General features: G+C 40.3%; 1 long non-coding RNA gene across 2 annotated transcripts; it reads right to left on the reverse strand.

Annotated features, from left to right (window-relative positions):
- Positions 1-16,524: 16,524 nt before the first annotated feature.
- Positions 16,525-59,311, reverse strand: LOC116510473. Of its 2 annotated transcripts, none has more exons than XR_004255648.1 (6): positions 59,177-59,311; positions 57,690-57,765; positions 57,406-57,482; positions 53,078-53,159; positions 27,517-27,625; positions 16,525-17,043 (listed from the first exon to the last, which is right to left on the reverse strand). It is a non-coding gene; the product is annotated as an uncharacterized LOC116510473 (long non-coding RNA). The 2 variants fall into 2 exon arrangements; XR_004255647.1 differs by lacking the exon at positions 16,525-17,043 and adding an exon at positions 21,117-21,330.
- Positions 59,312-72,089: the final 12,778 nt, after the last annotated feature.

The following is a 72,089-nucleotide window of genomic DNA, read 5'->3' on the forward strand; positions in this document are numbered from 1 at the left end:
CTGGGTCTCTAACAAACTTCCATCCATTATTTGTTTCTTATCCTCAAGTGCTTTGGAGAATAGGTTGACCTATCCCCACCCCCCTGCTTCACACACATATACAACTTACACATTTACACTTATATTAAGAAGTAATCTTCTGCTCCCATTTTATAACCTTAAAGTATTAGAATTTGGCCTGCTTGTTTTCATCAACTTTGTCATGGAATACTATTGTAGGTTTGAAGCTATTTAAATATACTTCTGAATTTTACGTGTATCCGTGTTCAGATGAACTGAAAGTACTTCATTATGCTCAATATTCATCATTCAGTTTCCAACATGCTCATTGGAACAGGTCATTTGCAGGACAACCTACAAAGTGGTTATGTTCTATTTAAGTATGGATTGTTTCAATTCAATGTCCTTAGTTTTTGAATAACCAAAATACCTTTCAAAACGCCAAAGCATGTAGTTCAGTACCCACTTGATCTGGTTTTACTATGAGGAAGATGAGATGCAAATTAAATATGTGTTGTGACTCAGCAGAAGTTTGCTGTGAGTTGAGTCGGGATGCAGGAATAACAATGCAGCTGGGGCTCGTTAGTGTGGTCTTCTGGAGATAAAAGGACTGATGGTGCCACGCCCTGGTTGCAGAAGTCAACGTTCGTCATTCGTTTATGGAGAGTTCAGTTCCGATCCTGTTTGAGTTTGTGAGACACTTGGAGAAGTGATTTTGCTTCTTGAAAACCTGGTTTGGCCGTAAGATATCTTTGTTTTTGCATTCTGTTATCTTCTTGCCAGAGACTTTATTTATGTTCATTTTGGGCTCGCAGCCAGTCTGAGCCGAGGACTGATAAAGTTCTTTCCTTTTAAGTCTGTCTGCCTGTCGTCTTTGAATGAGCGAAGAAGGGGGGGGGGGTCAGAACAATATGGATATGTCATTTTATAGGGGTGACATACACAACAAACAAACAAGCCATTAATGTGCTTTGCTATTGCCAGATCACTTTCTGATCAAATTATGAATCATTCCCTCCCTTACCCTCTGCTGGGATAGTTGATCTGTTAGAAAATGTTATTCCAAGTACGTGATGAATCCAGAGGATTTCTAGAAGATGGTTGGATATTTTCTGAGTAGTTTTCAGGCAGCTTTATCACACTGGAATATAGACACAGCCAGGGCACTGCACGAGATTGCCTCTGCACATCAAACAGCCACCAATCCTAAGAAACCCCCTGATTTTCTAAGGAATTATGGGGAATGAAGCAATTGAAAAAACACAGGAACTATGATGTAAAAACAAAATTGACCAAGCACTGTTACAAGATCAAGATCAAAGCTGAGGTTATAAGAACACGGAGGAATCAACATTTGTCCAGGCTTTACATGCCTTCTCTTGACTAGTGACCCTGCTTAGAGGGGCCCAAACTCTTCTGGAGAAGAATGCGCAAGATAAGCTGCCTGCAGGCTGCATGGATGATTTGGCAGATACTTTTTGCAGATGAGGCCTTAGGTTGCTACACTAGTAGGCTTCCAGGCCCATTTCAAAGTGCTACTAATTTTAAATGTACAAAGCCCTATAATATGTTGTGGAACAAAGTTATATCAATTATCACCTTACCAAATGTGATTCTGCCTTCAAGCCCAGCAGTGGTGGGTTGCAGGTGGCACGCCCCGGTATGGGTGTACCAGAGCCAGCACAGAGCACCAGATACCATTCCGGTACGGTGCTCCGGAGGGCCCACCTGCCCGTCTGAGCTCCTTACCTGTGTTTTAAGGCTTCTGTACATGTGCATGGCCTGCACCTGTGCCTGTACAACGCTCCACGGAACAGCTGGAGCATCACGGAGCTCTTAAGATGCATGCGCGTGTTGTGGGTGTGCCCGCGTGCTGCACGAGTCCATGAGGACACCACTGGGCCCGTTCCAACCGTACTGGTTGAAACGGGATTTGAAACTCACCACTGAAGGCCAGTCATCAAGAGAGACCAGGAGAGAACCCCATGTCCCTGAGAAACAAAGAAGGAAGGAGAGGAAGACTTTGAAACTTATGATGATAGATTTAATTATGCAAATATATTTAGATATAAAATTAAGATTGCCATATGTGTACGCTACACAAATCAACAACCAGATACTTCCCGTATACATCATAGCGAGTGGACACCTGGCTGGCTTGGTTAACTAACAAGGTAACTTTGCAAGTGGAAAGTTACTGTATCTAAATCAGCATAATCTCTCCAGAGCAAACCAGCTCCAATCTTTAAAGCATGACATTCAACCAAATTTTAAATCTTAATCACTTTTGGGATTATTTTCCTTATGATTTGCATAGGAGAGTTTAAGACTATTCAGACTGGCAATTTCTATTGCATTCACAGTTGTGTTTCCCTCCCCTTAAAAGATGAGGATGCAAATTTGATTGGGAAGGTTTCAAAAATATTTGATTTTTGAACTATGCAGCAAAAGGATGATTAGTATGTGGATTTTGGAATGTTAATAACAAATTAAGGAGCTAGAGGTTTTTGAAATTATAGCTTTGAATTATCTAGAACAGTGGTCCCCAACCCCCGGTCCGCGGACCGGTGCCGGGCCGTGGAGTACCTGGCACCGGGCCGCGCAGCAGCCGGGGGACATGAACAGCTGCCAAAAGGTCCACGCGCGCGCTGGTGGAATCCCCGGGCGCTGCTGGTACCGCCGCCACTGCCGCCCCCTGCGAAACCCAAGAGCGGCTCTTCTCCTGCGAGGCGGCTGGCTGAACAGCTGCCCAAAGGTCCGCGCGCGCGCGCTGGTGGAATCCCCGGGCGCTGCTGGTACCGCCGCCACCGCCGCCCCCTGCGAAACCCAAGAGCGGCTCTTCTCCTGCGAGGCGGCTGGCTGAACAGCTGCCACCGCCGTGCGCCTTCCTGCCTCAGCCGCTCCGTCGCTTCCAAGGAATGGCGTCAGCGGCGGCAGCTTTACTTCTGAGGCACTGCACACTTCCCCAATAGTCGTCACAGCCCAGGTAAGAGAACGGGAACTTCCCGCCTGGCTTCCAGCCCGCACCGAAAGGGGGCCGTTGGGGTTTTTTGTGGAGCTCGGAAAGACGCGCGTCAGCTGTGCGCGTCCGCCTCCTCGGGGCCACTTTTGCCCAAGCGCCCGAGGCAGCCAACCCTGGTAAGCAGGTGGTGGTTAACTGGCGCCTTTGCTGCAGGTTTTTCTGGAAGGGGCCACTGCCGCTGTCCGGAGGTGACCTTGAGCTGCTCGCTCGCTCTATGCGGGGCTGGTGGGGCTGTGACGCTCGGAGGTGGCGCGTGTGGGAGTGAGAGGCGCGGGGACTGGCTTTCTCCGGACCGGCTTTCTCCGGGGGGGGGGGAGGCGAAGGACGAGGCTGCAGCGCAAAGGCTCCTGGACCGTGCGCAAAAGCTCCTGGGCCGTGCGCAAAGGCTCCAGGGAAGAGAGCCCTGTGTGCCCCTGCGCGCGCTCAGCGGGCCACGGTAAAATTATCAAAGGCTGACTGGTCCGCGGCGATAAAAAGGTTGGGGACCACTGATCTAGAAGATACTTATAGCAAATGGGTATTATTTTCAGTTTTTCTATGAGGATGAGACCAGGAAGGCTAGACACTAGAACCAGAGGATGAAGAAATCCTTAATGCAAACTTTTCAGCTTTCAGCTAAAATGGACAGAATGGATCAGATACTTGATAAACTTGACAGATCATGCTGCTATAAAATTGTAAAATAAGATTGAGCTGCAATGGATGCTTATGAAGTTAATTTAAATGGGGGCTTAAATGCAGTACTAATGGATGACATCTGATGGATAACTTATTCCTTACAGGAGATGAACAGATATTAAATCAGAAAATTAATTAGGATCCCCCCCCCCACTTTAGATATACAAAAGAACTTTGTTAAGATTTGGAAGGACTCTTTTAGAAGTGACAAACAAAGGATAATTTTTACTTATGGGTACAAGAGAAGGGGTTCAAAGAATATATTTTTAAAAATCAGGGAAAATTTATAAGTTTGGCTTGTTTAATCAGGGTTAAAAGAAGAAAACGGTTACATCTGGTTACCCTTACGGGACTTTTGCTGATAAAGATTGATTGACGTAGCACTTCGGTTTTGTTTTCCTTAGCTAAGAAATGAGCTATGGGGAGAAGAGAGCTTATGTTTTATTTAGAAATGGTGATGACCTATTATTCTTTTTATCTCCTGGAATTAAGGGGGAAATTATTATTTTTTTCTTGTCTCTTTCCTTATTTTCTTCCTTTTCCTTGCATTTGCAATTTCATTGTATTTGTTTGTACTTTTTATAGTCTGTACTGACTTTTATTTTTATATGTATAATTCTTAAAAATATTATTTAAAAAAAAATCAAGACAACCAGTAAATGAAAGCAAATATTACAGTGTTTTTTTTAAAATTTCTTAGCTGCTAGCTTTATCCATATTTTTGTAGCCCTAATAATATATCAGGAGATAACTAGGAAAAAATAATTTATATTTGATAATACACTAACAAATACAAAGGGGATCACTGAAGACAGTAGCAAAATTGTTGCTTCATTTTCTGCGAAAATGACAAAGTGTTTGATAAACCAATCAGCATGGATGTATGGAAATATAAGCCTAAATATATAAATATAAACTACTGGAAAGAGAGAGAGAGAGAATTCTTATTATTCCCTAGTTCATAAAACATATTCATGGAGAGACTGTTGTATTTCTAATCATTGTTAACTATCCTCATAGATGTGGAGGTAGCAACTGGTACTTATCCAATCTTTCTAAAACTGAATAGAGGAACTTCTAGATTGAAAATGTGGAGAGTTACTGAACTATATTAAGGATATTAAACTGAAGTGTTACCAGAAATAAAAGAGATTCTTTTAAATCAATGTAACTTTTCATGTTATTTATAATGTAGGATGTTAATAAAGTTTTTATAAGAAATTTTTTCAACTCTCTGGCATCAAAGAGAAAGGAAAGGAAGCCATGCAAAAATGGAACAATACATTACTGAATGATTTGAAACAATTAAAATCAAGGTATAAACCAGGGGTGTCAAATTGGCGGCCCATGAGTTGGATGCATCACACACAGGCCACTCCCACCCCAGTTCCTTGAAGAGAAAAACATTGTGAAACATCATGTGATGACAACATGATGCTGTGAGTTTGATACCTGTGATATAAACCAATCTTGGAACAAAAAAATAAATCAATATCAAACCAATTAGATTGATTGAAAATAAGAGACCTAGAATCTGAATTTTATCAAATAGAAATATTTTGAAAAAAAGACACAAATCAAATACATTGCTGTCTTACCTGAGCAACAAGATAAAAGAACAATAACTTCTACTTGATTGTTCAATCTATTAAATATATTTTTACAATAAGATAAATGATGCAGCAATTTATGAATTACTAAATTAGGTTACATAGTAAACAGACAATGATTCAGAAAAGACTGAACAATATTTGAATAAGAAATTACTTTTAAAATTCACAGATCAACCATTAAAGCTAAATGTGAATTGATTTTTTGAGCTCCAAACTCCACTCAGATGAGGAAAACTATAGTGAAGACCTATTTTAAAGGGAAGTAGCAGACTTTGTCCATTGTTTAGGAGAAGTATTCTGTAGTTGCCTGCAGTTTATATAAACTTGGATCAGTAGGTATTGTTTAAGGCAGGGATTTGCCAAATGTGAAGTCTGTTAAATCAAGAGCTTACTGTAGTCTCATACTGAAAAAACTAAAGATGTAATGGATTTAGGTGTTAAGACCTTTCATATAAGGATGATTCCCTGCCTGATGAGGAACAGGAAGCCTTCATAAAAAGTAAACTTCTTAACTCCTAAAATGATTTCATTCTGCAACTGCAAAGGCTGCCTGCCCAAAACCATTGCTTGAAATAAGGGTATCTTAGTGACTCTTTGCTCACAAGTTCTTATAAAACAATTTCTAAGCTGAGTCCTCAGCATCTTTAGATACAGCTAAGAAACCTCCTATTTGAAATCCTGCAAAATAGATTGCAGTGTAAATGGCATTGAACTGGATGAATGGCTTGTGTAAGGTTTCCTTCTAAGCACTCATCCCTCTGGGAAACTCTATTTCGGAAAGTCTGGTTTTATTATGCTCATGGAGAGACACATGACTAGCGCATGGACCGGAGTCAAGAAGAGGTAGAATTCTTGTTACAGAGAACATGGTCAAAAGGTTGTCATTGCCAGAGCAGGTGAATTGCATCCTGTGAATGGCCTTCAAGGGTTTCTGTATGACTGAAATGCAGCGCAGCCACAATTAGCTTGAATGTAGGTTTGGTGATGAAACTGAAGTTGAGCATGATTGAAGACTACAGGTATTCTAAGAGGTATTCAGTGCCTTCATATCAACAATATAGATAAGATTTACCTTACTGGATTAGAGCAAAAAGTTCAACCGGCCCAGATGGTTAAAATAGCCTGCCAGATTTCTCTCCCCCCCCCCCCAGGAATTGACAGGTAGGGTTTGTTACATTGTTTGCAGAGGTGGGTTCCTACCAGTTTGCACCTATTCGGTAGAACCGGTTCATCAAATCTACCGAACCAGTTAGGAGAGGTTCTACCAGTGGACCCGGAAAACAGGCCACACCTACAGAAGAAGTTCCAAAATTTTTTGAAACCCACCACTGGTCCTTGGATATGATTATTCTACACTATCATGCTGATATTTATAAAACTCAGTGCATCTTTGAAAGGTAAGGATGACTACTGCATTTGTGGTGCAAACAGAACATTGCGTGTGTTGAAGTTGTTTTAACGCAAACCAAAGATGCCTTTTAAAAAACAAGTTTACAACATATTCTTATGCATGCCAGTGCTGTGTGTGAGGTAATTTAAGGTGGTTCTGACAAGTGTGGTCGGCATCTTCATATCCGGTCACATGGGTGGCAAGCCACTCCCACAAAGGAGGCCACACCCACAGAGTAGGTTCGAACAATTTTTGAAACCCACCACTGATTGTTTGCCTTCAACATCCAGCGATCGCAGCCTAAGAACACAGGGAAGCAAAAAGGGGACATCTTCTGGTTCTAGCCTCATCCACTGTTTCCCTGGGGAAACCTGGCACACATGCCCCTCATGGAGCAAAGTGGCCAGTTGTGCTCATGATGACAGAGCAGCTACACCCTTCCCCTAATCATTTCCCAACATGAAAATGGCTCCATTGTCATTACAGTGCTGAGATTGAATTCGTCTCATCAAAGCGGAGGGTGACAGGTGCCTCAATACACTGGTGCCAAGCACAGAGGCAAGAAGATTAGCAGGCCACTGATATCATTATTTCCGCCTATCACAGATTCGGCAGGGAGGCAATTGTAATTTCTAGGTTTATTAGTCTGCATTGGAAGGGGGGGGAAAAAAAACACCACAATGATAAACCTCAGTATGACAGCCAGGCATTTGTGCAGCAAGTGCTGTCATAGCGACACTTACAAAATGCCAATGCGGTTGTGTCCTCCTAATCCCCTCTAATGGAGGTTAAAGCACTGCACAAAAAGCGCTCTTATCAATGATCGGAGCACTAATAACATTTGCATTTTTAACACAGAATCTTCCATGCAATTTTACCAATTAACATTGCTTTGGAATAATTCAGGTAAAATGTTCAGCAAAAATGTTGGCCTCTCTCCATCTTTCTTATTGCTGTTAAAAAAAATAACAAGGCAGAGAATTCTATGAATGATGCCTGCCAAACCTAGATAAATTTTACTACCTCCCCAAATGTTCTTTGCTAACCAAAGAGCCAGGTGCCTTGCCATTGTTAGATTTTAACAGCCCTGTTCAAATCCTACCCAGATTTCCTCAAGCGTCATACTAGAACAGTGTTTCTCAACCTTGGCAACTTGAAGATGTCCGGACTTCAACTCCCAGAATTCCCCAGCCAGCGAATGCTGGCTGGGGAATTCTGAGAGTTGAAGTCCGGACATCTTCAAGTTGCCAAGGTTGAGAAACACTGTACTAGAATCTCTCCATGCAGAGATCTTGATTTTAAAGCAGTCTCTTTTCCTGCTGCCAAAACCCATGACTGGAAGCCTTGGGAAAGGCAAATAAAATATTCACATCATATAGATAAAGGAAACCTGTAGGAAATTAAAAAGACTGATGTATTCAAGTGCTGATGGAAACTTTGTGCTTGCTTTCCCTCACCCCAGTATCAGTATATTTCAGGTCAATACCAGATTGCAGTAATTGTCATTTCTCTGTTTAATCCATGCAAACAAATTTCAGGAATCTCTTGAAGTTAAAAACCTCCCATACAACAGGTGTTAAAACTCCCATCCCTCCCCCCTACATTTAAGAGACCAATTAAGAAGACTCTGTAATTCCATTCTTGAGTGACTGCCACTGAATTCAATTTCTTTCAGGTCAGTGAATATAATGTGAAGTCATTAACTAAAAGGTCAGGGACAGCATATAAAATATATACACATGGTGGAGCCTGCAATAATTAGTACACACATCACATGTGCGGTTATTGTGGCATATGTTGTAAGAAATCTTAACAGGATTAGATGATGGTAAATGTTTGGCTGTGTTTGACTTAAATTGGTTTTCAAAAAGAGCCCCATGGCATCTTCCCAGGTCATTGACAATTTAACACATTGTACAGAACCCCAGTGATTTTTCAATGGGGTTTCTCAGAGATCTGAAGAATGGACAAACTTGCATGAAAATGTTCTTCTCCCATTAACATTTTTCCTTTATTATATAGTATTGAAGAACATTTGAGTTTTCCTGGGTTTGCTGAGACTTTGAATGAACTCAAAAAGGCTTCACAGTGCGGCGTTGTTGCCACACTGGAGGGCCGCTCATGTGTCCTTGGCCGAATCAAAAGGAAAACACCAGGCAGAAATCCTCAGGATGAGCGAGCTTCGAATGAACATCGAAGGTCTCTTTTATTAGAAAAGTTAGTTACAGCGTCATCAAAAGAAGTGTATCAGAAGGCATATATAATCACACATGATACAAGTAAACTAATTAAAAGTTCACAGCATTCTACAAATAAACCAATAGAAAATCGCATCATGGCAAAGGGTGGGCAAAGTGGGAATAGAAAGTTACAAGCTGTATGGCATTGGGAGGGGAAAGGGGGAATAGAAAATTACAGCACAGCATAGGGGGGAGAAGGGGCAGGTGTGGGAGTAGCTGGCTCACATAGTTCATGAGGCTGCATAGTGAGTCCTGACCGTTTAGGCCGGAAAGATGTTTCTGGTACGATGTCTCTCCATCCCTGTGTGTGTGTTTCAGGCAGGCAAAACCCGCCCTGCACACACACACCCGGAATGGATTCCAACATCACAGCTCCTTCTCCAAGAGCAGAGGGGCAGCTGTGAGCAAAAAACCGTTGCACAGATTCATCTGGTACGCCGGTTATATCCAATCCTAGATTGGAAGGCCCTTCAGACAGTCATTTCACACTGCAGGTAACCTCATGAATGGACTGTTTCAGTATGTTCTTTGGGGGGGGGGAGCTGCCCTTGAAGACCATTTGGAAATTACAGCTGGTCCAGAAAATAGCAGTGTAGGCAGCTATGGTCATGCTGTGATATGTTCCGGTGACTCCACTGCTGTGAGCTGCACTGGCTTCCAGGTGCTATTCAAAGTGCTGGTTGCCACTTATAAAGCTCTTTATGGCATAGGACCTGGTTCTGCCTATCTATTAAATTGGGCAGGGGTGTGTGACCTGGGTCCTTTCAATTGAACAGTGTGATGTATTGGGAGCTGAGAAGTAGAGAGGCCCTCTGCTGTAGAGAAATTGCCCTTGGATGCATATTATCAGCTTCCTTATTTTTATCGTTTATTTTTGTATTTATAAGCAGGCCAAGGTTATTTAGAGTCAGTGATCTTCCACACTGTAGTAAACAAACAAATTCGATGCGGAAGGAAGCATGAAGTGCTCCAAAATCTCCTGGTAGACGGCTGCTTTGACCCTGGTCTTAATGAAGTACAGTGGTCCAAAGTCCTGTTGCTCAGTGGTCCAAAGTCCTCTTTTCTGATGAGAGCAACTTTTGCATCTCATTTGGAAACCAAGGACCCAGAGTATGGGGGAAGAATGGAGAGGCCAATCAAGCACAGTAATCCCACGGTCATTTAACCAATTTTTGGTGCTTTTGGCAAAAGTTGCTCTCATCAGAAAAGAGGACTTTGGACCACTGAGCAACAGTTCCCAGTATTTTGTATAATTCAATTGTTCTAAAATGTTATACAATCCTCAATTTACTTCTTTGGGGACCATCTGTAACACGAAAAAAGTGTCTTATGATTGGTCCTCCAACTTACAACCATCACAGTGTCCCCATCGACATGTAATTATCATTTGCAACCTTCCCAGCCAGCTTTTAACAAGAAAATTCAATGTGGAAGCTGGCAGAGAAGACTGCAAATTGAAGTCATGTGATGTCTCATTTAACTACCATGGTGATTAATAGAATTACTCTATAGAATAGAATTCCTTATTGGCCAAGTGTGATTGGACACATAAGGAATTTGTCCTCGGTGCATATGCTCTCAGTGTGCATAAAAAATACAGTCATCAAGAATCATAAGATACAACATTTAATGACAGTCATAGGATACTAAATAAGCAATCAAAACCATACTAGGAAACTAAATAAAACAATATAAATCATAAAGATACAAGCAACAAGGTTATAGTTATAAGTAGGAGATAGGTGATAGGAAAGATGAGAAGAATAATAGTAATACAGTCTTAGTAAATAATTTGACAGTGTTGTGGGAATTAGAGAGGCCCTCTGCTGTAGAGAAATTGCCCTTTGATGCATATTATCAACTTCCTTATTTTTATTATTTATTTTTGTATTTATAAGCAGGCCAAGGTTATTTAGAGTCAGTTATCTTCCACACTGTAGTAAACAAACAAATTCGATGGAAGTATTCGGAATCTTTTTCACTTTTAATATGTATAGTACATTTCAGTATATGGTGTTGCGTAATTCTTCCTTTTAAACAAATGATGTAACTCTCCTGGGAATTCTTTCTTTTAATGGAGGTAGTATATAGGAATAAAGATATCCCTAAAGTGGTATGGAGGAGCACAACGACTAACTGCATTAGACAATGGACAGGACTAATGTCTACTATATGTGTAGCACAGGATAATAATGGCTGAGAACTGGAGCTAATGTGAAAACTCTTTCTGGAAAATGTAACCATGGCACTCAATTAACTTCTAGGTGATTAATTTTACCTCCCCCCCATGTTATGCTGCTTCTAAAATTGATCAATATCAGGACCAATAGTCATGATCCGTTCTGTGTTACACTGGAATTAGAGGAAATAAACTCAGTATTAACTATTGTGCAGTAAGAACAGGATCTTTCATAAAGTGGTAGCAGTCTGGAGAGAAAAATGTCTTTGAGCACAAATCAGCCAAAGTTAGGAACCAACTCCAGTCCAGAGAAATTTAAATACACACGCTTTGTTCTTCACTAGGAATCAATAGGATGTGGAAGTGTTTAAGCTTGGTTGAATCACATCCACATTTTAAAGCATGTTGGCCACAGTAAGAAAGTATAACCAAATGCTCAAGTCAAGAGGAAAATTAATAGTGGGGGCTATGGAAAGAAAAGAAGACATTTCAACAGTGCTCCTGAAATAATAATTGATCTTTGGCTCCCTCAGTGACAACTGGGGTGATTTCTATCAGAACTGAATTGACAAAAACTGTTATGCTTAAGAATGTGTGCCTTATATCCTGTTTTACATATCCTTATATCTTTTACCTTGTATTATTTTGGATAATAATCTTCAAGGCACAGGAATGTGTTTACTACATTCCTCCCTTCCTAAACAGTAAGATAAAATGTTTAACTGAATGAGGTAAATACAGGTGAAATTCGAAAAATTAGAATATCGTGCAAAAGTTCATTTATTTCAGTAATGCAACTTAAAAGGTGAAACTAATACATGAGGTAAGACTCATTACATGCAAAGCAAGATAGTTCAAGCCGTGATTTGTCATAATTGTGATGATTATGGCTTACAGCACATGAAAACCCCAAATCCACAATCTCAGAAAATTAGAATATTGTGAAAAGGTGCAATATTCTAGGCTCAAAGTGTCCCACTCTAATCAGCTAATTAAGCAATAACATCTGCAAAGGGTTCCTGAGCCTTTAAATGGTCCCTCAGTCTGGTTCAGTAGGAATCACAATCATGGGAAAGACTGCTGACCTGACAGTTGTACAGAAAACCATCATTGACATCCTCCATAAGGAGGGAAAGCCTCAAAAGGTAATTGCAAACGAGGTTGGATGTTCCCAAAGTGCTGTATCAAAGCACATTAATATAAAGTTATGTGGAAGGGGAAAGTGTGGAAGAAAAAGGTGCACAAGCAGCAGGGATGACGGCAGCCTGGAGAGGATTGTCAGGAAAAGGCCATTCAAAAGTGTTGGGGACTTTCACAAGGAGTGGACTGAGGTTGGAGTCAGTGCATCAAGAGCCACCACACACAGATGGATCCTGGACATGGGCTTCAAATGTCGTATTCCTCTTGTCAAGCTGCTCCTGAACAACAAACATCAGAAGCGTCTTACCTGGGCTAAAGAAGAACAGGCCTGGTCTGTTGCTCAGTGGTCCAAACTCCTCTTTTCTGATGAGAGCAACTTTTGCATCTCATTTGGAAACCAAGGACCCAGAGTATGGAGGAAGAATGTAGAGGCACAAACTGCAAGATGCTTGAAGTCCAGTGTGAAGTTTCCAGTCTGTGTTGATTTGGGGAGCCATGTCATCTGTTGGTGTTGGTCCACTGTGCTTCATTAAGTCCAGGGTCAAGGCAGCCGTCTACCAGGAGATTTTGGAGCACTTCATGCTTCCTTCCACAGATGAGCTTTATGGGGATGCTGACTCCATTTTCCAGCAGGACTTGGCACCTGCCCACACTGTCAAAAGCACCAAAACCTGCTTCAATGGCCATGGGATTACTGTGCTTGATTGGCCAGCCAACCTGCCTGAATCTATGGGGCATTGTCAAGAGAAAGATGAGAGACATGAGACCTAACAATGCAGAAGAGCTGAAGGCCACTATTGAAGCATCCTGGTCTTCCATAACACCTCAGCAGTGCCACAGGCCGATAACTTCCATGCCACGCCGCACTGAGGCAGTAATTGCTGCAAATGGGGCCCAAACCAAGTACTGAGTACATATGCATGCTTATACTTTTCAGAGATCCGATATTGTTGTACGTACAATACTTGTTTTATTGATTGCATGTAATATTCTAATTTTCTGAGCTTGTGGATTTGGGGTTTTCATGAGCTGTAAGCCGTAATCATCACAATTATGACAAATCACAGCTTGAACTATCTTGTTTTGCATGTAATGAGTCTCTCATATATTAGCTTCACCTTTTAAGTTGCATTACTGAAATAAATGAACTTTTGCACGATATTCTAATTTTTTGAGTTTCACCTGTAATTAAAATGTCGCAATGTAAGGTTAGATGCAAAATAGCAACAAGTCTGATCATAGTTATCATGATTGTCCTCATTTAAATGTAATGCTCAGTTCTTAAATGTACACATTTCAAAGTTTATAGGCTTACGAAAGATCAAGTAAGAATTGAACATTTTGGATTTTAGGAGTCTTGTTAAATCCCAAATTTTGGCAAAATCTGATTTGAACAATAAAAAGGCACAGAGAATAGTGAAATGCAGCTATTGCCCATTACAGTTTGTTGCCCCCTTGCAAATTAATACCACCCACATTGCTAAAAACAAAGAAATAGTAGCAGATATATGCATCCAAGCATGCCAGTAGATCAAAACAACAGCTAAGGCAATAAATTACCATCTGTTTGGCAACACCATTCATCCTTTACTCCCTTCAATACCAGATGACTTGGCTTGCTTGTGCTTCAGCAAACCCGCACACACAGTATTTTTGATGGAATAATGGGGATGGCATGTTAGGAACCATTTCACTCTTTTTTGGAGAGACGGTTTCTATTCATCAAGCAAAGTGCATACAAAAAATGTTCAAAAACAGGAATTCCCTGTCCAGATCTCATTATGCCTTTAATCAAGTAAACTTAAAGGTATGATTTTTTTGAAGGATTTATTTACGGTATATTAAGTAGTTAATGCTGCTGACTTACTTTACAACCTTGTTCGGTTTATGAAGCACATTGAACCCGATGGTGTTATGTCTGACGAGGCGGAGTCATAACATCAGGTAGATTTGGGTGATGTGTTGATATTAAGGATGGCAACTCCCTCTCTGTCCATTTCTGGAGAAGAATCAGTGGTGGGATTCAAATAATTTAACAACCGGTTCTCTGCCCTAATGACCAGCTGGGTAGGCGTGACTTGGTGGTCATGTGACTGGATAGGCATGGCCAACTTGACATCACTCAGGTCAATGGGAACTTCGCCTTAGCTGTCACAATGTAATAAGGGTTAACCAGAGAGGCAGTTTCTGTAAGCAGGGCAATAAAGATTAGACTAGAAACAACACCCGAATGTTTCCTTCCTGCCTTCCTTACAGGATTAGCCTGTAAAGTGGGGAAAAAACAAAATGAGATTTCTTCCAACAACTGGTTCTCCTAACTGCTTAGAAAGTTACGAACCGGTTCTCCCAAATAGGTGCGAACTGGCTGAATCCCACCACTAAGAAGAATGTTCCATAGCATCACCTTGTCTATCATTTCAGGTAGCCAAATCCTTGGGTAGCTTTGCAAACAATAAAGTCTCCTTCGAGTTGAGCAGGATTTCTAGTGACTTTATTGCTACAGCTATTTAAATTTTGTCAATTAAAAATTGATGATTGCACGATTTAAGATTTATTTTCTTTTTATACAGGTGGAACTCGAAAAATTAGAATATCATGCAAAAGTTCATTTATTTCGGTAATGCAACTTAAAAGGTGAAACTAATATATGAGATAAGACTCATTACATGCAAAGCAAGATAGTTCAAGCCGTGATTTGTCATAATTGTGATGATTATGGCTTACAGCTCATGAAAACCCCAAATCCACCATCTTAGAAAATTAGAATATTACGTGCAATCAATAAAACAAGGATTGTACATACAACAATATTGGATCTCTGAAAAGTACAAACATGTATATGTACTCAGCACTTGGTTTGGGCCCCTTTTGCAGCAATTATTGCCTCAGTGTGGCGTGGCATGGAAGCTATCAGCCTGTGGCACTGCTGAGGTGTTATGGAAGACCAGGATGCTTCAATAGTGGCCTTCAGCTCTTCTGCATTGTTCGGTCTCATGTCTCTCATCTTTCTCTTGGCAATGCCCCATAGATTCTCTATGGGATTCTGGTCAGGCGAGTTTGCTGGCCAATCAAGCACAGTAATCCAACAGTCATTGAACCAGGTTTTGGTGCTTTTGGTAGTGTGGGCAGCTGGAAAATGAAGTCAGCATCCCCATAAAGCTCGTCTGCAGAAGGAAGCATGAAGTGCTCCAAAATCTCCTGGTAGACGGCTGCTTTGACCCTGGTCTTAATGAAGCACAGTGGTCCAAAGTCCTGTTGCTCAGTGGTCCAAAGTCCTCTTTTCTGATGAGAGCAACTTTTGCATCTCATTTGGAAACCAAGGACCCAGAGTATGGAGGAAGAATGAAGAGGCCAATGAAACACAGTAATCCCACGGTCATTGAACCAATTTTTGGTGCTTTTGGCAAAAGTTGCTCTCATCAGAAAAGAGGACTTTGGACCACTGAGCAACAGTTCCCAGTATTTTGTATAATTCAATTGTTCTAAAATGTTATACAATCCTCAATTTACTTCTTTGGGGACCATCTGAAACACGAAAAAGTGTCTTATGATTGGTCCTCCAACTTACAACCATCACAGTGTCCCTATCGACATGTAATTATCATTTGCAACCTTCCCAGCCAGCTTTTAAGAAGAAAATTCAATGTGGAAGCTGGCAGAGAAGACTGCAAGTTGCAGTCACGTGATGTCTCATTTAACTACCATGGTGATTAATAGAATTACTCTATAGAATAGAATTCTTTATTGGCTAAGTGTGATTGGACACATAAGGAATTTGTCTTCGGTGCATATGCTCTCAGTGTGCATAAAAAATACAGTCATCAAGAATCATAAGATACAACATTTAATGACAGTCATAGGATACTAAATAAGCAATCAAAACCATACTAGGAAACTAAATAAAACAATATAAATCATAAAGATACAAGCAACAAGGTTATAATTATAAGTAGAAGATAGGTAATAGGAAAGATGAGAAGAATAATAGTAATACAGTCTTAGTAAATAATTTGACAGTGTTGTGGGAATTAGTTGTTTGACAGATTGATGGCATGCGGGGGGAAAACTCTACCTGTGTCTAGTTGTTCTGGTGTGCAATGCTGTATATAATGTCATTTTGAGGTTAGAAGTTGAAACAATTTATGTCCGGGATATGAGGGGTCTGTAGATATTTTCACAGCCCTTTTTTTTGACTCATGCAGTATACAGGGCCTCAGTGGAAGGCAGGCTGGTAGAAAGTGATTTTTCTGCAGTTCTAATTATCCATTGAAGTCTGTGTCTGTCTTGTTTGGTTGCATGAAATGACTGTGATAAAGTCAAAAATGTAGGTTTGGCCACATGAATGCCTCATTTAAGGATTGCACTGCTTAACAGTGAATTTTCTGCTCCTTATTGTGGTTGTAAGTCAAGGACTTTTTGTATTTCAGTTTAAATATGCATTATAAATGAAACTAGAAATACTCCACTAAATTGTTGACACCCAAAAAAATTCTTGTTACAAAAGTTCACCTAGTAACCATTTGCAATGACAGATGAGTGGCTATATGAATTTAAGAAATAAACTGTAAACTCATATTAATATTTGAAACCTATTGTATTAGGTAACACATGAAACAGTAAACACTATTCTAAACTAAAAAAAACATAAAGAGTTTAACATAAATAACAAAATTACTGGCATCATTGTCCCGATGTTCACAAGAGCAGATCAAGGTCATGCAAACTGCTACAGGAACTTCTGAGATTAGAATTCAGATCTTCCAAATGTCTTTAGTACCGGGCTTCAGAAATAAAATGGAATACAGTTTTAATGAATAATATAAATGTATCAACAAGTGAAAGCCTGCAAATTATTGATATAATCACTTTTGTGATTAGGAAAACCACAAGACCCTGGGCATACAATAACTATTGCTGTTCTGTTCATCTATGTTCTTTTAAATAAACAACTGTAAACGTGTAGGCAAGAAATATACCTTGCCTTTTCCCATAATATTTCGTTAAATGAAGCATGAGTTGAAATATTTATATCCCACTTTTTCATACAAAAATGTGCATTCAAAGCACTTACCTATCTCCCTCAACAGTCTAGTAATAGCCAGAGAATCATTCACACAGTCACTTTCTTTTTATTTCCCTGAATTACACAAAGTATTTTTTTATATAATACTGGATTTCCTTCTCCTTTCTTTTATAATAGAGTAATGAAAGGGTGGAAATTGTTTGTTTGGTAACCTATTTATCTTCTAAAGCAGAATTCTTGCCTCTCCAATTATTTTTTTTACTATTCTTCCCTAACTGGGTTTTAATTGCAGCTTTTGGGAAACACAGTGCTGGGAAGTCAATATAAAAGCTCTATTGCACCTGATCACACAAAACACAAAAATTGTGCCAGCTGTGGAAATTCTCATAAGCTCAAGCAAATATCTCACACTAAAATCTCTTTCTAGAAATAGTATGATTTCAGTCTGCAAGTGGGGGAGTTATGTGATTGAATGTTTTTACTGGAGTCTTAAAGTTATCAAATCTGTGATAAATCCCAAAACAGTTACCGGTATTTAGTTAAAAAATTAAAGTATATGACAATGACTAATAAAATGTTTGGATTTTACTTCTTCAACCCCATGTCTGAAACAACATCAAGTGGCCAATCTGACATGTAGATAATATATTAGATTAAAATGTTCGAAAATATGGTTTCTGGTGCTCATGAGAATTGTCTTATTAGCTTTCCAGATTAGGGCCAGAGGCTCATTTGTACAACCAGAAATCATCTTAGAACTTGTGATCAATCAGGTGATATTTTATAACAATAATGTACATATAAGAAAGTTTTTGATCATTTACAGTTTTTTTTTACAATAGATTATATTTTTTGAATAACGTGTGTATAAAAAAGAAAACATTGTTTTAATATATTTTGAATATTTTGTGTATGCTTCCTAAAGTCAGATGTTTGTGAGATTGTTACACATATAAATTTTACAAACATCCACAGTTCCTAATATATATGCTCTGTGTGTATTTGTGTGTGTGTGTACCTGAAGTGATATATCTTTATGATAGTGTATGTCAGTGGTAGGTTTCAAAAATTGTTCGAACCTACTCTGTGGGTGTGGCCTCCTTTGTGGGAGTGGCTTGCCACCCATGTGTCTGGATGGGAGTTGCTTGCTGCCCATGTGACCGGATATGAAGATGCCGACGACACTTGTCAGAACCACCTTAAATTACCTCACACACAGCACTGGCATGCATAAGAATATGATGTAAACTTGTTTTTTAAAAGGCATCTTTGGTTTGCGTTAAAACAACTTCAACACACGCAATGTTCTGATTGCACCACAAACGCAGTAGTCATCCTTACCTTTCACAGAGGCACTGAGTTTTATAAATATGAGCATGATAGTCTAGAATAATCATATCCAAGGACCAGTGGTGGGTTTCAAAAAATTTTGGAACCTCTTCTGTAGGTGTGGCCTGATTTCTGGGTCCACTGGTGGAACCTCTTCTAACCGGTTCGGTAGATTTGATGAACCAGTTCTACCGAATAGGTGCGAACTGGTAGGAACCCACCTCTGGTGTATGTGGATGTTTGTATTCAATAATACAAATGAAGGGTACTAAGTTCTTTTTTAAATGAATATTTCCGTGAGATAAATATTGATGGTAAAACTTTTGAATTCATTATCCAAGTCTGTTCATGACTGAGTCCAATTCTTACTATAAATTAATAAAGATTTTGAGACTAGAGAATTCTCATCAGGAGGCTCTCCGATTGCTTTGGTGAGATGTTCAAAGTTGATTAACAATGTAGAGATTTGCATCTCAGATTATCTAATAATGAGAAATGATGAATAGATATCGACTACTGTATGTATTGTCCTTTGCTACCTGAGTTATTAAGATTTTCTCCTGGTTAAGATTATTGTACAGTTGGTGCTGTAATTAATACTATCTGTATAATATCCTCTTTGTTGGAGATGTTTTTAAAAACTCTGGTACTTTTAGTAATCTTTTTACAGATGAGCTTTATTCTGAAGACAAGTTATATATGAGGTGTGGCAAAATTATGGCCCGAAGGCTCTTCAGTTTCATTTTAGAAGTCTTTCAAATTCAGATTGCTGTCCAAAAGATTAAGACCATGGTAAAAAGACAAAAAAAAGAGAGACAAAATTATAAAAACTTGGACCAAAAATAGGCTGAGGATAAGAACATTATTTGATGTATTTAACAAATATTAAGTGGTATATCTTCATGCTAGATCAACTTTCTTGTTGCTGAAGAAGCTGAAGAAGCTTCATGGATGAGAAGCAAAATGTCTTCAAAGAAAAAACAAGAAAGTCCAGTTGACTCCTGAAAGAAATCACCTTTGGGAGAACCATGACTGAGTGACTGAGAATCTCTACAGACTTTGAGAAATTTTAAGTTGCATTCTCCATTAATGATATCATTCTAAATGGTAAACAATAAAGTCAAATCTCTCTTGAATCAAGCTCAACTTTCATTGATATCATGATCAAGTCCATGCATTTTTATTGAAAGCCATGTGTGACTGAATTGCTATGGCTTTCTTCTTGAATATTTTTGTTGCTTCCCAGTCTAGGCTGCAGCCTTAAAAAATCCCACCGAAATAACTAGGGTTGACCCTGCTTAGTTTCTGAATCCAGACAAGCTGTGATGCCATCAGCAAGACTGAGGTCTAAGACTGACATTCAACATAACCTTAAAGCAGTGTTTCTCAATCATGGCAAGTTGAAGATGTGTCAACTTTAATTCCCAGAATTCTGGGAGTTGAAGTCCACACATCTTCAAGCTGCGAAGATTGAGAAAGCCCTAAAGTGTGACTGTCCACCTTACTGTTAGTTCAATATTTCTACTTTACTAAGTTGGAACTGGTAATTTGGATATAATTTTTAGCTTTTTTAAAAGAATGGTCAATAAATTGATACGCTCAATATAGATGGAAACTATTTGGAAGCCAAGCCACTGCAGATATTAGAACTAGATAGGGAACATCTATTTACAGATTTTCAATGAAAAAAATTGCAAAGAAGATAAAAAAAAGTACAAAACCTTACCAGAATATTCTGAACTCTTTAGAATTCATTCTGCAAGAATAGAATAGAATAGAATAGAATAGAATAGAATAGAATAGAATAGAATAGCAGAGTTGGAAGGGACCTTGGAGGTCTTCTAGTCCAACCCCCTGCCTAGACAGGAAACCCTATACCGTTTCAGACAAATGGTTATCCAACATGTTCTTAAAGACTTCCAGTGTTGGAGCATTCACAACTTCTGGAGGCAAGCTGTTCCACTGATTAATTGTTCTAACTGTCAGGAAATTTCTCCTCAGTTCTAAGTTGCTTCTCTCCTTGATTAGTTTCCACCCATTGCTTCTTGTTCTATCCTCAGGTTCCTTGGAGAATACTTTGACTCCCTCTTTTTTGTGGCAGCCCCTGAGATATTAGAACACTGCTATCATGTATCCCCTAGTCCTTTCTATTAAACTAGACATACCCAGTTCCTGCAACCGTTCTTCATATCTTTTAGTGTCCAGTCCCCTAATCCTCTTTGTTGCTCTTCTCTGCACTCTTTCTAGAATCTCCACATCTTTTCTACATCGTGGTGACCAAAACTGAATGCAGTATTCCAGGTGTGGCCTTACCAAGGCATTATAAAGTGGTATTAACACTTCATGTGATCTTGATTCTATCCCTCTGTTTATATAGCCTAGAATTGTGTTGGCTTTTTTGGCAGTTGCTGCACACTGCTGGCTCATATTTAAATGGTTGTCCACTAGGACTCCAAGATCCCTCTGACAGTTACTACTGTTGAGCAAGGTACTTACTTTTTTCACCATTGAATTTCATTTTGTTAGATTTGATATGGATTTGAAATGTGGAATCTGACTATTCATAGTCAGATTTATATCATTCCAGGCCAAAATAAGTTCAGTTGTTTATACTGTAGCAAAGTTCAGGCTGAAGACATAGGTTCAGTGGAAATACAGATGAGCATCCTTTGGCTTCAAGCGGGTTGTTGTTGGCAGAGAAGGATGAGGTGATGAACTGGATAAAGTGTAAGAAATGTATGGAGTGACAAGGTAGAAATGTTTTTGCTTAACTGGACAAGCAGCAGTTGATCTTGATGATCCTATCTTGGTAATGGAAGATGTCGTGTAAATGCAGAGCACTCTGGGATATCTCTGAAGCAACTTTTTTCCTTTCAGTATGTAGCAATGGGTAGCCCTACTATCTGCCTCTTTGATAAGTAAATGCATGCTGGTTTTAATTTCTCTCTCACTTCAGCTTTCCTTCAACTGATTTGCCTTTTACTCCATGTTTGCAATATATATTCACTCTCCCTGCTCAGGGACCAGAGAGTTAGTTTCTAGGTCCCCTAGTTACTCAACCAACTACTTATACCTCCACATGTGTGCATACAACAAAAGTGAATGTATTCAACACTATTCTTGGCACTTTAAAGATCTGAAGCCATTTATGCACTTTAAAGATCTGAAGCCATTTTATGATTATTGCCATTGATTAACACATTAATTTCATGAAATTTTGACTAACTGTTTGATAGGGGATGAATAAAGAGATGGCATTTCAGGTGTCGAGCTTTTTATTAAAGATAGTGTTCAAGGCCACCTCTAGATGGATATTTCAAACTGCATTTTCTCTGCTCTCTAGTGTGTGAAAAGCAATTGTTTAGTTGTATAGCAAGTGTAGAGAGTAATTAAATTGACCCGCATGATACAGAAAGTAGCACTGAAACCATTTACCTAAGAGTCTTTTGAAAGAAATCTTGTTTTATTATTATAGGTGAGTGTTGACATGATTTTAAGGAAGTGATTATCCGTGTAATAGTTTTTAATGGATGGATTATTTCAATGTATAAACATAGGTCTGCTGAGATATCATGTCTCTAGCTATATTTAAAATGTGAAAAGCTGTAGAGCTAAATTGATACTACTGTTTTTTAAAGGTGGTTTAGGAAAGAATTGTTGTTGTTGTTAGATATAAGACAGCAGGATGATAGGATGGGGCCAGGATATAAAGTCATACAGCATCAGCTTCTGAAGTAGAATCTTAACTCCTGTGTATCTCCATTCAATCTCTCAGATCATATACCTGAAAAATACCTTTCAAAGTAAAAAGGTACTTTTTCATGAAAAGAAGTTGTTATACTAACAACCTTTTACAATTGTTAATTTTGAGTAATCACGTCTTTTTTTCTAAACTAATTGGCAGTGGAATTAAAATTGGTTTCAAGTGCAATTTTCACTGTGACAAGCTGTAAAGAAGCCTATGATTACCATTTTATACTGCTCATCCGACAGTGTCGTATATGGTTAATTCTATGGCCTTTGTTGATTTAGTGCAAGGAAAAAAGAGGAAACTCTTTATTTCTTCTGAAGCTTTGGAAAGTCTTGGAAGAAACACTTTCATTTCTATCTAGCCCCCAAGCAGGCCATGAAAGTAAATCATACCGAAATTAATTGGAGTTGCCAAGGCAACCAAGGGATGCAAGATCTAGGCCCTAGACTTACCTATGTCTAACTTTTCGCCTCCTCCTAAGCTAATGTCTGTTCTTCTGGCAAATAAAATAAAAAAAATAGCAAGCAAACAGCTCAGTTCAAATTAAATGCTTGCCAACCACACTATATCAAGTTTCTGTGCAGCATCTCAAGAAATTCCTTACAAGATTTCAGTAATAGAAGAAGGGGGGACCCCAATCTATGTATTTTATAACAAATCTATGTGCAACTTTATCGAGAAATAAAGCCTGGAGAATTGAATGGAGGGTTTTTTGTGCCTTTGAGTCAAAGTGATTGCCTGAACAAGTCGTTGCAATTTTTTTTGACAAGGTTTTACTATTGCTACATTTCTAAGGTTGAGGGAGAGTGACTGACCCAAGGACTAAGTTTACACGTACAGTACTGTGCAAAAGTTGTAGGCAAGTGTGAAAAAATGCTGTAAAGAAAGAATGCTTTCAGAAATATAAATGATTGTTTATTTTTGTCAATTTTCAAAATGCAAAGTGAGCGAACAAAAGAAAAATCTAAATGAAATCAATATTTGATGTCACCACCCTTTGCCTTCAAAACAGCATCAATTCTCATAGATACACTTGCACACAGTTTTTGAAGGAACTCGGCTGGAAGGTTGTTCTAAACATCTTGGAGAACTAAGCACAGATCTTCTGTGGATGTAGGATTTCTCACATCCTTCTGTCTCTTCATGTAATCCCAGACACACTCAATAATGTTGAGATCAGGGCTCTGTGGGGGCCATGCCATCACTTCTTCCGTGACCCGACAAAAGCGCGAACGTCAAAAGCGCGCTGACAAAACCGCGGCGCTAAAACCGTGATGTCAAAAGCGCATCGACAACAGCACGCCGACAGAAGCGCGATTTAAATTAAGGTAAGGTTTAGGGTTAGGTTTAGGGTTAGGTTTAGGGTTATTTTTAGGGTTAGGTTACAGCGCGCTTCTGTCAGCGTGCTATTGTCGGCGCGGTTTTGTCGTTCGCGCATTTGTGGTGGAACCCACTTCTTCCAGTACTTCTTGTTCTTCTTGACGCTGAAGATAGTTCTTAATGACTTTGGCCGTCTGCTTGGGGTCGTTGTCCTGCTGCAGAATAAATTTGGGGCCAATCATATGCCTTCCTGATGGTATTGCATGATACTGCCTGATACTTAGCATTTGAGAACACCATTAATCCTGACCAAATCTCCAACCATTTCCAGAAATGCAGCCCCAAACATTCAAGGAACCTCCACCATGCTTCACTGTTGCCTGCAGACACTCATTATTGTACCGCTCTCCAGCCCTTCGATGAACAAACTGTCTTCTGCTACAGCCACATATTTCAAATTTTGACTCATCAGTCCAGAGCACCTGCTGCCATTTTTCTGCACCCCAAGTTCCTATGTTTTCGTGCATACTTTAGTCACTTGGCCTTGTTCCCAAGTCGGAGATATGGCTTTTTGGCTGCAACTCTTCCATGAAGACCACTTCTGGCCAGACTTCTCCGGACAGTAGATGGGTGTACCTGGGTTCCACCGGTTTCTGCCAGTTCTGAGCTGACGGCACTGCTGGACATCTTCTGATTTTGAAGGGTAATAAGCTTGATGTGTCTTTCATCTGCTGCACTAAGTTTCCTTGGCCGACCACTGCGTCTACGATCCTCAACGTTGCCCATTTCTTTGTGCTTCTTCAAAAGAGCTTGAACAGCACATCTTGAAACCCCAGTCTGCTTTGAAATCTTTGTCTGGAAAAGACCTTGTTGATGCAGTATAACTCGTGACCCGTCAAAACTGCGGTCCACAAAAGCGCGATCGACGAAAGCGCGCATTTGACGTCATCACAGCGCGACGAAAAAAATTACAAATTGAAATAAAAATAAAATTAAAGCAAGCCGATTCACATAAAGGTAAGGGGTAGGTTTAGGGTTAGGGTTAGGGTTAGGTTAAGGGTTAGGGTTAGGTTTAGAGCGTTAGGGTTACGTTTAGCGTTACGTTAAAGGTTAGCGTTAGGTTTACTGTTAGGTTAAGGGTTAGGTTTAGGGTTAGATTTAGGCTTAGGTTAAGGGTTAGGTTTAGGGTTAGGTTTAGGGTTAGGTTTGGGGGGGTTAGGGTAAGGTTTTCGCTTTATTTTTACATTTTTCGATCACAGCGCGATGTTTTCGTCGCGCTGAGATGACGTCAAATGCGCGCTTTCGTCGACCGCGATTTTGTCGTCCGCGGTTTTGTGGTGGAACCGTATAACTACCTTGTATCTTGTTGCTGTGCTCAATCTTGCCATGACATGAAACTGTCTTTCACTCTTGATAGCAGAGTTTGGTTGTTCCTTACCCAGTTTGAAGCCTCCTACACAGCTGTTTCTGTTTCAGTTCCTGACTGGGTTTCAACCTACGTGTGACATTGATGATCATTAGCACCTTGGTATAATTGGTTGATCAGACACCTGACTATAATCCTACAAAATCCCTGACTTTGTGCAAGCGTACCTATGAGAATTGATGCTGGTTTGAAGGCAAAGGGTGGTCACATCAAATATTGATTTGATTTAGATTTTTCTTTTGTTTGCTCACTTTGCATTTTGAAAATTGACAAAAAAAATCATTATTTATATGTCTGAAAGCATTCTTTGTTTACAGCATTTTTTCACACCAGCCTACAACTTTTTCACAGTACTGTATAAATAAGAACAGGACTACCCTGTCAGTGTTTTCTGATTTATGATACTGCCTAAAAGCTTCTTAGAAGGAGACAACATGTGGAACGGTCTGTTTCAGGTCATTTCCCACCTCTGAGCTTCAATCCTATATCTGCTTTGCCTGGATAAAAGCCAGAAGATTTACTTCTGAGGAGACAGATCAGGGGTGGGTTTCGACCGGTTCGCACCGGTCCCTGCGATCCGGTTGGTCGCCGAACCCGGAAGTAAGTAAGTAAGGCGCCCGCTCCTTACCCGGTTTTTACGAATTCTGCGCTTTCCACGCATGCGCGGAACGCATACAGCGCCTGCGCGATCCTCCAGGAGCAGCTGGAGCATCGTGAAGACGCTAGTACGCATGCGCGTGCCACGTGCGCGAGGACGCCGCGTGCATGCGCGAGGACGCCACCGGCCTCGTTCCAACCGATCCGGTTGGAACGGGGTGAGAAACCCACCCCTGAGACAGATGCAGGGTTGGATCATCACTAGAGTTTCCAATCAGTTGGAAACAATCCACCACACTTTTGGATATTTAAACCACAGTGGGCAACTTACAACATCAAGTCTGTACAGATATTTTCAATCCGGTTTTGTTGCTTCTGGACCTTAAAAGTGAGATAGCATAGTTTCTGGCCATTTTTAATTGGACAGCACAACTAAGTGTGGGTTTCATTGCACAATTTTGTGTAAAGAAATAGTGGTCATTTTTTTTAAGGAGTAAAATTTTTAAAAGCCTCATTATACCAAACCGAAGTGAGGTATTTACACCCAAATCTTATGAGATTTCAGCATTATTGCTTCTAATTCTGAAGTATTTGGCAATCTCACACTATGAGTATTTGCTCCCACTCTGCCTTGGCTGCTAATTCCCATAAAACTTTGCGTGACCCGTCAAAACCGCGGAGGACAAAATCGCGCTCGACGAAAGCGCGTGTTTGACGTCATCACAGCGCGACGAAAAAAATTAAAAATTGAAATAAAATTAAAATTAAAGCAAGCCGATTCACATAAAGGTAAGGGTTAGGGTTAGGGTTAGGTTAAGGGTTAGGGTTAGGTTTAGAGCGTTAGGGTTACGTTTAGCGTTAGGTTAAGGGTTAGCGTTAGGTTTAGCGTTAGGTTAAGGGTTACGTTTAGGGTTAGATTTAGGGTTAGGTTAAGGGTTAGGTTTAGGGTTAGGTTTAGGGTTAGGTTTGGGGGGGTTAGGGTAAGGTTTTCGCTTTATTTTTACATTTTTCGATCACAGCGCGATGTTTTCGTCGCGCTGTGATGACGTCAAATGCGCGCTTTCGTCGAGCGTGATTTTGTCCTCCGCGGTTTTGTGGTGGAACCAAACTTTGGGCCTCCTTATATAGCATCATATATAACCCGTGCATTTAATTAACAAATACATATTTTAACCCATGAGCACACAATGGGAAGTCACATTTGGCTTGTGTGAAACAGTCCTTACATTCTTATATACACTATTAATAGGTTTTTCCTGCAGAGAATCAATATTCATATTGAAAGTGTTTTCTATGCCAAGTAGTCCTTGGGACTTCAAGACAGCCATTCAGTAATATGTTAGGCCATAAAGACAGTCTCTTTGCCACGATGTGTTCCTATGCTTAAAGAGGGGCATTGCTAAAGCAGATTTATTAGTAAGCAGGAACAATCCTTGTTCCTCATAAGGGGCGTGTGGGCCAATTTGCCCAGATCCAAAGGATGCTATTCATACTTTTTCCCCAACAAAGCCTCATTGAGAGCCTCATGTTTGCTCAATGGTCCCATTGAGAGCCTGGCTTGTTTTTCACAACAGACTTTCAAGAGGGGACAAATAGATTGCTAATGAGGGGGGCCAGGCAGACACACACAATTGGATAAAGGGAAAAGTGGGGACTGTTTTTACTGTAAAATGGGAGTCTTGAGAAGTTGCCAGTATTAGAGATTTCTTAATAAAGGAAAGTGATGTCATTCAATGAGGGCCAGTTTTGGAAGCAGACATGGATAGGGGCCTAAAACAACTTTACAAAGAAGCATGTCTTATTCTTACCAAACTCCATGAGATGCTTTCTGGCCTTATCGCTATTTTCTCCCAGTTGTCTTTCAAATGAGCTGAGTGGGGAACATGATAGCTTTTTATCAGTTTTGTTCTTCATCCTCTGCAAAACAAACAGACAAATAGAATAAGGGTTAAATGAGTCTTGTAATGAATCAGCCCTAAAATTTCCACTGAAAGGACATGTTAGTTTGACACTAATAAATCTAGCTTACATCAGAATACCTTAGGAACAGATCAGTATGGGTTATCTAGTGGTCTTGGGTGTGAAAAGAATACACTTCTTGAAAAAATAAAATATTGCAAATCCCAGATCAAGACCCCTGAAGTGTAGTTATACTGTGCATGCTGAACCATGCAAGCCCAGGTGATGGGCCAGAGAGATTCTAACCGCATTGATTCACATACTGTATACTTTTATGCTTCAGTTCTTGTATTCTTTTTAGCAAAGTCACTTCTGTAAAATGAAAGTGGAAATGGCCTCATGGGAGAAACTCCAGAAATCTGAGTTGAACATTGCCACATGGAGCCCATTTAACTATAATTGCTAAAAACAGTCAGTTTAACATTTTGAAAGAGAAAACACATGAAAAATTCACAATATGAAGTTTTTAAATGTAACAAAAAGCTCATAACTTGCCTATCAAGCATTCTTGCCCCAACCTACTTAGAATAGAACAGAACAGAACACAACAGCAGAGTTGGAAGGGACTTTGGAGGTCTTCTAGTCCAATCCCCTGCCTACGCAGGAAACCCTATACCATTTCAGACAAATGGCTATCCAACGTCTTCTTAAAGACTTCCAGTGTTGGGGCATTCACAATTTCTGGAGGCAAGTTGTTCCACTGACTAATTGTTCTAACTTTCAGGAAATTTCTCCTCAGTTCTAAGTTGCTTCTCTCCTTGATTAGTTTCCACCCATTGCTTCTTGTTCAACCCTCAGGTGCCTTGGAGAATAGCTTGACTCCCTCTTCTTTGTGGCAACCCCTGAGATATTGGAACACTGCTATCAGGTCTCCCCTAGTCCTTCTTTTCATTAAACTAGACATATCAAATTCCTGCAACCGTTCTTCATGTTTTAGTCTCCACTCCTCTAATCATCTTTGTTGCTCTTCTCTGCACTCTTTCTAGAGTCTCCACATTTTGTTTACATCGTGGCGACCAAAACTGAATGCAGTATTCCAAATGTGGCCTTACCAAGGCATTATAAAGTGGTATTAACACTTCACGTGATCTTGATTCTATCCCTCTATTTATGCAGCCTAGAACTGTGTTGGCTTTTTTGGCAGCTGCTGCACACTGCTGGTTCATATTTAAATGGTTGTCCACTAGGGCTCCAAGATCCCTCTCACAGTTACTACTATTGAGCAAGGTACCACCTATACTGTACCTGTGCATTTCGTTTTTCTTGCCTAAATGTAGAACCTTCCTCTTTTCACCATTGAATTTCATTTTGTTAGATAGACCCCAATGTTCAAGTTTGTCAAGATCCTTCTGTATGATACAGATATATGATACAACCCCCCCCCCACTCTGCATTATTACATACTTATCCCTCCTCCATTCAAAGTCAAGTGCCTTGTCAAAAGATTGCCCACTTGTTTTATAGTGACTCAAAGTAAATCTTTCCAGTACAACCCAGTGGACCCTTTGTATGCAGTTACAGGATAGTTCTCAAAGCCACAAAAAGTCATAACTTAAATACAGAAATAGATATGAATGCAGACTGATACCTGATCCTGTACGTGCAAATTTAATTTTAATCCCAAATGTAGGCAAAGGGGTTAATCTATAGCGGGGGTGTCAAACAGGTCGCTGCGGCGACATCACATGACTTTTTCACGCTTTGCTTAAACAGCGATGGGCTTGGCCAGTGTGTGACGCATTTGGCCCGTGGGCCGAGAGTTTGGCAGCCCTGATCTATAGGAAGAGTTTTAAGAAAGATGGAGCATTCTTACAAGGCATTATAAAACCCTGCCCTGGGAAAGGCTACTTTAGATAACATAGAAGCAGAGGTGGGTTCCTACCAGTTCGCACCTATTCGGTAGAACCGGTTCGTCAAATCTACCGAACCGGTTAGAAGAGGTTCCACCAGTGGACCCGGAAAGCAGGCCACACCTACAGAAGAGGTTCCAAATTTTTTTGAAACCCACCACTGCTTAGAAGGGATTTCAGAATCCTTGCAATTGAGCTCCACTCCCAGTGACATCATGAGCATGGTTGTGTTGTTCTCTTGGCAACAGTAGAAAAGTAACTTGTCACTGCTTCCTCCCCATCATTTTTTCTTTTAACTTCTTGCCCTATAGCTAATTCAGAGTCCTAAAATTCCTTGGAGGTCCCCCATCCAAGTACATCCAAGCCTGAATCTGCTCAGCTTCCAAACACAGAGAGGTGCTGCCACCTGCTGAGACAATCATAAGCCACGGATCTTGGAAATGAGAAACTCATTTTAAACCCTAAGGTAGAGCTCATCATTTTAGAACAGTGTTTCTCAACCTTGGCCACTTGAAGATGTCTGGACTTCAACTCCCAGAATTCCCCAGCCAGCTGGCTGGGGAATTCTGGGAGTTGAAGTCCAGACATCTTCAAGTGGCCAAGGTTGAGAAACACTGTTTTAGAAGCTACTGGCCACACTTGGGTTTGCATTCTAAAGGCTTGCTCCCAAAGTAGGTAGGATAAGGAAAAACAATTTTGTGGGATCACGAAAAGTACCCTGCTTTTAAGAAATAAAGACATTCATCCAGAGTTGAAGAAGCCTCTTGGATGAGAAGCGAAACGTCTTCATAGAAGAACTAGAAAGTCCAGTTACCTCCTGAAAAAGCACCTTTAAGGCATTCATCCATAGTGTATAGTTCCCTTGGCCATGGGGAAGAAGTGGTTTGCCACTGCATTTTTTTCAGGACTTTTAACTTCTCAGCCCGATCTAGATAATCCTGGCAGTTTCTGATTTTAGTACCATTAATTTCTGGTGGTTTCCCTTCTTTTCTTTTCTTTTCAAGTTTTTTAGTTTGCAAGTTTGCAAGTTTAATAACATTTATATGCCGCCCAATCCCGTAGGACTCCGGGCGGCTTACAGTACAGAATAAATAAAAAATAAATAAAATAGAGGGAAAGAAAAGATAGATTTAAAAAACACACCATGCACTCCGTTCTAAATGGGGCTGGACCGTATTTTGGGGTCAACAGCCCCAGGCCTGCTGGAACAGCCAGGTTTTAATGGCTTTCCGGAAGGCCGAGAGAGTGGGAAGGGTCCGGATCTCTGCGGGTAGATCATTCCACAGGGCCGGGGCAGCTACAGAGAAAGACCTCCCCCGAGTAGTCGCCAACTGGCATTGCCCGGTCGACGGTACCCGAAGGAGGCCCAGCCTGTGAGATCTTATGGGTCGTTGGGAGGTATGTGGCAGGAGGCGGTCCCGCAGATATCCAGGTCCTAGGCCATGTAGGGCTTTAAAGGTAATGTTTTTATTGTTTTTATTAAACAAAAAAAACACACACAAAAATAATCATCTTTCATTACATCTTGTAGAAAGCGTGTCAATTAGTTACAGGTACATTTCATTTGTTCTTCCACAATCATTACATATTTCATTCAGGTTGAGTTGTACATTTTAGAGTTTATGTATTTTACTATCACTGTATCACAATTTTCATTTAAATACAGTTACTTAAACGTGTTTTTTCCCCCCCTAAGATCATTTATATTTAAAGACACAACCACCTACTGGCTGGTGGTTTCCCTTCTAAGTACAGGTAGTCATTGACTTACAACCACAATTGAGCCCAAAATTTATGTTGCTAAGTGAAAAATGTGTTAAGTAAGTTTTGCTCCATTTTACTGTCACAGTTATTAAGTGAATCACTGCAGTTGTTAAATTAGTAACACGGTTGTTAAGTGAACCTGGCTTCCCCATTGACTTTGCTGGTTGGAAGATTGCAAAGGTTCACCGACAAAACCGCGAAGCCCTTATCCGCGCCAACATAAGCGCGGAGGGCAAATCTGCGCCGTCCGAAGCGCTAAGGAAAAAGGCGACCCTAGCGCGACGACATAAGCGCGGAGGCCAAATCCACGCCTTCCGAAGCGCTCAGCACCCTAAACCTAACCCTAAACCTAACCCTAAACCAAACCCCTAAACCTAATCCTAACCCTTACCTTAATTTAAATCGGCTTTCTGAAGGCGCGCTGTTTTAAAGCACCCTTCTGTCGCCGCGCTGTTGTCGCTGCGCTGATGACATCGTGGTGATGATGTTGCGGTTTTAGCGACGCGGTTTTGTCGCCGCTATTTTGACAAGCGCGGTTTTGTCGGGCCACGGATTGCAAAAAGGGATCACATGTTCCCAGGACACTACAATGGCCATAAGTATGAAACAGTTGCCAAGCACCTGAATTTTGATCACATGGGGATGCTGTAAATGTTGTAAATGGGAAAAGCGGTTGTGTCACTTTTTTCAGAGCCATTGTAAGTTCGAATAGTCATTAAATGAACTGTTGTAAGTCGAGAACTGTACTATCCATGTTTACCATTTTTAAAGCTCAACCATGGCTGTGCCACAAGATGGATTGCAGCAATGGTGAATGAATGGCAACGTTCATGACATGATTTGTGGCCTCCCTGCTGTCCCTACATGCATCTTTGGCAAAACAGGAAGGAAATATGAAAGCCTAGAAGTGGGGCCGTCACACAGGGACGAAGAGGTTTAACTCTTCCACTCCTTCCTAGTCTTGAAGATTATTATTATTACTCTTTGAGCCTTGCGGGTGTAAAGAGAAGTCCTGCGACTCACAATTCACCAAAAGATGAAGTTGCGAGGAGGAAAAGCACTTGCCGCTTGCTGTGGAAAGAGATTTTTAGGCTTGGGGATAGATTTATTTAGGTTAAATCCCAGGGCAGATACTGCACATACTGGAATTAAAGTGCGCAAAGATGTACCATAAACAGGAGTTTTATTTTAAGTATATGCGCCTAGACTGAAATTGTAAGGGAAATGTGCTGCCACTGTAGATTAGGATCCTTCTACGCTTTTAAAAGTTCTACTTTTTCATGAGGAGATACTGTAGACGGTAGGACTAGAGGTGGGCAGATTTTTTGAAATGATGTAAGATTAATGTTTGAACAGCAACATCAAGCACCATTTCTTTGCCACAATGGCAGAGGAACAGATAGAAATGCTGGAACAAGAATGGTTGATTTAGTGATTGGGATAGCGAAGAGCTATGATTCCCCTACAACAGAGGCACTTGTTGGGACAATGTTGTCTAGGCCTATTAATGACAGCTGTACAATCCCACATCTGAAAACAACAGGGCCTTTCTATTTCCCTGCCCTCCCCTTAAACTTGTTTTTGTATGAAAGGAAGCATGGATCTGGAAACCTCGACACGGTGCTTGAATGCAAGAAGTTCGTTTGCTTGAGTATTGTTCAGCGCTGCCTTCCTCATGTTGCTGCCCTTTGCACTTGGGGTGGGGGGGGGAGCAAATTGTGCACAAACTTTTCTGAAGCCATGCTTCAATAAAATTGGGCAAGTTGTTTCCGTCACATTTGGTAAAAATGTACTCTATTCATTATTAGTCCTTTTTTTAATGGAGCCTGAGAAACAGGATGCTCTACATGACACAGATTACACAAAGCTAATAAAAATGACCCACTTCAGATTGTCAGAAGCCCAGTCAATGTGCTAGTCATATACAAGAATATGATACACGCACATCTCTATTGTTTCACATTCAGCACAAAGACACACTTGAAGATCCATGAAAACCTTGCATCTGTTAAAAAAAAGAAGCAGCAGCAGCAAACTGTGCTGATAGGAATAGTATTTTCTTTGCTCTCAAAACGGCAGTTTCCTAGCACTTCCATAATTGCCGCTGGTGATATCAGCACAAGGAATCCTTCTTTTACTGAGCAGATTCAACACCTTTCTTTGATCAGCTTACAAACCCAAATGCAACAGTGGAAGGGCTTGCATAGAAAAGGCTGGGACTAGACAGCCTTGCCCCTCCAAAATCTCGCATTTTCTGCCATTAACACAGGTAGAACATAGCAGGAAAATAGCCTGCTCAAACCCAATTGCATGTTCAACCACAATGGGAAACCATCACTGTGTAGGAGGAACTCAGAGGCAGCCTGATCAGATGTAAAACAAGACAAATAATTGCTTTATTTTAAGCCCATTTTCTCACAGATAATTTACTTCGTACATTGGCAACCCCTGTGTTAATATTGATTCTTGCATCAGTAATTTAAATAATTATATAATTTTGCGTTTTGGAAAAAAAGCTGTCTTTACAAGCAGTCTTCAACTTGCTACCAAAATTGAGCCCAAAACGTCTGTTGCTAAGCAAGACAGTTAAGTGAGTTTTACCCCATTTTATGACTTGTTTGCCACAGCTTTTAAGTGAATCATAGCGATTGTTAAGTTAGTAACAACTGTAAAATGAATCTGGATTCCCCACTGACTTTGCTTTTTAGAAGGTTGCAAAAGTGATCCCATGATCCTGGGACACAGGAACCATCATAAATACATGTGTCCAAATTTTGATCATGTGGCCATGGGGATACTGCAGTAGACATGGGGAAAGTGGTCATAACTAACTTTTTTCAGTGCCATTGTAAGGTCAAACGTCACTAAAATGAATGTTATAAGCTGAGGATTACCTGTATTGTATAAACCTTATAGCTGTTGTGGTAAACTTTACTGTAACTTTTACCTGGCTTTATCTTCGATTACTGAGAGGTATTATCTGTGCAGCATGTTAAATGGGGGGGGGGATGTCTTCTGTTAAGAGTTCATCAGTTAATCAGCACTTTCAAGTTTCTCCTCCTCTCAACAGCAAATAAAATGTATTTTATTCCACAGCTCAGACAGCAAAGATTATTCTGGTCAGCTGTCACTCCAGCATTGCAAGAATTGAGTTATGCTTAGAATAACTACCCTAGGAAGAAAAGGCTCTCCTATACAGAAGTCAGAATTGCACTCCCGTAACTTAGTGGGAAGGTTGCCCTGCTATAAACTGCCTCTCTCAAAAGTGAAATGGTCTCTTTTGCATCTAATCTGATTAGCCACAATATAGCTAATCGCAGTGTTTCTCAACCTTGGCGACTTTAAGTCCTGTGGACTTCAACTCCCAGAATCCCCCAGCCAGCTGGCTGGGGGATTCTGGGAGTTGAAGTCCACAGGACTTAAAGTCGCCAAGGTTGAGAAACACTGAGCTAATGTGTCAGGTCAAGAGAATTTCAAGCCTGGAGGTAATTGCCTAACTATTTTCAGAAAGAAATGCACACTAGCTGCCCTCTACACTTTAAAAAAAAGAATAGTTGCTTGCTGCTTTTTTTTTATTAAAATTTTTTAATTTTTAATTTAAAACAAATACAACATCCTTCTTTACATGCTATAGAAAGTGTATCAGTTGGTTACAAATAGACTTTTGTGCATCTCTTCCACAAAGCTTGCTGCTTTGAGTTTGGTGATAATTGCAAGATCTTACTCCAGTGCAAACGAAGGTTTTCACGGGTTAGGTTGAAAAAAAAAATCCCTTTGCGCTGTGATCTGCCATCATCTTTTCTGAACTTTCTCCTTGATTTGAGATTTCATCTGCACATTTCTACAGGTAACTCTCCACCAGGGAACTTTCGGTGAGCCCGGATTAAATAAAAAGGCATTTCATTTACCGCTGCTTTGAATGACACTGAAGGGAGGAGAGAGAGAGAAAGCAACTAAAGAAAAGACAACTTGCGTTTTTAAGCCTAAAGGCGCGGTGAAGACGTCGTAAAGAAGGCGCGAAAGGGGATATCAAGCCGGAATATAGGCGGGCCTGCTCCGGAAAATGTTCGCGTTAGCTGCCGACAAGACTCGGGGAGAGAAGCGCACTCATCCGGCCGCCAACAGGGATGGCAGAGCGTCGCGGCGCTTAATGAAAGCCGGGAAGCTAATTACGCGTCTTTTCTCGCTGGCGGGCTTCGTCGGAGAGGAGCGGGATCAAAGCAGGGGAGGCTGCCGCCCGTGCAGCCCCGGCGCTCTGCCATCCCCGTTGCCGCATCTTCCTCCTCCTCCTCCTCCTTCCTCGGGGCCCTTCTGCTTCTTTTGGAGAGCGCGGCCCCCTTCATTTGCTCCGTTGCCTGCTAGGAAAGCAGGCGAATGTAATTAACGAAAGTTAAGACAACATCTCTGTAATTAGCAAGCCAACTCTGAGCACAAGAAATGGAAATTAGTCACAGGATGCTAAATTAGCCACTGCATACATTATTTGGCGATGGGTACCCTCGGGGCCTTCCGCTCGCAGGCTTTGGTGCGAAGCCCCCCCCTGCATCTCAATAAAGCTGCCTTCCCCGGGTGATTAGGAGCAGCCGAAGGGCTCGCCGAGCGCGCGGCACGCGGCAGAATTTGGAATCCGTTCAAAGGGGGGGGGAGAGGGAGGCAGAACCCCCAGTCTGCAATTTTTTAAAAAAAAATATTTTGAAGATAATGATTTCTTTTCCTGCTTTTCAAGGTGTTTCAAGATCCCCGCTTTGGTTTCCCCCCCCCCCCATTAATTAGAGCAGAAGTTGAAGAACTTATTTGCCTGACCCCAATTTTTGCACTATTTTCCTGTCTCTGTGCAAGAGAGAAAAATGAGGAGGGGGGGGTGCCAGTTGAAGCAAGGCAGGAAATTGGACTGGAGCAACACATAACATAACATTTGCATCAAAATAATACGACGGGCAGGAGAAAAATCACAATCACATCACTCGGAAGGAAGGAACTGAATACAAATTAAAGAGGGGAATGTAAATTTTGTGCCATTAAGCTTCAATGGCCATTGGAAATGGTGCAAAAGCACAAAGGGTTCTCTTTTTTTTTTATATATGAGCATCATCCACTTTGATTATTCATACTTGTGTTTCTGCTTGAATTAAAGCAGGAGTGCTAGGGCCTGTTAAAGCAAAAATATTTGAATTGGTAGTGAACTTTCACCTTTGCTTGCATCCATTTACTTTTCAAATGAATACCAGATAAGTTAGTGCATTTTCTAATCGGCCTGTTTTTCCAGTGAGTGCTGCCATTACATACCAATTTCTTTGAGAAGTGCCTCCTAAGAAACATTAAACACTTACAAATAAGGATGTGTCCATCACTTTCAGCTGGTCTGCAAAAGCAGCTTGACTAGTGCTCCAAGTCTCAGCTAGGGAGCTGCAGTTAGTTGCCCCTTTGATTGCCTTGCTTCAGACTTATTACATCTGCTTTTTGCAAATGAGGCATGCATAGATAAAAGCGGCTGCCCTCAGTTGTTACTATGGTCTTCTTTTGTCAGGTATTACAAAAGCTGAGCCCATCAACATTATGTAGGTGAAGTTATCCCTGCTTTACGGATAGCCTGCTTTCCTTCTTTGAAGAAGATATATTAGTTAATGTTGCACAAGAGCTGGATTCAGGCAATAAAGGAATCCCGAACCATAATGTACTTTATGTTTCAGTATGTTTACTGGAAAACTGCATACAATACTCTACAATTCTCCCCAGTTGTTCTCTGTGCTAAGAAAAGCTTCCATGGCTAAATTTCACTCCCCCCCAATCACTCTTAAAAATGCAGGGACTGAATAGTGTTGAAGAGCTGCTTAACACAGGTTGAAGGTTCCTCTGCATCTCTGATTTATCCATGGATCTCTTAATAAATTTTAGCTGAGCTTTTTCACACGCACAAAAGCTGATCCTTTGTAGATCGAGGGACATGCTGAGGTCAATGATTGAATGTTTTGAAGTTTTGAATCAGTCACCGTTTTTGGATACTGGCCCTATTGATTTGTGGGCATCAATTGCTAACTGGAGTGTGATGGTTTAAATCACCTTGGAAAAAGATACACCATCATACTGTCTGTAGCAGAGCTAAGCATTGTTGAAAATGCCACTTTAGGTGGCTTTAAACAAGTACATGGTTATCAGGAATATATGTGTCAGGAGAGTATCATCCAGAATGTGGTGAGATGTAGCTTCGTTAAGCTCCTGTTTAAACCAAACCCCTTACTAATTAAGGTTCATGTGGATGGCAGGAGCTTTAAGGGAGGCTATATTAGATCCATCGATCAGAAATTATGATAAATATTCCTGTTGATTTCAAATAGAAACAGACCTTCTGAGAAAATGAGATAGCTTCATGATTTCATTTCCAAAGATCATTGCCCTGTATGTCATAGGAACAATGAAGTATAGTGAACAATTTGGGTTATTGAACAACAATTTCCATGGAACTGAAATTTGATACCAATGCTCCTTAAGAAAGGGACAGGGAAATGTTTATAATTTAAAAAAAAATTAGATTATTTCAGTGAAAGAAATAAGAGGGAGGGGGTGAGATGTTGCAAAGCAATGGTCTGGCAATTGATTTTTTTTAATCATTGACTTGCTTTCAACTTTTCAGGAAGTGAATGCTGGTGTCGTAGATAATATTGTTAGTTTCCTGTTCTGACCCCCTCCTCCATCCAGTAACGAATGCCGAGACAAGCTTAACTGGAATGTACTTTAATAGCAAGACACCAATATCTCGGTGGCTGAAAGCCAAGCAGAACAAACAGATAAGGACCTTGGCAGCAACTCAGACAAACTCAGGCAGCAATAAACACAGATAAGGCTTGGCAGCAATCCAGCCTGCCAAGCTCCCAGTAATATCCTCCGACATTCAATCCTGCGTTGACTTCTGCAAAGAGGGCCGTGTACACAAGTAGCTTTTTATCGTCTGGAGAGGAGCCTAATGACCACCAGCTGAGTACAATCACCTCCTGTAATTGCATAATTGTTCCTGACTCCTAGTAGCTTTTCGATGGCGTGCATCCAGGAACAACTCACTACTGGCCTCCGGCTGACTCTCCCTTGCCTCCTCCCCACTGGTCCAAGGCTCAGGTACCTCCTGGTGGCCAACCAGCCTCTCTGCACCCTGCTCGGAGTCGGAACCCTGTCCAGGGTCCTCCAGAGCCGACTCAGAGGGCCCCTCACTGTCGGAGTCTGGTGGCAACTCCAACGGCTCCTGCTGGGCCACAACAGTTTCCTATGACTGGACTCCTGTTTATGACTACTAAAAACTACCTAGACCAGTGATGGTTAATCTTTTCGGCACTGAGTGCCAAAACTGGACACATATGCTGGAGTGCCAGAACCCGGAAGAGAGCAACTGGACAATGCGCATGTACACGGCGACCTGCTGCTCTTCCGGGTTCTGTCGTGCACATGCCAGCTGGAAGACCAGTTGGCTGGTGTGCATACAAGCACCAGAACCCCCAGAACAGAGCAGCTGGCCGGAGCGCATGCAACGGAACCCAGAAGAGCAGCTAGCAACGGTAGGTGTGCCCACAGAGAGGGCTCTGCGTGTCACCTCTGGCATGTTACCATAGGTTTGCCATCACGGACCTAGACTAATCCATGCAGTTTTTCTCTGGAGGATTTTTTTTCACAAGTTATTTGCCTGCTTCCTGAGGCAGAGTGACTAGCTCAAGATCACCCAGCAGAACTAGAACTCACTGTTTCCTGGTTTTTAATCTGATGCAACAAACTGACTCTCTAAGTTTGACCCCATAATTAATTGCGTTGAAGTAGAAAGAGAAACAGAAAATTCCCTAAACATGTAAAATATTCCTGGTTGAACAAGCATAGGCACATTTCAAGAGATGCTTCATTTACAGTTGAAATCTTTAGCTGTGATTATGCCAAAAGAAATCTTGATTATACCTTAAATATTTGGGAAATACTGCTTGTTTTATATGGGATGTATTCTGATATCTGATATTTTATCATTAAAAATATTTGCTGTGATCAAAGGTTTCAGAATCAGGTTTCATTGTTAATTCCTCCTCCTCCTCCTCCTCCTCCTCCTCCTCGCTTTTTATTAAGTGGAGTCCATTCCATGACTGCCTTGGTTCACCCACCGTCAACTCTTCTTGCTATGTAACCACTGGTCCCTGACTAGCCCCATGATGGCGAACCTATGGCACGTGTGCCACAGGTGGCACTCGGAGCCATTTGTTAGGGCAACCCTTGCATGCCCTGGCTTTGGCCTTCTGCCTTCTTTTAAGTTTTTTTTTTTACCTCCGGCAGCTTCCCTGAAGCCTCCGGAGGGCGGAAAACAACCCAACGCACAAACCGGAAGTCTGGGAACAAACTTACGGTTTGCACATTGGGCTGTCAATTCCAGGTTGCCAGTGGGGCCGTTTTCATCCTCTGGAGCCTTCAGGAGGATTCCTGAAGCCTCCGGAGGGCGAAAAACGGACTTATAGGTAAACCGGTAGTTACTTCTGGGTTTCCTGTAGGGCCATTTTTCTCCTTCTGGAAGCTTAAGGGGAGGCTCCTGAAGCCTCTGGTGGGTCTCTGGGGGGCGGGGGAGACTGCTTTTGCTCCCCAGGCTCCTGGAAAGCATCTGGAGACTGGAGAGGGCAAAAAACGGGTCCATTGTGTGCCAAAAGCGGGGGAGCGCGGGCATGTATACGGGGTGTGTGTGTCACACATATAGCATTATGGGTGTGGGCACGCCCGCTCATGACCACACTACGCTCCCCCTGCTTTTGGCATGTGATGGGAAAAAGGTTAGCCATCACTGGACTAGCTCATTTCAATTCTCTTACTCCCTTGATGACGTCATATACTTTTGTTTGTCTCTAATCTGTGTGCAGGTCTTTCTATCTTCTCTTGTAGTGCGGATCAAGTATCCTTCCATGGCTCTTCGTGCCACTCATAACTTTTCTATCAATTGTGAGGCTGATGTTCATGTTTCACCGGCATTAGTTAGAGGAGGTAGCACACACTGATCGAAAACTTTTCTCTTCAGGAATAGGGGGAGGTTTTTCTTGAACATTATGCCTAGCTTGCCGAATGCCTGCCAACCGCATTTAATACTTCAATTTCCTTTATTAAATCCCCTTCCATTGAGATATGTTGGCCAAGGTACATGAAATGGTCACCTATCAGTGGTGGGTTTCAAAAATTGTTCGAACCTACTCTGTGGGTGTGGCCTCCTTTGTGGGAGTGGCTTGCTGCCCATATGACCAGATGGGAGTGGCTTGCCGCCCATGTGACCGGATATGAAGATGCTGACGACACTTGTCAGAACCACCTTAAATTACCTCACACACAGCACTGGCATGCATAAGAATATGATGTAAACTTGTTTTTTAAAAGGCATCTTTGGTTTGTGTTAAAACAACTTCAACACACGGAATGTTCTGATTGCACCACAAACGCAGTAGTCATCCTTACCTTTCACAGAGGCACTGAGTTTTATAAATATGAGCATGATAGTGTAGAATAATCATATCCAAGGACCAGTGGTGGATTTCAAAAATTTTTGGAACCTCTTCTGTAGGTGTGGCCTGCTTTCCGGATCCACTGGTGGAACCTCTTCTAACCGGTTCGGTAGATTTGACGAACTGATTCTACCGAATAGGTGAGAACTGGTAGGAACCCATCTCTGCCACCTATGTCGAATTCTTCTCCAGTTATACAATATTTCTTTCCTTGGCGAATTTATTAAATATAACCTAGCTCTTTTTCTGGTTTATTTTTAAGCCAAATGGTTATTCTGCTTTGTGCAGCTCTTGTATGTGTCTTTGTAGCTCTTCTGGGTCTTCTGAGAAGAGAAAAACATTATCTGCAATTCCTAAGTGGATTAAATAGGTGCCATTGATTTTTATTCCATCTTCTGTCCAGTCTAGTTTGCCAAATGCTTCTTCAAGGCAGGCTGAGAAAAGGATAGGTGACACTGTATTGCCATTCATACACCTTGTTCTATGTTGATTTCCACTATTAGATCATTAAGGCAAATTGCTGCCATTGCCTTTTCATATATTGATTATAGGAAGTTTATGTAAGCAGTGTCTATGCCTCAGCTGAGCAATTCCTTAATTATTGCATGCTGGAATAAGTGAGTCAAATGCCTTTTCATAGTCAATGAAAGCCATGCACAGAAGCATGGTGTACTCACTGTGCCTTTCAATCCTCGCTGAACAACCTGGATGCCACTTCTGAACCCTGCCCGCTGCTTTGTGCATCATTTAATGTTCTCAATATTCTTTTTGCTATTATCTTGGTGAAAATCATGTAGATGATTGAAAGTAAGCTTATTGGGCAATAGTTCTTTAAATCATCTTGGGTCTATTTCTTGCGTATAAGAATCACTTCAGCATTTCGCCATGCGTCAGGTATTCTGTCTTCTCCGAGGCATTTTGAGTTTTGCTAGGATCTCATGTAAACTATCTCATGTAAAATTGGAGCTTTACCATTTTTCATTGATTTTATGACAAGATACTTCCTCCACTAATATATCTGGCATTTCCTCTTTCATGGGTATTGTTACTTTTGAGTGATCTTGATCTTCATATAGCTCTGAATAGAATTTTCCAATTATTTCTAACATTTCCTGTCTTGTTCTACAGACAGAGTCATCTTCACATATTATTGCAAAAACCTTCTTTCTTTCTCTAAGCTTGCATTTTGATTTATTCAATTGCCTTTTTTCACAAGCTTCACATTAGACTGACGAATTTCTTCTTGGATACATTTTCTTATGGTCTTGCAAAGTTCAACATACTCCAGTTTATTAGCGAAACTTCCTGTATTTTTCATTGTCCATTATTCTTTCATTAAATGAATAGTTTCATCTGAGATTTTTGACTCTACAAAGTGTTTTTCCAGTGGCGCTATAGATGTAGCAGATTCAAGGATATTTTTGACTATTCATTTTGGTCTGTAATGTTCATCTCTTCTAAATCTTATAATAGAGCGAAGTGATTTGATAGATTAATCTCAAAATCACTCTACTCTTCTAACAGTTGATCAATACCTATTTTTGTTTTTTGTCACTTCTTTGTCATTTTCATATGCTCTTTTTGACAAGCTATCTTCACTTTAGCTCATGCCATTCTATGATCACCTCCAACATTGAAACGACTGATGACAGTACAATTCAGAATATGATTTTATCACTTGACATGATGCAATCAATTTTGCTTGTGTTCCCAGATGGACACTTTCATGTCCATTTTCTGCTACTTTTTTTCTTGTAGAATGAGTTTATGATATAAAGTTCCTCTCCTTCAGTAAAATCTACTAGTTTGTCACCTCTATTATCTCATTCACAACTTCCATACAGGCCAGGCACTTTTTCTCCTATTCTCCTATTTTTCTCCTTTTTCTGATATTGTTCTTATACTTGCATTAAAGTCACCCACTAGTATTTTGTATTGGCATTTTTCTCTGTCTTGAAGGCACATGAAGTTACATCATTGTGTGACTCAGCAGAAGTTTGCTGTGAGTTGAGTCGGGATGCAGGAATAACAATGCAGCTGGGGCTCGTTAGTGTGGTCTTCTGGAGATAAAAGGATCTTATCTGGAGATAATGGTGCCACGCCCTGGTTGCAGAAGTCAACGTTCATCGTTCATCGGTCGTGGTTTGTTTGTGAGAGGCACTTGGATAAGTGGTTTGCTTTCTGTAACCCTGATTCAAAGAGACACTTGGAGTAGTGATTTGCTTTCTTTCTGAACACCTGGTTCTGCCGTAAGAGATCTTTGTTTTGCATTCTGTTATCTTCTTGCCAGAGACTTTATTTATGTTTATTTTTGGGCTCGCAGCCAGCGTGAGCTGAGGCTGATAAAGTTATTTCCTTTTAAGTCTGTCTGACTGTCGTCTGTTAACGAGCGGAGAAGGGGGGTCAGAACACATCATCATAAGACTCTTCAACCTTAGCATTACTATAGCTTATTGTTGGCATGTAAGCTTGGATGGTTTGAAACTTGTATTGTTTGTTCAATTGAATGAGGCATTTGGCTACTCTGATATACTTTCATATTTTACTACATAATATTTCAGCTTTTGGTTGATGAGAAAACCAACTCTGCCTCATCTGTCTTCAATACCCCTAGTGTAGAGTAAATGCCCAGTCCTATCAAGTTCAGTGTGTTTCGCATAATCCAATGATATCCCAATGCATATTGTTGAGTTCAATCAACAGTTCTTCTAATTGAGCATCTGTTTTCATTGTTAGACTATTCCTATGTCCAAAGTCAGCTTGATTTAACCGTAATTCTTAGTACACTATGCCTTTTGCAGGTCTTCCTGCTGCTGTGGGTAGTTGCCCTAGGGCATCTGTGGAATGAGGGCTCTTTTTGAGAATGTATTGGTATGTGGAAGGAATAGACTATAATCTGCCATGCTGATTAAATGCTGATTGGCAGATGTGATCAATGTTAAAATGGCATATCCATCATGGCCTGTTCACCTTGGGAGACTCTTCTCGACATATACATATCCAATGATATAGCCCACAATTTCTGTGATGACCTGGGACATGGCACAGAGATCACACAAGCAGCTGGCAGTTCAATCCGCCCCTTTATAGCTCCAAATATCCCCAAACACTCCCACATTTCTGGCAAGTCTCAGAGCAAAGTGACGACAATGCCCCCACACCTCAAACAGCCTCTGGCTCCAAATAGTCAAGCCCAGAGCTATCTACACCAAGGCTGCACAGCAATAAATCCAGCAGGAAAATCAAGGAGTTCAGGAAGCAAAGGATCCAGTTAATTAGTCCAGAAAGCCAGAAAGAATGCAAGGACTCTTGGAAAGTTCAAATGTCAGCATTTAAGGAACTCAGTGTTTGTTATCTGTTGTGGCCCAACAGGAGCCATTGGAGCTGCCACCAGACTCCGACAGCGAGGGGCCCTCTGAGTCGGCTCTGGAGGATGTGGAGGACCCTGGACAGGATTCCGACTCTGAGCAGGGTGCAGAGAGGCTGGTTGGCCACCAGGAAGCACCTGAGCCTTGGACCAGTGGGGAGGAGACAAGGGAGAGTGATCCGGAGGCCAGCAGTGAGTTGTTCCTGGATGCTTGGCACCGAAGAGCTAATAAGCGTCAGGAACAGTTGCGCAGTTACAGGAGGTAATTGCACTCGGTGGTCATTAGGCTCCTCTCAAGACTATAAAAGGACTGCTTGTGCAAACGCCCCTATTGCAGAAATCAACGCAGGAAATAATGTCGGAGAACATTATTGTGAGCTTGGCAGGCTGGATTTCTGCCACGGCTTATCTGTGCTGGATTGCTGCCCAAGCTTGTCTGTGCCGGTTTGCTGCCAAGGACCTATCTGTCTGTTAATTAAATGCTGTAACTTATCTTTGGTTCGGAGTGTGTGGGACGAGGGGGGTCAGAACAGTTCTCTAAAAATGCCCCTCCCCACAGCTTCTCCTTAAATCTCATTCCCTAGGTGTGCCTTGGGAAGATGGGCAGGGCACTCTTCTCCCAAGTAGCCTACTCAGTCTAGGCTGTTCTCACCTTGTCTCCACTCTTGGTGCTCTCGGATCAGGAGGGGGTGGTCCTTGTTCCTTGCCTGAGCTCTTTCTCTCATGTTCATCCTGTCCCTGTTCCTCCCTGTCTACAAGCTGTTCTAATCCTGAAAGGCCCTGCCCTTCCCCAATTTCCTCTAAAGCCATCGAAGCCGCCCTTTCAATCTCTATCAGCTCAAGTTCCAGCTCATCTTCAGGCTCCGACAGGGACATGACAATTTCATTTACCCATACAAGCCCCTTTGCCTCGTCAAGACCCCAGTCATTGAATAAGTGTTAATTTCATACATTTAAGAAATTATCCTTACCACAATTTTAAATAGAAGCATTACAAATTAAAAACAACCCATAATGAGACTGTTCCTGTGCTTCACAATCAAAATGGGAAATCTTGAAATTTAGCAGTGGGATCATTGCTTTATTATTACATATTCAGTACTTGTCCAAAATAATGTAAGATGTAAAACAATACCCATCAGACAGGGATGTAATTATAAATTTTCAAGACATGCAATTCAATATTGCAATAGAAATTTCTTAGTGCACAAAGTATTTCATATATTACATACAATAACAGGAATCTTTGCAAAATATTGGTAAGGTAAATCAATATTTTGTTTTCTGCAGTGTCAATTGAGAAAGCTAAGGAACTACCTTGGCAGCATAAATTCAGTAGGACACTTAAGTAACATTGAAAGCCAATGTGTTACAGTAATTATAGAGCACTGAACAATGTCCAGAAAAACATTATTCATTCATTGAACCAAGCACTATATCTATATATACTATATATACAGTGCCTGCACTCCACTCCGCTGAGTAGCTGCAGGCTCATGGAGACGTCACAAGACAGTAAGATACATGCGCACGCTGTGCACATGCGCACACGCGCTAAGCACATCCATGTGGACAAAGCCAGGCCAGTTCCAACCGTACCGATTGGAACGGGATCCGAAACCCACCACTGCTCTCTGTACACAAATGTTAGAAGTTAAAAGATTATGATGTTAAAGAAAAAAATATAAATAAAATTATTATTATTTTTAAAAAGAATTACAGGAAGGAAGCTGAAATCTGAAGCTAAATGTGAGAATATTTAGCAGATTTTTAAAATAATGTTAATAATAATAGTAATAATGAGCACCTTTGGTATAATCCCAAAAGATCTGGAGCACCACTTGAACACCATCAGCATTAAGAAAATTGCCATCAGCCAATTGTAAAAGGCAGCTTTACTTGGAACAGCTTACATCTAGCAATAGCAGTAGACTTATATACCGCTTCATAGGCCTTTCAGGCCTCTCTAAGCGGTTTACAGAGAGTCAGCATATTGCCCCCAACAATCTGGGTCCTCATTTTACCCACCTCGGAAGGATGGAAGGCTGAGTCAACCCTGAGCCGGTGAGATTTGAACCGCTGACCTGCTGATCTAGCAGTAGCCTGCAGTGCTGCATTTAACCACTGCGCCACCTTGGCTCTGGCTCTAGCAATAATACCTTTAACATAATCCAAGAAAATTTCCCTATCCCAGACTTTGAGAAGGATTCAGTAAGTGGATCAAAATATCAAGTCCAATCTATAAACATCTGGCTCAGTGTGCAATGAACTATAATAATGCAATATAACAGTAATGACTTACCAGAAATAAATATCAGGAAATAGGAACTAAAGATTTTTGAAATATGGACATTAATCAAGGAAAAAAGAGATCAAGCTGAGATAGTATCCTGCAACAAAAGTACTGTTCCAATATTTGAGGGGCTGCCACAGAGAGGAAGGGGTCAAGCTATTTTCCAAAGCACCTGAAGGCCAGACAAGGAATAATGGATGGAAACTGATCAAGGAGAGATTCAACCTAGAAATAGGAGAAATTTTCTGACAGTGAGAACAATTAACCAATGGAACAGCTTGCCTTCAGAAGTTGTAGGAGCTTCACCACTTGAGACTTTCAAGAAGAAATTGGCTGCCATTTGTCAGAAATGGTGTAGGGTATCCTGCTTGGGCGAGGGGTTGGACTAGATGACCTACAAGGTCCCTTCCAAGAACTCTCATCTCTCATTCATGTATCCATACTGTTTGTTATCTCAGTATATTAGTTAAATCAACATATTGATCTTTTATGACTACATTCTTCATATTATTTTCTTGATCTAGTGGTCACGCTGGTACCAGGTTTGATAGGACAATGAGGAAAACATTATTTTTAATGATACTGTAATTTGCAATATTGCAAGAAGCTTCTTGGGTCAGTAGACACTGCTATCTCAGTCCAAAGGAGGTCTGGGCAAATTGGACACTGCTGCTTTGAATCATTGTATATATATCATGGCAGGACGTGAGGCACAGATGACAAGGACAATAACAGTGGTTCTAGTTGCTTGGCCATCAAGTACTCTTGATCTACTATTGGGGAGATAAATTGAATATTGCATTCTCCTAACTGGAAATAGAGGGAATTGAATGGACTAGATTATTTCTGCCCTTGCAAGGCTGCACTAGGATTACTGATGTTAGGCATTAACTATTTCCTAGTGCTATAAAAATTAATACAAAGATGACTTTGTCCAATGATAAATTATATTGGAAGTAAACAAATATCCAGGCTGGGAAAGATTCTGTTGGTGTAAGAGGAATGGCTTGATAAGTCAATGTTCTAAATTTGTCTGAGCAACTTCATATGATCTTCTCTGCAGACTTATACAGAGTACAAGAGATTCAGTTTTCCCATGCGTGTTGGGTTTTTCTCTGTACATTTCATTGATTTGTAACTGTTTTGTTTTGTTCTCATCCACAACTGGCATTTTGAGCTTCTTATTTTCCCGTAGAATATGTCAGCACTGCCTGATCATTTAACAAGGAAGACATTGTTTCTTTGCAGGTACATGTTAAACCAGACATTGTCTAATAGGAAGAGTAAAGGAAGCTGTGCATATGTTTTGAGCCATCAATAATTGCCTTGAAGAATCATTCCTCTGGATCATTTATGATGAAAAACAGGCCTGGTTGAGGGGGGGAACTGTTACTAGATTGAAATTTTTATAAAAAGGGTAGTACAACCGAAGCTAAGTTTATAATCTTCCAACGCAGAGAATTTTACTCACTAAAGCTGAACATGGAATTAATTTTCCAAAGTGTTTCAAATTAAGCAGCTCCAAAATTACAAGCTGGTTATTTGGGCAATCAGGTTTCATCAGAATGATACTCACTGCCAAACAAATAAGAAGTCAAGATGGAATTCTCACATTTCTCTCTCAGTTATTTATATTGTATGTATCTTTTGGATGTGGCATTATAGTGCACCAGGCTAAAACACACACACACACACCTCTATAATATGTATTGTGCATGGCTATATAGAATTCTTCATAGATATTGAAAACTTGTGGAACCTCTGACATGCATAGTTCCCACAAGCTCCCTCCGCCTTATCTGTACTGGCCCTACTTTCTTCTCTGTAAGCTCACCCTCCCTTCTTTCTCTGGTATGAATAACAACAAAGTCCTCCTCACAACTTTCTCTTGTTTATGCACCTCAGTTGCCTACAAAGGTGAAGGACTCTTTCATCCTTTCTTCCATCACTATGAAGAGACTGCCAGAACCCTTCTTAGGTGCTTAATTTTTGCATATAATGACAGCTGAAGCATAGTCAGGAAGAATATTAACATTCCCCATCACTGCTTAGAATGTGATGGAATGGATAGAGAGCCATTGGCCTATCTTGACGTGAGTAACTCATGTGGTCTGGATATGAGTGGAATACTCTTATGCTGTTCATTAGGGGAAGAAAATGATTATAACTTATTGATCTGTGTCTACTAAGAGTAGCTCATTAGTCATTACCATATTCCAGACCTTATTTTTAACTCCTGTTCCTTTCAAAATATGGTTGGTAATAAAAAAAATAATGCAGCCTGATATGTCTAACTCTAATTATAATTAGACAGAATTGATAGCAATAACAATTGCACTTAGATTCCTATACCTCTCCGTAGTGCTTTAGAGCACTCTCTGATCAGTTTATAAATATCAGCATATTGCCCCCAACAATCTGAGTCTTTATTTTACTGACTTCAAAAGGTTGTGTTCTGACCCCCCTCGTCCCACACCAACACACATTCCGAGCCAAAGATAAGTTACGGCATTTAATAAACAGACAGACAGGTCCTTGGCAGCAAACGGGCACAGACAAGCTTGGGCAGCAATCCAGCACAGATAAGCTGTGGCAGCAATCCAGGCTGCCATGCTCACAATAATGTTCTCCAACATTAGTTCCTGCGTTGACTTCTGCAAGAGGGGCATGTGCACAAGCAGTCCTTTTATAGTCTGGATAGGAGCCTAATGACCACCAGCTGAGTGCAATTACCTCCTGTAACTGCGCAACTGTTCCTGACGCCTATTAGCTCTTCAGTGACGGGCATCCAGGAACAACTCACTGCTGGCATCCGGAGCACTCTCCCTTGTCTCCTCCCCACTGGTCCAAGGCTCAGGTGCCTCCTGGTGGCCAACCAGCCTCTCTGCACCCTGCTCGGAGTCGGAACCCTGTCCAGGGTCCTCCACATCCTCCAGAGCCAACTCATAGGGCCCCTCGCTGTCGGAGTCTGGTGGCAGCTCCAATGGCTCCTGCTGGGCCACAACAGGTTGGAAGGCTGAATCAACCTTGAGCAGATCAGAATCAAGTCCTGGTTACAGGTAGAGCAAGCCTGCAATTCTGCATTCTAACCACTGTGTCACCACGGGTGACTAAGTTAAAGAACGAATTGTAATTATTTGATTTATTGTGCAAACCCTGTCCCTAGTAATGAAGTTTGGCTGACTGTTTCTGGAAGGGTCCCTGGACTCTGTACGACAAGCAAAAGTTAAAAATTATGCAGGTAAAGTTTTTCTGATCACTTCATGCTAAAATAGACAAATAATCAGAAACAGAGTGTCTGTTTTACTAGGCAGCTGTGAAAGACACCAGAAAAGAAAGATTGATGGTTCTACACACCTAGAGAGGCAAATATCAATATGATCTCCACTCTCAGGTCAAAATTAAATAATGATTATTATTTATCTTAGATGTTATAGGAGAGCAGTTGAGTTGAAGTAGAGTGGAAGGCTGAAGGTCTCAAACATCTTTTCCTAAAAGCTCTCTATGTGTTCATCCATTGTCCCAACATTCTGCTTCAAGTTAGAGGCTAGGTATCTCCTGCTACCATATCTAACATCTAGAAGGAGCCTCATTTGGCATCAGTGCTCTCTGTGTTGTTTTTCAGGTGATTAAAAGGTCAGCATGCGGAAAAAACTGAAAATAATCTCATCTTACAGAAAGAGAATATGGATTCTAGAGCAAGGATTTCCAAACTGTAAGATGTATCCTCCCCTTGAAGAGGTGCAGAAAGAGTTCAGGGTAGGTGTGAAGAACCTTTAGTTGCACATTGTTACAATAAATCCACCTCTCCCAAAGTTTCACTGTATTGTTTTCAGTATTCATTTGTGTTCATTTTGGTGTGTGAAGTTTTAGGGAAAATTAACATTATACTGTAGGAAGGTATCACCCAGCCCTCTCCCAGAAAAATGAAATATCCTAGGAAATATTGAAAAGGCAGAATATTTCTCTGGATGTGAAAAGAAAGAAACATGTTTTAAAAGACAGAATAGCTGCCTGAAGCTTCCTGCCCATCCCCACTTTGTCAATGGGCCATTAAGAAGGCCAAGCTAGTCCCTTTACATAATAAAGACTTCTCCACTTCAACTCCAGGGGGATGGGATTAAGGCACTTTACCCAACTCACCACCTGGTATCTGAGAACTCAACCAAACCTGGATTCAAAACACAGCCTAGAGAGTTGCTTGCCCCTGCATGGCCCCATGGGAGTCTGACAACCAATCAGAATACATTTCTTACACAGGAACAGGAAACATAGAGGTGGGACTGAATAGGTTATAAAAAGCCTAACAAGCCCCTCCCTCAGCCCTTCTCTTCTTCTCCACCAACATCGAAGCATGTGATCACCTTTTCTGTTCAGGGCTCAAGCCATGTGGTCCTGTCCACCAATAAACCATCTTTCCAAGCAGCCTCCATGTCTCCAGTGTCTTTTTCCCCACTTGGAGCTGAACCCAGAAGGACATTTCTTTCATCAATAGTAAAAAAAAGTGTAATGCAAAACGTTTAGGAACCCTTGGTCTAGAGGTTCTAACCCATCTTTCCCAACCTCCCCAGATATAAATAAAATCAACTTTATTTTTTTTAAAAAAATGGTATAAAACCAGTTTTAATTTTATTTAAAATGCAAAAGTACTGTAATGCTCCAAGAAGACCACATGATGGTGCTGGCCTGATATAGAGAAAATCCTGACCTAAAGTCTCCATAAACAAGAGGTAGGATGGAAAGTCCCAAGCCAACATTTTGGAGCGCAGTTTGAAGTAGGTATTCCGGTTGAGATTTTAGCATAGAGAAATTAGAACCTTAGGTTTGTGTATCATAAAATTACATTAAGCATTCAACAAGAGTTTTCACCTATGGTGAAAATTCAGGGTGAAGTAGTCTCCCCTGAAGGAGCAGAGATACCATAGTGGCATTGATTAGCAACCAGATGATGGATTCTGGCTGGGCCAATATTTCCAGATAAAGGAAATATCATAAGATCACCCATTTGCACTGTGCTCCTCTTGATTATACTTCAGGAACTGAGGCTTTTTGCAGGAAGCTCACGAGCAGCCAGGAATTGAGGGATAAACAAACATGACCTCCATGGCAGTGGTGGGATTCAGCCAGTTCGCATCTGTTCGGGAGAACCGGTTGGTAACTTTCTAAGCAGTTCAGAGAACCGGTTTTGGGAAGAAATCTTTTGTTTTTTCCCACTTTACAGGGCTAATCCTGTAAGGAAGGCAGGAAGGAAACATTCTGGTGTTGTTTCTATCCTAATCTTTATTGCCCTGCTTATAGAAACTGCCTCTCCAATTAACCCTTACCATTGTAACAACTAAGGAGAAGTGCCCATCAACCTGAGTGACATTGACTTGGCCATGCCCACATGCTCACATGACCACCGAGCCCCGCCTACCCAGCTGGTCATTAGGACAGAGAACTGGTTGGTAAATTATTTGAATCCCACCACTGCTCCATGGGAATATGTTTTTTGTTGTTTATTTACAGTGCAATTTAGAGTGCAACAATTGGTGGATTTTACAAAACAAAAGATAATGCTAATATAAGACAGACAGAAATTATAGACAAATAGTTGGAAAGAGAACTAGATAATTTGTCTCTTTTGGAATTGAAAGAAAAGGAATATTGTTTAAGATTTAGAACACTTCCAGAGGATTCTGGTGAAGATGCTAGAGAAAAAGTTATTAAAGCTTTACAGATTCCTTGGATTTCAAGAGGGAGACACTGTATTAAAGGATAGCATGGCCTTACAAAAAGCATTCATCAATATTATTCCAACTTATATAAAGGAAGTGACATCTCTCTGGAGAAAATATATGGATATCTAAATAAAAAAAATATCAATTTCTCTGTATAAAGGAACTTCAAATTTATGTTGGAAATATAAACAAGAAGGGACATTTTATTATGTTTGAACATGTAAAAAAAGCTACACATTTTCAAATTCAAATATACTCACTAATTCAGATGATTATTTTATGCACAAAGGTAAAAAGATTTGGCATCACCTAGAATCGAAAAATGGTTGGTGAAAATGGCAGAACTCGCAAAGATGGCTAAATTGATTTTTTTTAAAAAAAATCATAGATAAGTTAATGTATATGCCTATTGCTGATGAACTTGGGATTTATGGTTTGATGATTAAACAGAATAGATTGTAAAAAGAAGATGGGTTTGATGGGGTTTGAATTATATGTAACTAACCAGGAAAAAGTCACAATAATATGCCGAGGTGGCGCAGTGGTTAGGGTGCAGTACTGCAGGCCACTTCAGCTGACTGTTATCTGCAGTTCAGCGGTTCTAATCTCACCGGCTCAAGGTTGACTCAGCCTTCCATCCTTCCAAGATGGGTGAAATGAGGACCCAGACTGTGGGGGCGATATGCTGACTCTGTAAACCGCTTAGAGAGGGCTGAAAGCCCTATGAAGCGGTATATAAGTCTAACTGCTATTGCTATGCAAACATATCAGTTATGCAAAACAGATCAATTAATGAGTTAAGCTGTTCCCACAAGATGACCAGCTAGGTAGAATTACTGTAATGTTGTGCAAGACTGCATCTACCTTAAATTATATCTGTGGCATTAGATGATTAGATCAAATAAGTTGTTCTTACCTTCCATTAATCTGGTTAGGGATCTTGTGGAAACAGATCCTTAGTGAAATTTCAACTTCATGTTTTGTTCCAAATCCATTTTCTGAGAAATAAATATGAAAATGGTGAAACTTTAGAATCCTTTATGAAATGTTCCAGGACAAATTATTGAAGGGGCTATGTCTGTGAAAGCCTTTTATGTACTTGTTACAGAGCCTCGGTTGGGTGCCATGTGGCAGACTGATAGTTTACTAACAATTATTTGAACACTGATCCAGTCAGACACTGAAAAGCAATTATTCTACAGTTTTGTTACTCCATTTCACCATCATACCAGCATACTGTGAACGGTTCAAGTTGGTTTATACGATAAATTGCTGAGGTTCAAAACTGGGGCTCTTCTGAACTTTTTAACCTTCTATAAAAGGAAAGAATTCTAAAAGCAATGGATAAAATTCAATTAACTGAGATGACAGAAAATAATCTACTGAGCAAACACATCAGGCAATTGGAAGCTTTCATAAAGGAAATAACCTATTTCTTTCCTTGTTATCTAATGATACAGGAGTTTATTTCTCTCGCAGTAGTTAGAAAGCTACATAATATTTCCTAAATGCTTTGGCAAGTAATTATCACAGACTAATTCATTCAGTTTCATATTTGAAGGCAAATTATTAATAACTAATTGTTGTATTCTGAGGTCATATGCATATGTGTTTATGGATACCTATTGTATCACTTGATATGGTTAGTGCTTATGTTCTTATGGAAACTGCTATTTTGAGCATGCGTTGATAGCAAATACTGAGATCGAATTTGCATCTTACCTGTCTAAACCTTTTGCATTTTCTTCTAAACTGGAGAAATTCAGAAAAGTTTTCATAATGATATAATAGAGAGGTAAGATAGAATAGAGAGGGAGAACAATAGGTATGTACAGTTCCAAGGAATGCTATCCAAGTGTATAATTTATGCCTATATTTTCACAGTGGTTTTTCTCAATACATATACTGTACTTTTTCATCTACTGCATACTTCTTAAAATAAAGCCCTATTCTATGTACTTACAGAAAAGATGGTGAATTATTGGGGAAGTGTAGGAGTTTTGCTACCAAATTATTTGTATTTGCTTTTTAGATCTTGACCTGAATTACAGCAGCAATGCTTTACGGTGTGGATACTGTGAAAATGTGTCACATCAATATGCAGTCAGTCCTTGCATTGTATAATTGCTTTGATTGATGTTGCAATCAGGTTTGCTAAAGGAAATTCCAAACCGTGTAATTGTGAGGCTGGTCCTGAATTGGTTTCGGCTCATTAATGAAAGCATTACCCATAATTATTATGCCTAAAAAGCATTTTATATGCACAGTGACACACTTCAGGGTGTGCGATCATTGTGTCATAGACACACTTCTCAGATACTGGTAGCACTTGAACTTTGACCTGGCTCTCACCATTTCATCTCAGGCATGCTTCGGTGGCATTATGGGCTTATGCTCTCCGCTGATGTCTGAAGTAGTCCCATAGGCTGTGCCATTGCTTATGGCCAAGGTGAATGAGAGGTGCTTGGTTGCTATGTATTTGTAAGAGAGTGGCATACCAATTTCTTAAAGAGTTTGAGTGAAAGAGATGCTTCTTTGACCTCTATTCATAATAGATCAATAACGATGAACATTTTTTTAAAAAAACAGAATAAATCCATAAGCTACCTAACATTTAGCTCATGGTGAAGGTGGGGAAGGGCCAAATGAGGTTGTGACAACTGCTCTGAATATTGCTTTGTCCCACTTCCGTGTCTACTCTGGTTGCCGTGATTGCTTTGCCAATGTCCTCAGACCAGGAATTTCAAGTAATAGTACCTCCTTCGTAATCTCCCATACCATTCAGGTGAGAAAGTTCCTCACAGAAAATCTCCTCTTCCATCACTCTATTCCCATCTGGTTTTCAGTTTTACTGACCTATTGGAATCTCCATTCTGAAAGTCATTTGTTGTGTTTTACTGGCATGCAGGAGCTATAACTAGATCTGGATGAATGTGTCAGCATAGTGAGAGCCCACCTCCTGCCGATTACCCCCCATAGACCGATTAGATCTCACAGGTTAGGTCTTCTCCGGATTCCATCTGCCAGCCAATGTCGGCTGGCGACTCCCCGGGGGAGAGCCTTCTCTGTCGCAGCTCCAGTCCTTTGGAACGACCTCCCCGTGGAGATCCGGACCCTTACTACCCTCCCGGCCTTCCGCAAAGCCATTAAGTCCTGGCTGCTCCAGCAAGCCGGGGGGCTCTCGAAATATCCAGCCCCACGGAAACTGTGACTGTTGTGTATTTTAAAGTGTTGTTTTGTGTATTTATCCCCTTCCCTTATTTATTGTAAGCTGCCCGGAGTCCTTCGGGAGTGTGCGGCATACAAGACCAATAAACAGAACAAACAGAACAGAACATAGTGTTTTCCCTTCTATACATTTCTATCTTGCATTCATGGTCTCCTTATTCGTTATCCGTTTTTATGTACAAGTCTATACTTATTTATACTTAGCTACTTATAACCAAATATTGTTTACCTATATTGTGCTTTATATTCTTACTGTCATTTATTCTCTTACATACAATTATAGGTATACATTCACATAGTTATTCTTTTTCTTTGCTGTTCTTATACTATTGTTATTCCATTTAAAAGGTTATAAGGTACAGTTTGGATTGCTTTGTTTACCATCCCTAGCGCCTGTTGTTACACCACCTTATTTTCTCTTTCTTTTCTTTTCTCCCTCCCTTCCTTCACTACTTCCTTCCTTCCTCCTCTCCTTCCCCTTCTAACTGCAAAGAAACCGATATGGAACTGCTGTATGATATACGACGGAACTTCTTGTTCCTATGTTGTTGTTGTTGTTGTTGTTTAAAAGTGTCAGCATAGTTTCATCTTGAAAGCTAGGCTTTCCTTTCCCTTTTCAGTCATTTCTGATGTTATCTCCTTTTTTAGGTCCAGTATTTACTATGAGTCATGGGCAGAATCAGGCACCAGGCATGAATGATAGATTTGGAGTGTCTCCCCTTGATCTTTTTCCTCTGTTCAATCATGCCTGATTCTTGGAAACTGCCTGGACAAGTTCCTACAGTTTTCTTGGCAGGGCTTTTCAGAAGTGGTTTACCATTGCTTTTTTCCTAGGGCTGAGAGAAAGTGACTGGCCCAAGGTCATCTAGCCAGCTGTGTGCCTAAGGTGGGACTAGAACTCCATGTCTTCCTGTTTTTAGCCCGATGCCTTAATCACTACGCAAAACTGCCTCTCCTTGGTCTGTCTCCTGATATGTTAACACAGATCTCATCTACCTTCACACTTTTTAAAAAAAACATAAGTTACTTGGCATCCTTGACATCATTTAAAATGTCGGTGTCCTTTTAACAAATTATGTGCAAATGAAAAAAAAATCTATGCACAGCATATGGGAAACAAATGGAGAATTTGAATACCTGATGGAGAAAGCAAATATAACTTTGTATTACAGAAGCCTGGTAGGAGCTATCTTGTGATTGGAATGTATATTTTGTTTTTTAAAAAACCTTGACCCAATAATAAGAGAAGGTGGGGAACCTTATATGCAGATTATGACAATAATTTGCTACTATATGGAAATTAATGACACTAAGGGTGAAAAAATCCTGCTAAAAGCATCCAGGGGGAAATTAAGGGGTAGAAAGACACTGTTGTAGACATGTGCTATTGGCCTCGCACCAAACAGAAGATATAGATGAAAGCTTCACAAATCAGATGACAACGAAGCCTTAGAACATCATTACTTTGGTAATGGGAGATTTCAATTTCCCATATCAATTGGGGATCAAAGTAAGGGAGAGAGCCAACAGGTTCTTCAAGGGCCTTGCAGATAATTTTATCATCTGAAAGATGGAAGGGAGAACTAGGGAATCAGCTGTACTGAATTTAACATTAAGAGAGAGGAAATAGTTAAAGATATTATAGGACCGTTTGGAGAAAGTGACAATCTGATTTTAGAAATCACCATATTGTGTGTGGGCAGAGAGAACTGGAAGTAATCTGATTGGTGTTCTAAACTGTGAGAGAGCTGACTTCAGTAAGTTAAAGGAAAAAAAATAGGAGCAATTCCATGACTGTAAATCCTGAAGAAGAAAAAAACAGTCCAGGAGGTATGGAAAATTGGAAAACTGAGATAATTAAGGTCAATTAATTACAGACAATACCAAAGAGAAAGAAAAATGAAATATACACGATAAAATCAGTTTTGGTTGCATAAAAGGCTTTCCAATAAACTAGAAAAAAAAGCACTTAAAAAAAGAATGGAATATAAACAAAAGCACAATATTCATATTTACCGTGAGAAGAGTTCATTGCTCTAGTTTTGTTGTACGCTTTCCAAGTTACTCCCTTGTGAGATGGGTAGCTATGTAAACTAGACAAATGAATAAATAAATAAAAAGCTTAGAACTTAAAAACAGGATGGAATTTAGAAGATAAATACAAAAAGGAGCCTTCTTCCACCCACATTATTGATGCTTGATTATTCATTCAAGAGAGATAAATGGAAAGAGATCTGAAGATGTTTAAATGACTATTGTAATAAATTGGAAGTCAGGAAAACCTATTACTGGATACTTACTCATAGGGAGCATTTGGAGTCAATTGTATATGATTTCTGTAGTGAACACTTCATCACATAGCAAACCCTTGCCATTCTAAATGGTATAAATGTAAACGTAATTATAATTTTATATATATAACATAACACAACACAACACAACAGAACATATGTAATATCTGTAGCTCAGGTGTAGGATGAAGGTGAAGGTTTGTTCTCTGAGCTTGACTTCTGAATGTTTTGTCACCAGGCTAACGAAACAGATTTTAAGGGATTTAAGGGTATCAGTGTTCTGTTTATAAGGGCTTCGGGTGTGGGTGTGGGTGTGTTAAGTAGGGATCTTGTGATGGCTCAAGTCTGAATCATCAGTGAGTCTTGGGAATGGGTCTTGTGATGGGTCTTATAATAAGGAAATTATATCAGGTCAGGGTCATTGGGAGGTGAATGGGGGGGCGTTGCGTGAGTTGACTGAGGGTCAGTGCTGTCTCTGATTGGCTGTACAGTTGATTTGGATTCTGAGGGGTTCGTAAGCTGGGTGTAGGTCAATGTGTCTGTTGATGGAATTGCTTGCGGAGTGCCAGTCTTCGAGGAACTCACGAGTGTGGTGAATAGTAGAGTGACCAATGATTTTTGCATTGCTCCAATCAAACTAGTGCTGTTTGATGTCAGTGTGGATAGAGATTAAGGATTTAGAATCATGGTGTTTGACTGCCAGCCGGTATTTATGGATCCTGGTTTTTAATTGATGTGATGTTTGTCCTACGTAGAATTAGTTGCGTTGATTATAATTTATTTTGTCTATTACATTCAGTGGTGGGTTTCAAAAAATTTTCGAACCTACTCTGTGGGTGTGGCCTCCTTTGTGGGAGTGGCTTGCCGGCCATGTGACCTGGTGGGAGTGGCTTGCCAGCCATGTGTTCTCTCTCTCTCTCTCTCTCTCTCTCTCTCTCTTTCCTTGCTTTTGTCTCTGTCCCTTTTTCCTTTTTTTCTTTCATCTCTCTCTCACTTTTTCTTTCTTTTTTCTTTATTTATTTATTTATTTCTTCCTTTCTTTCTCTTTCCCTCTCTGTGTGAGTCTGTCTGTCTGTCTGTCTGTCTGTCTGTCTGTCTGTGTGTCAGTGGTAGGTTTCAAAATTTTTTGGAACCTCTTCTGTAGGTGGGGCCTGCTTTCCACGTCCACTGGTGGAACCTCTTCTAACCGGTTCGGTAGATTTGACAAACTGGTTCTACTGAACTGGTGCGAACCGGTAGGAACCCACCTCTGATTACATTGCTTCTTTTATTTTGTCTGTATTTTGTCTTTGGTTCTGGATAATTCCTGGCGAGAGTGATTGAGGGTTTGTGGGCTTTTGTTATTCTTAGGGGTTGGAGGATTTTGTGAGATCATCAGCTCTATCAATTGTTTAAATAAAATAAATTCCATTTTTGTATTATGTATCATGCTTCGCATCTTCAGGAGTTGATATAGAATATTAAATATAACACAGAAATAGACTATGTATACAAACCATATATCCCACATCAATGGAGAAATTGAGTTGTCCTAGATTCTTGGTTTTCCTGGATTTGTCTATAAGCTTTTCTGGTGGCAAATTGTTGGTCACTTTTGTTCTGTTAGCTCCATCCTGGATTTTTTTTTCCCTCCATGGAGGCACTACAATCATGGAAGACAAATAATGTTTGTACTTCAGGAAGCCAATCCACTCTTGGGAAATCTGGGGTGCTTTATGTACAAGCATGCCAGTAAGATGGATTTGTTATTTGTCTAGGTCTAAAAAGCACGCTTGGGATCTGTTTGTATCATTATGCATGACTTTGGCTAGCAGTATTCAGAAAATAGTGGACAATGTTCCCCTCTGTTTCCTAACCATACAGGTGCTGAATTGTGATCCATACATTTTCTTTTTATTAGCCAGAAGCTGGACCTTACTTCCTACAGCAAACATAATCCAAAACGATAGTATTTAAATTCCATTGTAATGTACTTTATCATTATTTTCTTCATGCAGAATTCCAGCTTTTTAAAAAAAAAACAAAAGGCAAATAGGGATCTTTTCCTGGTATTAGAAACAAACGGACACCTAAACTTATATCTACACAAACACCTACACCTAGATTTACACATACCCACATTCAGTAAATAAAAAGTATAAGATATGTTTGGTTCCTTTAAAAATATTTATTTTGTTTGTATCAAAATATATGTAGAGTAATACATTTTACTAAAATCTCCCTATAATTGCAACAATATGGTTAAATTTATAATTGATGTGGCTTGTTCATATTTATTTTCATTTTTTTCTGATAGTTAGATAAATTAATCAGAGAATTTAACAACAGAGTTCCCTAATCTCTCTTTGTCTTGGAAAATGGGAGATATTGAACAACAGACCCCTTTCAACACCTGTTTCACAAAGTAAGACACCATCCCATCCCTTGACTAATTCTATCTCCCCTTCTCTTTTCTGCAAAACTGAAGCCACAAAGCTCAGACTATCATCAACAACTGAGAAATTAAGTCTGTCATACACCAAGGCAAAGAGAAATCATGGCTGCTGCAAGACTGGAGAAGCTATCCAACCAAGCAGTATCTCACAGCAAGGAGTTTCTTGCAGAGTATCACACACCCCTTGTCATCTCAGAGCATTTGATTGATTCTCTGAGTGGTAAGCAGCAGTCTTGAGCTGTTGGCTCCTGTAAAGCAGAAGTGTTTCAAGATGACCTCCTCTAGCATCAGCTCTGAATTATTTCTGTTATGTAGATGGTAGGACATGGACTCTCCTGGCTCCTCTAAGATATTTATCTATACACTGAACTATGCGTTCTTCAGAGCTTTGAATTTGTTTTGAAAACGTTTATTTATGTTGAACTTAATGCATATAATATTAATAAAACTTAAATTTAAAGATATTCAATTTTTAAAAGCCTGTAAAAATATCCAAGTGGTGTCTAAAAGGGCATTCATGAACAGTTCCTATAAGTAATCAGGAGTTTTATTTGGTATGATTTTCCTGTTTCAATAATGTGTCTTCCGGGGATAGAGTGCAGTTGTTATTCTTTTTTATTTTTTATTTTTTATTTTATCAATTTCATATATACATTCACAATTATATGATCTCATAACTGTTATTAATAATATGTATTTATTCTCTCCTTCCCTCCTTCCTTCCTTCCCTCCCTCCTTTCTTTTCTCCTTCTCTCCTTCCTTTCCCCCTTCCTTTCCTCCTTCCTTCCCCCTTCCTTCTCTCCTACATTCCCTCCTTCCTTCCCTCTTCTTCTCTCCTTCTCTCCTTCCTTCCCTCCTTTCTTCTCTCCTTCTCTCCTTGCTTCCCTCCTTCCTTCCCTCCTTGCTTCCCTCCTTCCCTCCTTCCTTCCTACCCGCCTTTCTTCTCTTTCTTCTCTCCTTCCTTCCTTCTCTCCTTTCCCTTCTCTCCTTCCCCTTCCTCCCCTTTACCCTTCCCCTCTTCTTCCCATTCCTCCCCTCTTTCCTACTCTTACATTCCCTCCCATTCTTCCTCTGCCTTTCCCTTTCTCCTATTCCTCCTATTCCAGTTGTTATTCATAGGATCCAGAACAGCCCTGAAGGATCCTGGTTTTCCCCAGTCTCCTTCAACCCATCTGCCAGCTGGGGGCATGCTGAGACAATGGGAAAGCATTTAAATAATTGTGAAGACTTTCATGCCACTAAATAAAATATTTTCATTTTCAACTATTTTTGTGCAGGATTAATTTCAGTTTTACTTTGAAACAGTGTTTTAAAGCAATACATTGTCTTATGTTTTTCATATGGAAATATTTTTAAAAATCATACAAGCGAGTTTTTTTTTATTTTAAAATTAAAATTTTTAAAATTAAAAGCAAATATTTTTATATGTATATAGTATACAATATAGTATATGATACAGTATAAACTATATACTGCTATGATCCCCACTCAACTCATTTCCCTTTTCATATTCTATCACTCTTTAATTTTAGATTTACATTAGATTTTAGGCACTTCCAATTTGAGATCTAATGTAAGAGAGTCCTCAGTGAATCCAAAATACAAACAAACCTTTCCAAAGAAAATCATTTTTGAGATGGATGGACAAAGTTCTAGTTTTCCTTGGTTTTATTTTCTATTTTCCTATTACCAGTTTGTGATTTCTACAACAATCCATATGTATATTATGTACAGTTCGTCCAATACACTTACTTGTCCGTATCTAACTTACACATTTATTATACATGTGTTGATTTACAAAATAAATTGCAGAATTTGAAAAGTTTTAATTTTGCTGTCTGACTCATTCTGGTTGGCATAAATAAAAATAGATAAAGGTGAGGAAAAAAAGCAACTATTTTTAAACCAGTGAAGTTGAAAAAATGCAAGGAACAATGGTGAATTTCAGTTTAAGCCCTTTCATGACTGCAATGGTTTTGACTGAAACATCTGACTAGCCTGCACTCATTAATATAAGTAATATAACAACACGCTGCAAGGAAGTTTGGTTAATATTTGGTAAAACCTACTTGATAAATAATGAAAGATACAACAAAAGGGGCAGCACAGGGCAACCACAAGCCATCTAATTGCTTACGAACATTTAATTTAAAATAATTAACTGATATGGTAGCTGATGCAATCCAAAAGCATCTGGTTGAAAATAAGCTCTTTCCATCTGTGTAGAAAGGAAACCCACCCAAATAGCGGAGATCTGAAAGATCAGTTCTTAACTGACAAGGTGATTTTATACAAGAAGGAAGAACAACTTGAATGCATTAGCTTGGATTGATTACGAGAAGGCATTTGACTCCCTGCCACATGGCTAGATAACCAAGTGCCTAAAAATAACATAATAGAAACATCAGAAGCTTTGTGCAAAGTCCATGGCACAATGGAAAACACAGTTGCTGGTCAATGGTGATAAACTGGGAGAGGTTAACTTCAAGAGAAAGATCTTTCAAGAAAACTCACTCCAGAGGTGGGTTCCTACCAGTTCACACCAGTTCGGTAGAACCGGTTCGTCAAATCTACCGAACCGGTTAGAAGAGGTTCCACCAGAAAGCAGGCCACACCTACAGAAGAGGTTCCCAAATTTTTTGAAACCCACCACTGACACACACACACACACACACACACACACACTCACACAGAGAGAGAAAGAGAAAGGAAGAAAGAAATAAAGAAGTTAGTTTAGTTTATTGGTTTTGTATGCCGCCCACTCCTGAAGGACTCCGGGCGGCTTACAATAAAAGGGGAAGGGGAATAAATAAGACAATACAAAATTTAAAATACAACAACATTCACAATTAAAGTGGGGCTGGATACTTCAACAGCCCCAGGCCTGCCGGAACAGCCAGAACTTAGTAGCTTTACGGAAGGCCGGGAGGGTAGTAAGGGTCCGGATCTCAACGGGGAAGTCGTTCCAGAGGGCCGGAGCTGCAACAGAGAAGGCCATCCCCCGAGGGGAAAAAAGCAAAAAAAGAAAAAGTGAGAGAGAGATGAAAGAAAAAAAGGAAAAAGGGACAGAGAGACAAAAGGAAGGAAAGAGAGAGAGAGAGACAGACCGACAGACAGACAGACAGACAGAGAAAGAAAATACATGGCCAGCAAGCCACTCCCACCAGGTCACATGGCCGGCAAGCCACTCCCACAAAGGAGGCCACACCCACAGAGTAGGTTCGAAATTTTTTTGAAACCCACCACTGACTCACTCTCACCACTACTGTATTGATTATTCTGTCAACAATACTGAATAAATCAGCCCCTGGCTATCAAACATATGTGCTTGTCTATACCACTTATTTATTACATCAATGGTCTGAAGTTATGGAAAAACACTATCTGCTTGTCAACGCTCTCCAAACAATTGGTGAAAACTGAAGAAATCAAGATGCCCTATGCAAATGACATCAAGGGTTTGGATGAAGATCACTAAAAATACCAAGACATTCTCCAGACTGATTAGTGTATCAAACACACTAAAGTCAGGAAGGAGATTAATACAAGTAATCCTCGTCTTATGACCACAATTGAGCCCAACCTTCCTGTTGCTAATCGAGGCAGTTGTTCAGTCAATTTTGTCCCATTTTATGACATTTCTTACCACAGTTGTTAAGTGAATCACTGCAGTTATTAACACGGTTGTTAAGTGAATCAGGCTTCCCTATTGACTTTGCTTGTCAGAAAGATGCAAAAGAGATCACATGACCCTGGGACACTTCAACCTTCATAAATACGAGTCAGTTGCAAAGCGTCTGAATTTTGATCACATGACAATGGGGATGCTTTAATGGCCATAAGTGAGAAAAATGGTCATAAATCACTTTTTTCAATGTTATAACTTTGAATGGTCACTAAATATACTGTTCTAAGTCGAGGACCACCAATAGTAAATACATCAGAAGAGTGAAGAAGAACTTAAAAGTCTAACTCAATGGTGGAAATATCACCAAGGCAATTATTATCTGGACAATTTCAGTCCTATAGGTCTACAGATGGAATATTGGACTTGACTCAAGCTTAATTAGAAACCCTGAGTAGGAAGACTAGGAAAATAATGACAATGAAACCTGCTCCATTTCATTGTTATACAGTACCTGGGGACAGCAGTATGGAAGAGAAAGAACTGAAGAAGATCACAAAATACAAAAACATGCAAATAGAAATAGAATCACTGTGGCAAAACAAATATAGTACCAATAATAATAGGCACCTTGGGTGCAATCCCAAAACAACTGGAGCACTACTTGAATACCACTGGCATTGACAAAATCAACATCAGTCAATTGCAAAAGGGCACCTTTACTTAGAATAGTTTACTATACATCTTGTGACAATATCTTCAATACCATCAAACAACATCTTCTTATTGGAGGTCCTTGGAAATGACTTGTTAGGTGGATTAAAATGTCAAAGCTAGTCTAAACATTTGGCTGATTGTGCAATGAATCACCATCACCATCACCATCATCATAGTATCACCATCATCTCATCATCATCATCATCATCATCATCATCATCATCATATCATCATCATCATCATCATCATCATCATCATCATCATCATCATCAGTCTTTACATTATTATGAGCATATAATTTTTGTTGCATATTTGCTTTTTGAGAATTTGAATTGCTTGACTATTTTTATAATTTCTATATTTCTACATCTTAGTTTTAAAACTGTTTATTTCATTTTCATTTTATACAATCACTTATATACTGTGCATTTAAAAAAAAAGGAAAATCAATGAACACAACTCATCTTCCACCATAGAAAACCAACATAGCACTTCAATCCCCCATACACCCTTTCTTCTCCCCCTCCAACTTTCATTTCTCCCCTCCAACATTCCCCTCTTCTACTTCCCTTCCCCTTCAAACATTCCTTTCTCCCCTTCCCTCCATCTCACCCTCCTTACATTCCCCTCTCACTCCCTCTTTACTTCTCCCTCTTCTTTCCCTCTACTCCTCACTTTGGTGTATCTCTACAATTCATTAATCTATTCAATTTATATTTTACTCTGAAATTAAGAAAAATGAAAAAAAAGAGAAAATAAAAGAAAAAAAGAAAAAAAAAGAAAAGAGAGCAACAGTATACAAGTGCATTCTTATTGTTCTGAAAATTGAGACTGTATTTCCACCCTCCACCCTCCCCCCCATAAACCCCCCTCCCTAACCCCCTTTCGACTTCCCAGGTCCCATACCCGGCATAACTCTTTATCAAGCACAGTCTGGAGTATATTAAAATCAAATAACTTTAGAATTAAAAGATAAAAGATAAAGGAAAAACAAAAAAAAGGAAATAGTAAAAAAAAAAAAAAACCACACACACACAAAAAAAGGAAAAACGGGAAAATTCAACAAACTCTCTACATTAAACTCAGCTTCCCATCATTTTTAAGTCTTAAACAATGTACCTCATTCCTAATTTCAGTTATTTTATTACTTGCAGGATTTCAAACTATATTGAAACCAAGTAAGTTAATTAAATGGAATTCCAGCTAAGGGCCTTATCTCTTTATCTAAATATCCAAACCTTTGATTTATCTCTTTTACCTCCTTCTCTATTAAACCATTTAAACATTCAAATACTTCTCTCGGTTTCCTTTCCCAACTCCTCCCATCCTGCCTTTACCCGTGTCCATATATATATATTATTTTCATCCGTACTCCTCTTATATTTGCTTCACCTTCCTGCAGACTCTATGGGTATATCTTTCCAAACATTATATTCAAATAACAATTTATACAAAGATCAGCTTACTTTCTGGCTCAAAATAAACTCTAATTAAACCTTCACTACCCTCCCATCTACCCCACACTTCCCAGCTCCATTCAACCCGAACCACAATCCAAGAAGATCACGATCTCCGCTCTCCTCACCCTAAAGAATAAATCATGAACAATTAAAGTAGAAATTCAAAGTTATCCATCGAGTCCTGTTTAAATCCCATACAATATATATTCCAAAATCATCGCCACTTCTTTCAGTCTCTTTCAGTCTCAATGTCTCTTCGTCAGTATGCAGCTATGCCGTTTTACCCAAGACAGAAATCACAAAGTATTATTCAAATTAAAAATTAAGCAAATGTTTTAGAAGCATAACTAAGTCCTTATTCTCTACTCTTCTGCCCTTCCAGAGGGGGAAAGCAATGCCCCTCGCCTTGTAGCCACGTGTTCCGCTGTTTCTCTTCTCCTTCTCCTTGTCTTTCTCCATGTCCGGGTGATTCAGGAAGTCCCGCCTTCAGAATCTTGTAATAGAAATCTTGGGCTTCCCAAACAGAGTTGAGGCAATATTTTTGGTTATCAAATGTAACTGTAATACCAAACGGCACTTCCCATCTGTACTGTATCTGAGAGTTTCTGAGTTCCTTAGTTAAGAAAGCATAGTCTCTTCTGGCTCTTAATATTTGAGGTGGTATTTCTTTGAAAACAATCAAATTCTGTCCATCAATTCGCAGCCTATTATTGTAGAACTCCTGTATTATCGCGTTTCTAGATTCTCTTGTAGCGAAATATATAATTATGTCCCTCGGAAGTTGTCGCTGTTTTGCTACGTACGAATTATAGCGATAGATTTTTTGGATCTGCCAATCAAAGTTAAGTCCCGGACTTCCCACCGAGCGACTAAAAGCCTCAAAAAAGGTCTGTTTCAAATTCTCCTGCTCATTTTCACGCAATCCCCTAACTCTTATTGCAGACTCAGTCTTCTTATAATTTATCATGACAAGTTGTTTTTGCGCAATTTGGATTTCCTGTTGTAATATTTCAATTTTAGATGTCAGGTTGGAATTAGCTTCTTCCAAAAGTTCCAATTTATCCTCCATTCCAGCAATATAATCTGTCATAACATTCATAACCTCGATCATATCCTCCTTTGTTTGAGCAATCTTGGCATCAAGTCTGTCATAAAAGTCTGAAATAAATTTTTGCATTTCCTCTCTGAACTCTTTAAGGATTTCAAAAAGAAATTCTTTCGTTAGCAAATCTCCAGTAGAGGGCGTAGAAGGCAAGGACAGCGGCTTTGTAACAAATGCTGATGTAGAAGAGTGTCTGGGTTTCGATTTCGGTGCCATGATAAAAAGGGAAGCAAACAAAGTCTCTACTCATGTTAATTTGAGATAAGGTAGTTTCAACAAACCCCAGGCAATTAATAAAAAGAAATCTTCGAGGGAACAGGGCTAATTAGTTTGTAATCCCTTAAATCTGTCCAGGAAGTTGAAGATATATCGTTATAGCAAATGCGGAAGTTATAAAATCGCCATAAAAAAAAAAAAAGTTAAACAAAAGGAGTCTTTTATAAAATTGAAGCTGGTATTTTAAATAGAGAAAAAAGAAAAATTCACAGGTATGGTCACTGCCCGGATTAATCTTAAATGGGTTAATTACAAAGGCTTGTTCTGAGGGGGGAAGTAACTCGCCTAGAGCTGGAAAAAAACAGCTGAGAAGATCTGGCTAGAGTAAATGACTCAGCTTTCGTTGATTCACTCTCTTTCGTTCGCAGCCAAAAAGAAAAAAGGGCTGCGAACTCCAAAGAGGATTCTAACTGGCTAAGGGTCCCTCCCTACTTTTTCCTTGCCTGGAAAAAGAGATATCTAAGATCTTAAATAGATATACGAACCAGAACTCTGAGGGCAGCTTCATTAAGCTGCCGACGGCGGCAACCCCTCCCCCGGAAGTCCTATATTTCTACATCTTAAATGTCATGTGCAGAGGTGGGTTCCTGCCAGTTCGCACCAGTTTGGTAGAACCGATTAGTAAAATCTACCGAACCGGTTAGAAGAGGTTCCACCAGTGGACCCGGAAAGCAGGCCACACCTACAGAAGAGGGTCCAAAAATTTTTTGAAACCCACCACTGGCACACACACACACACACACACACACACACAGAGACTCACACAGAAAGAGAAAGAAATAAATAAAAAAGAAAGAAAGAAAAAGTGAGAGAGAGATGAAAGAAAAAAAAAGGAAAAAGGGACAGAGAGACAAAAGGAAGGAAAGAGAGAGAGAGAGAGAGAGAGAAAGAAAACACATGGCCAGCAAGCCACTCCTACCAGGTCACATGGCTGGCAAGCCACTCCCACAAAGGAGTGCCACACCCACAGAGTAGGTTCGAAATTTTTTTGAAACCCACCACTGGTCATGTGCCAGCTTCTTCTTATACAACCAAGCGAAAGAAATGTATAAATATCTGCCTCACACTGTGTTCAGGGTTCCACCTTTAAGAGGACCTGTCTTCATTCAGCTGAATAAAGTCATTGGCTTATCAAGACAAACACAGACTCAGCTTCTTATTTTTCACCGAGTCACACATAGACATTTGCAAAACATTCTGTTGTCACACCATATTGTCACCATTTGCAACATCAAGAAGAAGGCATGAAGAATACCTTAGGGTTGATTGTTACCAGAGTATCATGATTATTGAGCTCTAAATTTAATGATGATATCATTGTATAAGAAACAGGTTTTTCTTCTATTTTAGTTATTTTCCAAACTGCACTCTGCAGAATTTCATAGGAGTCCGGAAACTGAGCCAGATCTTTTATCTATATTGTGTGTGTATGTGTGTGTGTGTGTGTGTGTGTGTGTGTGTGTGTGTGTTTCCTCTCTCTCTCAATTGTATAGCTCTGCTCTTAGCTACTAGTAAAGACTATTCATGTTTAATGAGATGCAGAGAAGCCCTGAGAATGAATAAGCCTGATCTGTGCCTCATTCTCTGTCAGCCGGTACCCACGCTAGGCGTGTATCCTTTGCTCCACTTACCATATTCACCTTTATCACTTGCCATATTCTCCATAATCTCTCAGGGAAGAAATGCAGGGAGAGCTTTTAAAATATATATATATACATATCCTCTCCTCTCCTTTCTGCAAATCATGTTCTCCTTTCTGCAATGAAAAAAACACACCAGTATGGAATCCACAGCAAGTGCTGAGACTGTGATAAGATAGTGGGATGACCTGATTTATGATGAATCTTTTGAAATGTTCATTAAATGAAAATCTTCCACATATGAGACCTGTGTAACTTTTTCACTAAGCCCAGGCGAAACTACAACTGATATCAGTGAAATCATTTAGCTACCTTTTTTTAATTTTTACAAAGTGTCCGTTGATAACGAACTTTGACTACATCTTTAAAACATAACGAATTCTGATTATGTCTACATCTTGTAAGCAGTAAAACTAAATAGGCAAAAACTAAATAGGTTAAATAGGTAAAACTAAATTTTGCGTGGGGCACGCAAAAAAGCCTGATAAACTGTCTTGTTTACTAGCATTGGTATAAATCAGTGTTTCTCAACCTTGGCAACTTGAAGATGTCCGGACTTCAACTCCCAGAATTCCCCAGCCAGCGTTCGCTGGCTGGGGAATTCTGGGAGTTGAAGTCCGGACATCTTCAAGTTGCTAAGGTTGAGAAACACTGGTATAAATGCTCAATAATAAAACTGTGTTTTCTCATTTATTCACTGCCTGCTGAAAGCATGTTGTATGGTTTGCCATGCCAATCACACTGTATATGCTAACATCTGTTTCACAAGGCTGGCCCTCCATGACATACATGGTGCGTGGCAGACCCTCCTGTGAGGTCCTTGATCTTCTCTGAGCTTGGTGGTTTATATTTCATTATCAAACTAGGAAACATCATCAGTGCTCCCAAGGCGTGGCACGACAAAACCGTGCTCGACTAAAGCGAGCCCGATTAAACCGCGGCGCTGACGTCATCAGCAGGGCGACAACAGCGAGCACGGAGAAAGAAGGGCGCTTTAAATAGCGCTTTGAAAGCAAGCCGATTCAAGTTAAGGTAAGGGTTAGGTTTAGGGTTAGGTTTAGGGTTAGGGTTAAGGGTTAGGGTTAGGTTTAGGGTTAGGTTAAGGGTTAGGGTTAGGGTTAGGGTTAGGTTTAGGGTTAGGTTAAGGGTTAGGATTAGGTTTAGTGTTAGGTTAAGGGTTAGGTTTAGTGTTAGGTTAAGGGTTAGGTTTAGTGTTAGGTTTAGGGTTAGGTTTAGGATTAGGTTTAGGGGGGTTAGGTTTAGGGGTTAATTTTAGGTTTAGCGTTTACAGTGTGCTTTTTTCTCCACGCTGTTGTCGCGCTGTGATGACGTCAGCTACGCGGTTTTGTCGAACGCCCTTTAGTCGAACGCGGAGCCGAGGTGGCGCAGTGGTTAAATGCAGCACTGCAGGCTACTGCTAGATCAGCAGTTCAGCGGTTCAAATCCCACCGGCTCAGGGTTGACTCAGCCTTTCATCCTTCCGAGGTGGGTAAAATGAGGACCCAGATTGTTGGGGGCAATATGCTGACTCTCTGTAAACCGCTTAGAGAGGGCTGAAAGCCCTATGAAGCGGTATATAAGTCTACTGCTACTGCTATTGTGGTGGAACCCTCCCAAGGACCCCACAGTTCAACCCTGAGTTACAGATATTCTCTTCTCTAGGTAAAATTTGCTAAAAATTAGGTCACTAACATTTGGTAACAAAATATTGATTATGAGAGGTAAGTGTCTGTGTGGTGAAATTCTGTGTGGTTTTCGTTGAGGAAAAATGTTTGAAAAATGTGAAGAATTACATCATTATAGAGCTATCAACATAAGGTCGAAACATCAATAGCAAATCAACAGAATCCATTCCTAAACAGTCAGGAAATTACGGCTGTATCCACTTGGATAATATTAATTGGATGACAAAACAATCCAAAGGAAGAGCAAAAGGTGACTTGCTCCTGAATCATTTCTTCACTTGAAGTTCCAGAGTCATTCAGATCAAGACAATCTCTGTACCAGATCAGCACGATGAAAGTCATGGAAGGAGATACAGGTGAAACTCGAAAAATTAGAATATCGTGCAAAAGTTCATTTATTTCAGTAATGCAACTTAAAAGGTGAAACTAATATATGAGATAAGACTCATTACATGCAAAGCAAGATAGTTCAAGCCGTGATTTGTCAAAATTGTGATGGTTATGACGTATAGCTCATGAAAACCCCAAATCCACCATCTCAGAAAATTAGAATATTACATGCAATCAATAAAACAAGGATTGTACATAGAAAAATATCGGATCTTTGAAAAGTATAAGCATGCATATGTACTCAGTACTTGGTTTGGGCCCCTTTTGCAGCAATTACTGCCTCAATTCGGCATGGCATGGAAGCTATCAGCCTGTGGCACTGCTGAGGTGTTATGGAAGACCAGGATGCTTCAATAGCGGCCTTCAGCTCTTCTGCATTGTTCAGTCTCACGTCTCTCATCTTTTTCTTAGCAATTCCCCATAGATTCTCTATGGGATTCAGGTCAGGCGAGTCTGCTGGCCGATCAAGCACAGTAATCCAACAGCCATTGAACCAGGTTTTGGTACTTTTGGCAGTGTGGGAAGCTGGAAAATGAAGTCAGCATCCCCATAAAGCAGAAGGAAGCATGAAGTGCTCCAAAATCTTCTGGTAGACGGCTGCTTTGACCCTGGTCTTAATGAAGCACAGTGGTCCAAAGTCCTGTTGCTCAGTGGTCCAAAGTCCTCTTTTCTGATGAGAGCAACTTTTGCATCTCATTTGGAAACCAAGGACCCAGAGTATGGAGGAAGAATGGAGAGGCCAATCAAGCACAGTAATCCTATGGTCATTGAACCAGGTTTTGGTGCTTTCGGCAAAAGTTGCTCTCATCAAAAAAGAGGACTTTGGACCACTGAGCAACAAGACTTTGGACCATTGTGCTTCATTAAGACCAGGGTCAACGCAGCCGTCTACCAGGAGATTTTGGAGCACTTCATGCTTCCTTCTGCTTTATGGGGATGCTGACTTCATTTTCCAGCAATCCTTGTTTTATTGATTGCATGTAATATTGTAATTATCTGAGATGGTGGATTTGGGGGTTTCATGAGCTATACGTCATAATCATCACAATTATGACAAATCACGGCTTGAACTATCTTGCT

Source organism: Thamnophis elegans, chromosome 6, assembly GCF_009769535.1.
Source record: "Thamnophis elegans isolate rThaEle1 chromosome 6, rThaEle1.pri, whole genome shotgun sequence".
Lineage (NCBI taxonomy): Eukaryota > Metazoa > Chordata > Lepidosauria > Squamata > Colubridae > Thamnophis > Thamnophis elegans.